Raw genomic sequence first — 72,089 nt, 5'->3', positions numbered from 1 at the left:
TGATAATGCCTCTCAGATTTTGCTATTTCTATAACTAGTTATAAAAAATACGATTTGGTTTTTTATGCTTTCATCTGTTTTAATTCTGAAAATGTATAGGACAGATAACTTTGAAACCAGGTATTTGATTCATTAAGATAAATTCACCCTAATCTTTCAGAGAGAAAGATTCTGAAAGAATTTGTTAGATGAGACATCAGCATAGATTCTGTAATGGGAAAGGATGCTAAAAGAATTGAAGGGCATATTGTGTATTAATGGCATACAAATTTCAATATGTAAGAGAAAAATAAAATTCCAAAGGTTACAGTACTGTCTTTTAAATGGAAATTTTACACAGATGTGTAAATTGGAACATGTGCTAACATTTCCTTAGCAGATGGAATGGAGTGGATTTGAGGGACAGGAAAATGAACTACATAATAATATCCAAGGATACTCTGTAAGAGAAACTGTGGCCAAAGAAGATATAAAATATAAACGATGCATTAGGGATATGGGAAATCACCATGCTTTTATTTAAAGGACAATTCAAATTTTGAATTTATTAAATACTTCAGAATTTTAACAGTAGTTTACATGACCTAATGGAGAAAAACTTTACCTCTCATAGTTTCTCCAAGGTAGTACATTAGGTGAGAATTTTGAGACATTTTACCCCATCCTTTTGAAGCAAAGCATAATTAGATTCTGTGTTTTGAATAACAATCATATTAATAGTTTGTAAAAACTGGATTTTCATGCATGTTTTACAAGGAAATTATATCCTAAAGTGAATGACACTGAAAAAATATAATTATCTATGCAATATTGTAAGTCTGAAAAAATTACATTTCTCAGTCATAATTTCTGTTTTTCAAAGTAATAGTATTTGTACACATTTTCAAATGAAGTTATTGTTTGGCAGATGCTAAAAATAGAAAAATTTCCTAGAGCAAACATACATAACAACTTTACTTGTGGACATGATGTTATCTTTCCTACATCAAAATCAGCAATTGTAAATTTCCATAAAAAATTTGATTCATGTATCATTTGTATTTTCTACTCCCATGTATCTAATCTCCAATTTTCCAGAGAAAAATTTCTTAATTTCCACCTCTGGGATAAAAGTAGCCATGTATCACAATACTTCTCTATGCCTAATATATGTGTATGATACTTGTAATATGGAATTATCCAGTATGTCATGTCTCCTTGCCAATTAGGATCATGCTTTAAGTAATTATTTACCTAATGTTACAATTTACCTGAAATTGTATTCCTTTCTTTGCTTTCGGCCTGACCTCTTGGTTAATGTTTTTTCGGTAGTCACAAAAAGAATATATAGATAAAGTATCATTAAATATCTACATCTTATTAACAGAGCAGTCCAAACTGATATTTAAAAGAATAATTTTAACTAACAATGCACACCTATACTATACCCTCCCAGGGCTAGAAAGGTGTTTGCTTTTAGCGGTGAGTGATTAAGAGCAAATGATTGTAGTATTTGTGTGTGTGTGTGTGTGTGTGTGTGTTTGAGTGTGTGAGGGGGTGGGGAAGACAGAGTGTGAGAAAACTAGAAGCAGATAGAAACATAAAGAGGAAAGGTAGGAGAAGAGACCCAGAAGAGGACCATAATCTGGGATGAATCAACCAGGGAAACTCTTGTTTGCTTCTCTGGACTCATCGAACTGCACCTTCAAAAATGAGTATGTCTGATAGGATGCACTTCAAAGACATATTCAATCTCTAATTGTATGAATTTAGGTGAGAAGAGAGACCCTCATTATACACTGGCACCTGGAAAGTGAAGCTGTAAACCTGGAGCTCTGAGCTGCCATGGGGGAGCTCAATGGCACAGTCTTCATGCCCTCAGTGCTGACACTGGTCGGGATCCCAGGCCTGGAGTCTGTGCAGTGCTGGATTGGGATTCCTTTTTGCGCCATGTACATCATTGCTCTGGTTGGCAATTCCCTGCTCGTGGTGGTCATCCAATCTGAGCGCAGCCTCCATGAACCCATGTATCTCTTCCTGGCCATGCTTGGAGCAACAGACATTGCTCTCAGCACTTGCATCCTACCCAAAATGTTAGGGATATTTTGGTTTCACCTTCCCCAGATAGACTTTGATGTCTGTCTCTTTCAGATGTGGCTCATCCACACTTTCCAGTGTGTTGAGTCAGGCATTCTGCTGGCCATGGCCCTGGATCGCTATGTGGCAATCTGTGATCCTCTGAGGCATGCAACCATTTTCACGCATCAGCTCCTCACTCAGCTTGGGGTTGCAGTGACACTCAGAGGAGCACTCCTTGTAGCTCCCTGTCTCATCCTCATCAAAAGCCGGCTGAAACACTACCGGACTACTGTGGTCTCCCACTCATACTGTGAGCACATGGCCATCGTGAAACTGGCAACTGAGGACGTTCGAATCAACAAGATCTATGGTCTGTTTGTAGCATTCAGTGTACTTGGATTTGACATAATCTTCATCACACTCTCCTACATCCGAATATTTATAACTGTCCTTAATCTGCCTCAAAAAAAGGCCAGGCTCAAAGCTTTTAACACCTGCATTGCACATATCTGTGTCTTCCTTGAATTTTACCTCTTGGCTTTCTTCTCCTTCTTTACACACAGGTTTGGGTTCCATATTCCACCATATATTCATATTCTTCTGTCCAATCTTTATCTGCTTGTTCCACCTGTGCTCAATCCTATTGTGTATGGGGTAAAGACCAAACAGATTCGAGATGGGGTATCCAAGCTGTTCTCCGCTAAGGGGACTTCTTGATTTCTCACTATCTTATTTCATCTCAAACAACATACATCACTGAGAAAAGGTTGTTTAGGATGAGATTTTGTGCTTTCTCCAGTTTATTGTGTCCTGAAGTACAGTTTAGTTTGTATTCAGGAAAATAAGTCTTGGATTCCTATTTAAACATACTGTTTTGGATACAGGATTAGTTGGACTGTTCAGAAGGAATCACATATAGTCAATACATGGCATAAAAGTGAAAAGGATAAAAACTACCTGAAGGCCAATCAGCTCTCAGAGATACAAATTTTTGGTAAGCAAAATTAAATGTTTCTATCAACCTCTGTTTAAAAATATCAAGTGATAATTTTTGCTACTGCATGAAGAACTCATTCTAATGTTTGAGTATCTAGTGTATAAGAAACTAAATCTATCATTTACCTATTATCATTTGTCATCCCTATCATTTCATCATCCTAAAATTATTTACTAAATGATTATAAAGTAAGCATGGAAAAGAAATTACTATCCTTAGATTATGAACCAAAATATATTGTCAATTTTTTCTTTCCCCTCAAAATATCCATACAGTCTATGAAAGAGAAATATATAATAGTGTACTTAACGTAAAATCAAACACTAATAGGAAAATTTGATTTGAGGACAATGTAGTAAGTGTGGAATGATAAGCAGTTAATATATTTCTTGGGTTTGCTAAGGTCTTATATAACAATATATTTTTAAGAGCAAATTTTGTAACTATTGCTCAAAGGGAAAGCAATCGTTCTGCAAGTTAGATATCTGATCTTTTTTTAATACTTATACACGTTTTTGTTATTTTTGCTTTTTTCCTAGAAATATCTCCAAATATTTATCAACATCAATTCACATACAGGGCTTGTATGTTAACAGATAATAACTTTATCTTAAAATGTGTCTTGCTGTAAATGAACGATGATTTTGTTAGAGACCCTAAATAGAAAATTTGTGTGTAAAAGTCAGACATAGGCTAATAAAGTCAGTTCCACAGGTGGATACAGCCAGTTTGTGGTATTAGTATCATTGAGAATATTTAGACTTCTGGACTTGACCGCTGTCCCTTATCCTATATGCTACCTTTGTACCTGTTTACATCGTGACTTTTGATAAGAGCCTGACGTGTTCATATTATGTGTAGTTGGTGAATTATGGTGTCAGAATTTAGAGGAACAAAAAGCAACCATTTCATTATGTTAATATGTTTAGTTTTGGACCAGATTTTTACTCATGGAATTATGGTCATCTGTGCACAGAAACTTGTGTGGGGGTTTCAATATTAACATTACACTGTCCTGTGATTCCAAATATGACCACTCATCTCTACGGTGCCAAAAGTGTGAAGCTTGTCAATTACATGGATTTTTGTTTTTGCTTCTGACATTATTCTCTTCAAGAGATGTATTCACTTTTTTTAGTTTTTTTTTTCTCTGCTCTCATTCTTTGTCATGCATTCCTAAATATTAAAGTAAAAATATCTTCATTTCCCAATACAATGATTGGACTTTTCTTGATATCCTTGCCTGAATGCCTAACTGACTATCTTATACTGTTTCATGGACTTTTTGTGATAATCATTTAGAAAAGTGATTTTGAAGGACAGTCTGGGTGGCAAAATATATGCAACAAATTCTATTTATGCTAACACTTAGTGAAGGAGATAGGATTCCCTGTTATGTATCTCTACTTGACATCTATAAATAAGTTTTAGGAAAAGTCTGTCTAATTCTTTTTCATATCTAGAGTACCTAGTATGACACTGACGCTATATATAAAGAATACAACTTTATTAAGGTAATAAATAACACAATTCCATTCATGGCAGAGTTTCAATTTTTATATATATATATATTTTTTTTTTTACATCATTGTTCTTTTTTTTTTTTTTTAAAGATTTATTTATTTATTTATTTTTACACGCTCTGTGTACAGTCAGAAGCGCGGGAGGGTGAGAGAATTCACCAGAGCCAGAGCGGGGAGCAGAGCAGGCAGAAGGACCGAGTACACTGCTGAGGGGAGCAGCGGGCGGCAGGAGAGGTCTGCGCACCATGTGGGACCCTCTTCCAGTGGCCGGGGAGCAGCCGGGGATTGAACCGGCACTGCAGAGGCTGTGGGCAGCTTCGCAAACCAGTGCTCAACCCCTGCACCACCGGGGAGGCCCACATCATTGTTCTTTTTTAAACAGTATTTGCTTCCCCACACCCCCTCAGGTGTAGTCCGCATAGCATAGAGTTTCCTTCACCAATGCACCAGCACACCATCACCTCAGTTCCCGTGCTCCTCCCTCTGATCCCTCTCCCTCCTCCTCCCCTGCAGGATGTCTCTGATTTATAATTTCAATTTTCTACAAACCTTATAGAATATTTTTCCGAATGTTAAATCTCAAGCTGATGGACCTGAAAACTTAGATTAATGGCAACCAGCTTCTTCTCACCTTGGGGAAGAAAATTGCAAACACCAAAAAGGAACAAAAAAATGAATGAAATCTGTAGTTTGGGGTTTCTGTATAATTTTAGTGCACTCCACGATTTTCAATATTTGTTGATGCAACAAGATGTAGAGATAATAATCTATATAATGAGGGTATGGTTGTGTATATGAGCGTGAATGTGCTGTGTGTGGTTGGTTGTATATCCTAATGCTTTGGACTCTGATGTACTTATTGGCAGTAATTCCCCAATATTATAAGCCTAAATGATACCTTAATCTTTGTTTTGATGAAGAAATTATAATTGGGTAATATGGAATGGTAGGTATTATGTGTTCTGAAAGTGTGAGTTTCTGGGCTCAAATTTAACATTCCCCGTTTCAAGGTGAATTACACTGGTGCAACTCACATAAGCTCTCTGTGTCTCAATTTTCTTATTGGAAATTTATTGTTGTTCTCATAAATAAAACTTTCCTGGCAGTACAGAGGTGGAATAAAGAAGCAAATACATGCATAGCACTTATTAAACAGACAGATACACACTGATCATTATATAACTGTTAAGCCATTTATAACTATTAAAATAAGCAAAATAAAACCTGAAATAATGAGTGAACTCAAGGATTTTAATCTGAACACTTAAAAATTGGAAATGAATTATTAATTGGCCAATGTATTGAGAAATTTTGAATTGTTATAATAATTACCTTATCATTTCACATATGGGGATATTATAGAAGATAAATACGTGTAGAATATGAAATTATAATTTTAATGATAAATAATAATTTTTATATTTATTGAAAGCTTCCCATGTAGAGGCATGACTTTATTTGTAAAATAAAATGAAAATAGAGCAAATAAAGTCAAAATCAGCATCCTTCCTAAAGTCATAGTTGAATCAGAGAAATAGCATGCTGGGAAGAGGTGACAACTACAGTTAATTACTATGATTTTATGAAACGGATTCTACTAACATGGGTTTGTGCTTAAATATTTCATTTTCAGAAATTTTTTTTTGAGGAAATAAGAGACCAACCACTCTGTCTCGAATCTGCTTGGTCTTCACACCATACACCACTGGGTTGAACATGGGGGGCACTAGAAGATACAAACTTGCAAAAATTATATGAACACTTGGAGGTACCTTCTTGCCAAAGCGGTGAGTTATGAAACTAAACAGTGCAGGAGTGTAGAAGACAAGCATAGTGCACACATGGGCAGCACATGTGCCCAGTGCTTTAGAGCGGGCATTCTGGGAAGAGAGTCTGAAGACTGCCTGGAGGATTTTGATATATGATGTGGCTATGAGCGTTAGGTCCAGTGTCGTGACTGAAAGGGCCACAGAGATGCCATATGCTCTGTTAATGAGAGTGTTGGCATTGGCCAACTTCACTACAGCCATGTGCTCACAGTAGGTATGATTGATGACATATTTCGTGTAATATGGTAACTTCTTAATGAGAAGAGGACAAGGCAAAACCATAAATACAGCTCGGGTCACACCAGCCAGACCCATTTTAATGACCATTGGTGTTGTCAGGATGGTTGTATACCGCAGCGGGATGCAAATGGCTGCATAGCGGTCAAAAGCCATGGCTACCAGGAGTGCTGACTCAGTTATGCAAAATGTGTGGATAAAATACATTTGTGTTAAGCAGGCATCAAAGTCAAATCTGTGAGCATCGAACCAGAAGATTCCAAGCATCTTGGGGGCAGTGGAGAAGACAAGAGCCAGGTCGTTCATTGCCAGCATGCAAAGGAAGAAATACATGGGCTGGTGAAGGCTTGGCTCTAGTTTGATTGTAATGATGATGACACTGTTCCCCAGCAGGGTCAGGACAAACATGAGGCAGACAGGGATACCTATCCAGCAGTGAAGATCTTGCAAACCAGGAATACCAACCAGGAAGAAAGATGAGATATAGTGGTGTGTAGCATTGTCTGCCATGTTAAAACTTGAGAGTTTGCATACGCAGGTACAAGGTAGACAGTCAGTCATCCATGCCAGAAATCAGGATGACAGAATGATTATTTTTTGGCCTTGCATGCTGGGAATTCCACACAATATTTAATTGCTTATATGAAAGGCCAAACCTCCATATATCATCAGTAAACCATTCCCTCATCTCATTCCAGCATCTCCACCTACAAATAAAAGTTTCAGATAATTTATTTCAGATAATTTATTTCAGCTTTCTTTTTAGCATAATCATCTTTCATTTTCATTTTGTTTTTTATTTATTGTCTTCTTTTCATATAGTAATTGGTTTCTCATGTTATGTGTGGTCCCCATAGTTCTATTTTATATTTTTTCCCCTGAATTTGGAATTGGATTCAATTCTACTCTGAATTTTAAATTTACTTTTAGAGGATTAGTTAGTAATATAATAATCTCATGATTTTGTCAAAGCCAGCATTAGATTCCATGATATAAAAATTTTTAGAAAAATAAATTGTCTTTTAAGGAAATCTTTATCAGGTATGGAAATACATACATAGCACACACACATGCAAAAACAGTTATCAGGTATCTAAATGCAACCATTATTTTATTAATGCTCTAATCCATAGTGAGAATAAGCAAATAATCAGGAATTCAGAATAAGATCTCCTAACCATGAAATATAAGAATGAAGTCTATAAAATTAAAGGTAATAACATCTTATAAACTATAATTTATTCCTATTTTAACTTCATAAGAAGTTAGGAAAACATAATTGTAAAAATAGGAAAAAATGGAAGATTTTATTTTTTCATGCTTTCAAATAATTTAAATATGCTGTAGTAAGCATATCAGGTGGAAAAAAATGTCCATTCTATTTTCTGCATAGCCATGACTCCCAGTAATAATTTCTGGTTGGTGCTTATTCTGCCTCATGACAGTGACAAGCAGAGCAAGTTTTTTGGGTTCAATAGCAAGGGTGGTTTTTTATGACTCTCGGTATAGCCACATCCTTTAATTCTGTTAAATGACTTCTATTTTTTTTTACTATCCACAGAGTTGCACCTAGTATTATTATAACTCTGGCATATACACCTCTATTATATATCTGGTCTTCTTAGCATGATTTTTAAATTTATCACTGCCCCTATGATCTGGCCCTGAAAATCTTAATGTGAAATTTATAATGTGAAACTCAAGATATATAATAAATATTCCTAATGTCAAACTTCCTGTGTGGATACCTTAGTAATATCTGTTTGTGGGGGAAAAAGTAGCAGTCCACTAATAATCATCTTATTTCAGGTCTATATGAGTACATATTTCAGGTGTTTCCTTGTAAGGATTTTATAACAACAAATGAATACATTATATTTAAGAATAATCAACATAAAAACTTAGAATGGCATAAATTGCTACAAAAGAGATGAGACCATGGCTCCAGATAGAATTAAGAACATAAGATGATATCTACAAATATGAAACATTCAAATTATGAAAGATTTTAGAGTATTTATTCAACTTTGGCTCTTATATATCCTCAAATGAGTATTTCCTTTTGGGGAATTGGGTATACCCAATTCCATTCTTATATCTGTTTTCTGCAGAATCAAACATAGTAAAGGCTAGTCCACTTTAAATAGAATACACACACACACACACACATATACATAGACAAATATATTTATATACATTGCAACTAGAAACATTAGTATTATTAACAATCATAATTGCTGTTGTTAAAACAACCAAATATTTAAATATCATCATTTAGTTTTCAACAAATTTATTTAGAAGAGCCTATCCTCTATTTTTAATAAAGTCACTTATAAGATGTTAGCATGTCTAATTTGGAGCAAGGGAAAGAAGCAAAATGACCATGACCTCCCCTTTCACCGGGCATGTTTCTGTCAGGGCATTAGTGTGTGCACACAGAGTAAATTACAGAGAACTACCCGAAGTCCTGGTCTTCTGTACACTCACACCGTCTGCCTAGAATATTTTCTCTCAGTGAAAGAAGTTTTGGAGAAATTTATTTGTTGCAATAAGGTCATTCTTTACATTACTTCACAGACTGTCTGCCAGAGCAGTTGGAATTCCTGCCCAGACCACCCTAGATTTCTCTTCACGTTGTCATCACCTTTTTGATCCATGAGTGTAATCTAGCCTATGTGACAGCCTGGGCTCTTATATTTTGCCCATTTTTCAGTTCCATGTCTGGCATCTGCCTCTAGAGACCAGAGGACTTCACTAGAAGAATACCATATTTCCTTATAGAGTCTTCTTAAAATGCATTTTATATTTTATAATGTTATTTTAATAATACCTCGCATTACCACAAACTGAATTCAATAAGTTCTCCCATTCCCTTACATAATGGATCTTATTTGCTGGCAACAGTTATCACCCAGATAATAGATTAAAATATCTCAGAATTAATCTTACCTCCTCTGTTTTTTTTTTTCAATCTCCAATACTTCAAGCAGCCATTAAGTTCCCCATTTCTGTTAGAGTTTTACCATGTTTGTTGTCTTTATTTTCATGTCAATCTCCTTCATCAAAAGTGAACACGTAAAGAAAGTTACTGAATATCAGTAAATCTTAACAGGTTCTGAGGAAAGTTAAGATGTTTCTGTAGATCTTGTATATTCACAGACTTTTACCTTGTCTTCAGGCTTCTGACCCACCAGAGATAGTCCATTAATTGTCTTTGACTGTTCTTCACTTGTTTCAACTGCTGTCTTGAATACGTACTTTCTAAATTATTTCTGGCTATGTGACTCACACATTACCAGGGATTGCCCTGTAGCATAAACCTGAGGTATTTCCAAAAACAGTCCAATAGTGACCTAGTATGACTTTTATCCACAACAGTATAAATAATGATTTTTTGGTTCCTCTTCTGTGCTACTAATTTATAGTACTCAAATACCTTTCATGTCACATACATGTATAACATCATTTACATGTTTTCACATTTTCTTTTCCATTCTGACTTTACATACTTGATCTTAAACTCTATCCCACAACTCATTATATATTCCAAATGACACTAAAATTGTCACTATTTTTGAAAATGTTCAAATGATAATTTTCCAGCATAGCATCTAGGCCAATATGCACATGTGGTAATAGTTTAAATATATGTCAGTGGTTATTATTTAGACAGTGAGGTTTCCAAGGTTAAATTTGTAGTTTTGGTTACTTTGTAATGGACTATTCCATTGCTCAGGAGACCCCTCTTTTTGATGGCTATTTGTACACTCAGGAGACATAATATCAAAGGGGAAAGAGGACTGGACCAGGATTAGCATGGAGCAGTAACAAATGTCCCTCTGGAACAGTTATGTCAACTTTGTAAACACCGCTGGGTTTGTATGTAGATAGTACTTATGAGTGTTCACAGTCTTTAGGGACTGTCCCAGGATAGCCAGTCAAATGAGATGTCAAACAAATATTTGATCTACTAAAGAAATTTGTGTGAAGAGAAAACCAATTCAATGTGGGCAAACTATCAGAAAAGATAAGGACATTGCTAACCTTTTTTTTTTTTCTGTGCTTAGCCACATTTATTAAATATTTTTCTCTTACAAACATTTCCAATCACTGTCAAACATTTTAGACTATGACTGGAACTTAATTTAATAGCCATCACATTGTTAGCATCTGCATCTTTGGGCAAATTTTAATACGTACCTGTGATTATTTCCTTCCAATCAACTCCAGGTCGGCATGCATATATATATTTTTATGCCTTTTGACATTGCTAACCTTATTGCAAGGAAGTGCCTCAGGAAAAATACTAGTCATCTGAAAGTATAAAGATAGCTCAGTTTACCCAGTTGTCTCTATTCTATCTCTTTCCCCTTGTAAGTTTTTATTAAGACATAATTTTCACACATCCAATTACCTTCTCTTTTTCTTTCCCTGTAAATATTTGCTCATAACCATTTTCAGGCTCTTGTGTATTCATCTCTCAGTGTTGGAAAGTCTGAATTACTCTCCACTATTAATGTCCCTCCACCCTTGCAATGAGTAATTCTATTTCTTTTATTTTCAAATTCCTGATATTTTAAACTTTCTATTTTAGCTCATCTAACATCTTGATATTTTAAGCTTTCTATTTGTTCTCATCTAACATGGAGGTTAAGTTGTAGTTCAGTGTCATTTAATTTCTACCTCTCTCATTAGTAAAGAGTTTGAGGAACTCTTTCTATGCTGGAGACCCTTTACCCCACTGCTGTCATTTGTAAACTAGTCATTTTTAAACTCCAGTTTTCTATTTGAGAGTCTGTATTTTTTCATATTTATTTTTAGATAGGTATATGTAATATCCATTTTTAGATATTCTGGTCTAATTTTGTCAAAGACAATGCAAATACAAAAACATCACATTTGAAAATATAAAGACCTTGCAAAAAAAAGACATTGCAAAGGTAAATCAATCTTTTACTTTTGTCAATGATGATATATATAAGAAATAAATCATAAATACAGAAATAAAATGTCATGAGAATTTGTAATATATTTTGTTCTTTTGTTTATATCACCCCCTATACTTACAATGGCAGTACTGTGTCATTGTTAATTTCATGATGAAGCTTATGTTATCATTATGTGAAGAAAAAGCTGTTTGTGGAAGACACGTGATTAAAAAAATCATGAAGAGTGAGTCATCATGGGAGTCTCAAATGGTTCAGAAAAATGCTCAGAAAAGGGGACCCAGAGGAAGAATATGGGTGGGTGTGGTACGGTAACACACATCTGAAGAGGTGTCATCCTGTACCTCTGAGTAATATGCAGTGTTGTAAACCAATGTTACCTAGATTTAAAAATATTTTAAACAGAAAGAAAACAGAAAAACATTAATCATGTCTCAAAGAAACAAAAAAGGAAATTTGAATAAAAATAAAACCTTATCTATAACACTTGTAAATATTTATGAAAATGTGAAATATTTTAAGTATTTCTCAAAAAATGACAATTAATTTTGTATTTATAAATACATTAGTGAATGTATTATTAATGCAGTGAGTTATAATGCAGAATTTTTATACTTTTTATGTATGTATATTTTTAGGTATGTAAGCTATTGTGTTATGCTCATATGTATGTCAAATGGTGACATATTTTGCTTGTGTTCAGAAAGCAGGAGAGAGTTTGAGGAATTCAGTGGAAAATAAAAGTGAAACTAGGGGGAAATAAGAAATTATATCAGCACCTTTGTTGATTTTAGACTGAAATGCAAACAGCATTACTTAATGGACACTATCTTTGTCCAAGGGTGGTAAATCCTGCCCTCTTATTTTCAGTAAGTTTTGAAATTTTAGTCAATACAGTGAATCTTCCACAAAGAGTAGAGAAGAGGAATGGACTCTGGGGACACTACCTTTTATCCATTCCTCAGAATCAGCAAACTACTTGTCTGGAAGTTGCCAGGGAACTCCTTCCAATTGCATCCCTCCCAAGAGGGAATAGTGGGCTCCCAGAAGTCTGTACTCACCTGGCTTGCACAATCCTTTCATCCTTGCTCATAAATATGAGCACGCTGACCCTGTGCCTTAAGGGCTGGCAACTGAAAGCGTTGGAGAGTTACACAGGAGCAGCCTGATGGTCTCAATCTTTAGCCACTGTTACCTGGTAAGCGTGGTACAAGTAGCTCAGAGAGAACTTGAGAGAACGAAGTTAAAGGTGTCATTTTCCTAAAAAGGTCAGGCCCTTGGTATGCTTCGATGACATCTGAGACCTCACACCAAGGAGGTGCGCCTTCATATCCTCTGTGCAGTGGAGCCACCTCGGCATTCTAACATTGGCTTTTCCTGTGCTGTGCTCTGAGTAGCTGACCAGAAGTCTGGTCTCAAAGACCGCAGACAGCTTAAATAAAACTGTGAGTAAATATTTGTCCTTTTTGACAATTAGCTTCAAAGATCCATGTCTGCTTCTTCAGCTTCCCCGATCCATTTGTCTTGAAAATCACCTTCAAATAGTCATGTCTGCTTCTTCTGGTTCCATCAACTCCTCTATCTTCAGTCTCACGGGGTTCCCTGGACTGGAACAGTATTACCCCTGGTTTTCAATTCCTTTCTCCTCCATATATGCTATGGTTTTCCTGGGAAACTGTATGGTGCTCCATGTGATACGCACTGAAGTGAGTCTACACCAGCCCATGTTCTATTTTCTGGCCTTGTTGGCCCTCACGGACCTGTGTATGGGGCTGTCCACAGTGCACACAGTGTTGGGGATCCTTTGGGCACTCAGCGAGGAAATCAGTCTGGACGCTTGCATTTCACAGACCTATTTTGTCCATGGGCTCTCCTGTACAGAATCTGGAGTCCTTCTTGCCATGGCTTTTGATCGCTTTATTGCGATCTGCAATCCTCTGAGATATACCTCCATTCTGACTAATAGTAGAGTCATTCATATCATGGGGACCATTTTGATGAGAAGTGGCTTATCCATTCTTCCTGTCATCATCCGCCTGAGGTTCTTCCATTACTGCCGCCCCCACACCCTCTCCCACTCTTTCTGCCTGCACCAGGACCTGCTCCGGCTGGCCTGCTCCGACATTCGCTTCAACAGCTTCTATGCCCTGGCGCTGGTGATTTGCACCTTGTTGTTGGATGCTGTCCTTATTCTCATCTCCTATGTTTTCATCTTGCGCACAGTGCTGGCCATTGCCTCTCGAGAAGAGAGACTCAAGTCTTTGCAGACCTGTGTTTCCCACATCTGTGCTGTGTTAGTTTTTTATATCCCCATCATTGGACTCACCATGGTACACCGCTTTGGAAAGCACCTGTCACCTTTGGTTCATGTCCTTATGGGTAATGTCTACATCCTTTTCCCACCTCTGATGAATCCCATCATCTACAGTGTAAAAACACAGCAGATCCGAAGTAGGATGAAAAAGTGGTTTTCCCTGAAGATGTAAGGAAACCCATGGATTTGAGCAGTAAGAAGGAACTCAAAGTAATGATGCTAATTTTCATGTGTACACAATTTCACAGCTTGAATAACATCTCCTACAACTTTTTGTTCTTTTAGGAGGACTTGAATATTAAATTACTTAAATAGTAAGCTCATAAAAGAGATATAATGGAACTACTTTTTTATAATCCACATTCCAGAATAATCTGAAAGTTTGCTGTAACACAATGCTACTTATTATGGACAGGGCAATATGCATCTTTGCATTTTGATGACGTGTTCTTGCAACATAGTTGCCATGTGAAATGTTTAGGATCCAGTTAATATTAATCAATATTTTGAATCAATACTTATAAGCCACATCTGTAGCCACAATTTTGGAAATACGCCTATTACTTAGAATATTTAAACAATGGGCCTTATATGCAATTACACCATACAGTGTAGGTGGAGTTCTTCCTTCCTTAAGAAACATCTGAAGTTACTCATTCTGAAGATGAGTAACATATGAAACTATCACTCTGAGCCTTATCCCTACTCTGTTCTTTTCCACATTAGTGACAATGTAACCAAATTATGTGCATTTTACATAAAGGATTTATTATCCTCCTGTTGTAAATATTTTCTTGTTCTCAGCTTATATTGATGCTGTTAAGATGTGATCTTATTGCATATATGTTGCTCACTATATATATACATTTCTATTAAAATGATATCATTAAGATTTATTCATTAAGATTACAGGAACATAATTTCTATTGGGAGCTATTGCATATTTCACAATTGAAATGTGAATAGCTCTCTTAGAGTAATGATTACCTCTAAAGTAATGAAATGATGGTAATGTTTCTTAGAAAATGAAATTATAGTAAGAAATATGAATGTTATTTAGGATAGACAGACACACCTAATAACTGATTGTTTTTGTTTGGTAAGCAGAAAACGGTTTCAAAGTTGATGCTCTGAGTTCCGGTATTTGAAATCCAATTCATAGCTTATCATCTAAAGAGATGGCGAAGAAGGAAGAATGTTGTTTACACACGAAGATAGATCTGTGAACAACACTGAACTGAGTTGTCTACGGAATATGTATTAACATCCATTAAAAATATGGCTGTTGTTTCAGACATACTGATTGACACAGCCGAGGTAGAGAAATAGTGCAGCAAATGGAGAACAATACCTAGCTTACAGAATAGCATATGGTATGAAGTATACATCTATATACATATGTCTAAATTCATATAATATTGAATTAGTAAATGAGAAGTACAATGACTGCCTAATCAGGGACTCTAATCAAGTACAAAGGATTTGAGCATTGATTTCCTTGAGAAAGAGGTATGTAATTGAGGTTTGATGATCAAGATAAATAACATGAGTAATAATACAAAAGAATGAATTTGCAAAAAAAAACAGAAAAGTATTTAAAAACTTGAGAATCCATATAACTGTAAGAAAATGTGCTGAATAAGTGACTATGATCTTCAGGAGTAAGAAGAATATTATGAAAGATAAGACCTTAATTTTAATCTTTAAAATTAATTTTAACCTTTAAGGCTATGTGCAATTATTAATTATTGGTATATGAGTGGTAAAATAAATAAAACCTGTATGTTAAGGACTTCAGTAATGAAGGCCAACTGGTGATATAATTTTTTGATAAGCAATATTAAATATTTCCATTTCAACCTCTGTTTAAAAATATCAAGTGACAATTTTTGCTACTTCATGGAAAATTCATTCTAACTTATAGGAATCTAATATATATGAAACTAAGTCTGTCATTTACCTACTATCATTTATCATCCTATCACTACATCATCCTAAATTTATTTACTGAATGATTATAAATTAAGCATGGAATAAAAATTCCTATCTTTAGTTTATCTACCAAAATGTATTGACAACTTCTTCTATTCCTTCAAAATATTTCATACAACCTACTAAAGAGAAGTATATAATAGTGATCCTAACATAGACTCAAACTCTAATAGCAAAATTTGGTTTGAGGACAATGTAGTAAATGTGGAATGATAAGCAGTAAATGTATTAGTTGGTTTTGTGCTAACGTCTTATATAACAAAATAATTCTTGATAACAAGTTTTTTTTATCTATTGCTCAAAGGGAAAGCAATAAATTCTGCAAAAAGACTGATTTTTGTTTGTTTGATTGATTTTTTACTTATTTATTTTATGTTTTATGTTATTTTTATTTTTTTTCTTTTTCCTGGAAATAATCTCCAAAATATTTATCAACTTCAATTCACACATAGCCATGTATATTAACAGATCAGGATTTTACCTTAAAATGTGCCTTGTTAGAAATGATTTTGTGAATTAGAGGACAATGTTTCTGGTAGACCCCTCAATAGAAAATTTGAGTGTAAATACAGGCATAAGCTAATAACGTCTACTCCATGGGTGGCTACAACCAGCTAGTAGCAATTGGTATTACTGAGATTATTTAAACTCCTGGACTTGGCCCCTGTTCCTTATCCCATATGCTACCTCCTGGTTTGTGTATTTTTGCATCAAAAATTTTTATAAGAGCCTGACGTGTTCACATTCTGTGTAGCTGATGAATTATTGTGTCAGAATTTAGAGGAACAAAAAAAATCATTTTATTATATTAATATGTTTAGTTTGGGACCAGATTTTTACTCATGGAATCATGGTCATCTGTGCATAGAAACTAGTGTGGGGTTTTCAAGTATTAACATTACACTGTCCTGTGATTCCAAATATGACCACTCATCTCTACAGTGCCATATGTGAGTTTTCCAATTGCATATTTTTTTTTTTTGGTTCTTATTATTCTCTTCAAGAATTGTATTCACATCTGTTAGTTATTTTAGCTCCCACTCTTTGTCATGCATTCTTTACTTATAAAGGTAAAAATACCTTCATTCTCCAAGACAGTGCTTGGACTATTCTTGATATCTTCACCAGAATGCCCTAACTGAGGTCTCCTCTTAAATTCAATGCTATTCTTTAAAATCTATAATAGTCATATAGTTTAAACCACATGATATTAAAATGCAAGAATAGTTTTGGGAATTACAATGGTTGTTTAATGATTTAATATTTATTACTTAACATCATTAACTTTTTTGTCATATATATGACAATAAATGCTCAATAAGTTGAACTGTCTTTTACTGTTTCATTGACTTTGTGATAGTCATGAAAAAGGTGATTTTGAAGGACAGTCTAGGTGGCAAAATATAGCAACAAATTCTATTTATGTTAACAATTACGGACTTAGGATTCCCTACTATGTATATCTACAGTGATAAATAAAATCTAGAAAGAGACTTTGTCTAATTTATCTTCATATTTCCAAAGTCTAATATGACATGACTCTGTATATAGAATAAAATTTTATTAATGTAATATATAATAAAATTTCATCATGATATAGTTTCAATTTTGTACCAATCTTATAAAATATTTTCTGAATGTTAAATCTGAGAGGAATGGTCCTGAAAACTGAGATTAATGGCAGCCACCTACTTCTCACCATGGGGAAGGAAATTACAAATACCAAAGAGTGAAAAAAAAGGAACAAAATCTTTAGTTTGGGATTTCTATATAAAACTTGAATATACCACAAGAGTTTCAATATTTGTTGATATAGTAAAAATAAATATAATTCATGTAATGTCAATCTGGCTCTGTATTTGTGTAAGAATGTGTTTGTATGTGGTTATAGTACCTAGGACTTTGTCTTCTGAGATGGACTTTCAGCAGTGATTCCCCAGTATCATGAGCCTAAGATACCTTATCTTCATTCTGATGAAGAAATAATATGAGGGGAGGTCGCAATTGTAAGGGGAATATAAAAATAAAATTTATAATAAAAAAGAAATAATATTTTTTTTTATTATTTCTTATTATTACAAGGAATAGTAAGGAGTATGCATTCTGAAAGAGTGAGTTCCTGTGCTCAAATTTAACATTCCCACTTCGGCCAGTGCAACTCATATAAGCTCTCTGTGTCTCAATTTCCTAATCAGTGCAATGAGAAGAATAATAAAACTTTTATGATCATTATGTGACAGCTAAGCCATTATTACTACTTTTACAATAAGCAAAATAAAACTTGAAATAATGACTTTACTAAAGAATTTTAATCTGAACATCTAACAGTTAAAATTTGAAAATAAATTATTAATTGCAGAGCCAATGTATTCAGACATTTTGAATTGTTACAATAATTAGCTTATTATTTCACATTTATCGATATTATAGAACAGCAATATATGTATAATAAATAATTTTAATAAAAAATTATAGTTATATTTATTGAAATCTTTCCATAGAGTGGCATTCCTTTATAATAAAATAAAAAGAAAATATAAAAAAATGAAAATAAAGAAAAGAATGACAACATCAAACATCCCTGCTAGAGTCATAGCTGGATCAGAGAAATAGCATGCTGGGAAGAGGTGACAACTACAGTTAATCACCATGATGTCATGAAAGAGATTCTACCAACATGGGCTTGTACTTCAATATTTTAGTTTTCAGAAATTTTCTTGTTTGGGAAGAAGAGACCAACCACTCTGTCACGAATCTGCTTGGTCTTTACACCATACACCAGTGGGTTGAACATGGGGGGCACTAGAAGATACAAACTTGCAAAAATTATATGAACACTTGGAGGTACCTTCTTGCCAAAGCGGTGAGTTAGGAAACTAAACAGTGCAGGTGTATAGGAGACAAGTAGAGTGCACACATGGGCAGCACAGGTGCCCAGTGCTTTAGAGCGGGCATTCTGGGAAGAGAGTCTGAAGACTGCCTGGAGGATTTTTATATATGATGTGGCTATGAGCGTTAGGTCCAGTGCCATGACTGAAAGGGCCACAGAGATGCCATATGCTCTGTTAATGAGAGTGTTGGCATTGGCCAACTTCACTACAGCCATGTGCTCACAGTAGGTATGATTGATGACATATTTCGTGTAATATGGTAACTTCTTAATGAGAAGAGGACAAGGCAAAACCATAAATACAGCTCGGGTCACACCAGCCAGACCCATTTTAATGACCATTGGTGTTGTCAGGATGGTTGTATACCGCAGCGGGATGCAAATGGCTGCATAGCGGTCAAAAGCCATGGCTACCAGGAGTGCTGACTCAGTTATGCAAAATGTGTGGATAAAATACATTTGTGTTAAGCAGGCATCAAAGTCAAATCTGTGAGCATCGAACCAGAAGATTCCAAGCATCTTGGGGGCAGTGGAGGAGACAAGAGCCATGTCGTTCATTGCCAGCATGCAAAGGAAGAAATACATGGGCTGGTGAAGGCTTGGCTCTAGTTTGATTGTAATGATGATGACACTGTTCCCCAGCAGGGTCAGGACAAACATGAGGCAGACAGGGATACCGATCCAGCAGTGAAGATCTTGCAAACCAGGAATACCAACCAGGAAGAAAGATGAGATGTAGTGATGTGTAGCATTGTCTGCCATGTTAAAACTTGAGAGTTTGCATGCGCAGGTACAAGGTAGCCAGTCAGTCTCCCATACTCAGAAATCAAGATGACAGAGTGATTATTTTTTGGCCTTGCATGCTGGGAATTCCCACACTCTATTTAATTGCTTACATGAAAGGCCAAACCTCCCTAAACCATCAGGTAAACCACTTCTCCATTCTTGTTCCAGCATCTCCACCTACAAATGAAAAGTTTCAGATAATTTCTTTCAAGTTTTTTTCCTCTGAGTTTTTGAAATTGTATTCAATTCTACTCTTAATGTTTATTTCCTGTTAAAGAGTCATTGGGAATATAATAATCTCATGATTGTGTCAAAATCAGCACTAGATTCTATGATATACAATTTTAGAAAAAAGTCATTTTTTCAAGGATATTGTGATCAACTATGGAAATACATACATAAACACACACACATGCAAAACAGTTATCAGGTATCTAAATGCAACCATTATTTTATTATTGTTCTTATCCATAGTGAGCATAACTAAATAATCAGGAATTTAGCACAAGATCTCCTAACCATGAGATATAAGAATGATGCTTAGAAAATTAAGGGCAGTAATATCTTATAAACTGCAAATTTATTTCTATTTTAACTTCTTAAGAAGCTCAGTAGATGGACAGTTTAACATAATTGTACAACAGGGGAAAAATGGAAAATTTTATTTCTTCCTTCTTGCAAATGATTTAAAGATGCTGCAAATAAGCATATCAGTTATAAAATAGGTTGAGTCTATTTTCTGCAATACCATGATCCTAGAAATAAATTCTATTTGGCACCCATCTGACTAATGACAGTGACAAGCCAAGCACATACAATTCATTTCTTCTGGACTCAATAACAAGAGTGGTTTCTTATGACTCTTGCTCTGACCAGATCCATTAGTTTTGTTAACTGACTTCTATCCTTGTTACCATCAACCATTTTCTACCTCATATTGTAGTTCTGGGATATGCACCGCTGGTCTTTTTAGCATTTTTTTTTAAAGATTTATTTTTATTTATTTTTTACAAGAACCAGGGTAGAGGCCAGATGCGCGGGAGGGTGAGAGAATTCACCAGAGCCAGAGCAGGGAGCAGAACAGGTAGACTGACCAAGTACACTGCTGAGGGGAGCAGCAGGTGGCAGGAGAGGTCTGCCGCACCATGTGGGACCCTCGCAGGCTGGCAGGGATCGAACTGGTGCTGCAGAGGCTGTGGACAGCTTCACAGCACGGCGCTCAACCGCCTGCACCACCAGGGGAGGCCCTTAACGTGCTTTTTAAATTTATAATTGCCCCTAGGTATTGGTCCTGAAATTCACTATGTAAAATTCATAATGTGAATGCTCAAGACATATTGATATTATTCCTAACAGTAAACTCTTCCTGTGTGGTTACCTCAATAATGTACATATTTTGGAGGGGATATATGCATTCCACTATTAATCAAATGTTATTCTGGGTCTATGTAAGAAGTTGATAATGTCAAATGAATCATGTAATATTTGAGAAAAAAATCAGAGCCTAAATTTAATCCACACTGTAGAAACTTACATTGGTAGAAATCACTACATAAGGAATAAGACCGTAACTCCAGATCGAGGGAAGGACTTAAGATGATATCTGCGATATGAAAAGCTTTAAACTATTTATTCAACTTTTGTTCTTCTATATACTCAAATGAGGATTTTCTACTTGGAGATTTGGATATGCCTATTTCTGTTCTCATATCTACTTCTGGCAGAATCAAGCATAGTAGAAGTTAATTCACTTTGAAATAAATTATATATATATAAGATAGAAAACATCATTTATTTTTATTAATAAGCATAATTGCTCTTGGCAAATACATGAAAATATTTAGAAATCATTTAGTTTTCAATAAATTTATTTATAAGTGGGTATCCTATCTATTTTTAATATTTACTTCTAAGATGGTAATACGTGCAATCTAGAACAGGGGAAAAGAAGCAAAGTGACTTACCCTTTTACAAGAGGAAGTTTCTGTCAGGGCCATAATAATGTAAGCACAGAGAAAATTACAGGGGTGTACCTAAGTCCTGGTCTGCTATACAGTTACACCATCAGCCCAGAATATTTTCTCTCAGGCTAGTTTGAAAGAAATTTTAGAGGAATCCATTTGTTGCAATAAGGTCATTCTTTACAATATTTTCAGCAGAGAGTCAGCCAGGGCAGTTGGAATATCTGCCCAGACCATTCTAGATTTCTCTTGACACTGTCATTTCATCTGTTTCTGAACCATAAAGGTAACATCCCATATGACAGCTTGGGCTCTTTTATTTTGACAATATCTCAGTTAGTCAGCTTTGCCCCATGTCTAGAATCTGCCTTTAGAGACTAGAGGAATCGCTTCTCGGCCTTTTGGCTAAGATCAAGTGTAGAGACTAGAGGACATCACTAGAATATCATGGTATTACTTTCTAGAGTCTTCTTAAAGTGCATTTTATATTTATAATAAGGTATTTTAGCAACACAAGACATTACCACAAATGGAATACAATAAATTCTCCCATTCTCTTCCATTTAATGGATTTTATTTGCTGGTAACAATAATCACCCAGACATTAGATTTTTTAAAAATCTCAGAATTAATCTTACCTCCTGTGGTTTTTTTTTTTTTTTAATCTCCAGTACCTCAATCAAGCAGCCGTTAAGATCCCAGTGTCTATTAGAGTCTTACCGTATGTTTTTTGTGACTATATTTTCATGTCAGCCTCCATCAAAAGTGAACACACAAAGGAAGTTACTGAATCTCAGTAAATCTTAACAGGTTCTGAGGAAAGTTAAGACGTTTCTGTAGATCTTTTATATTCTTAGTATCACAGATTTTTATCTTGTCTTCAGGTTTCTGACCCACCAGAGATAGTCCATTAATTGTCATTGACTGTTCTTCACTTGTTTCAACTGCTGTCTTGGAATATGTACTTTCTAAATTGTTTCTGGCTATGTGACTCACGCATAACCAGGGATTGCCCTGCAGCATAAACCCAAGGTATTTCCAAAAACAGTACAATAGTGGCCTAGTATATCTTTTACCCATACAGCAAAATAATGATTTTTTTGGTTTCTCTTCTCTGCTACTAATTTATAGTACTCAAATACCTTTCATGTCACATTAATATATAACATCATTTATATGTTTTCTAATCTTCTTTTCCATTCTAATTTTACATACTTGATCTCAAATTCTATCCCACATTCTATTACATATTCCAAAGGATGATAAAAGTATAACTATTTTTTAAAATGTTTAAATGATAACTTTCCATTGTGGCATCTAGGACAATATGCACATGTGGTAATAGTTTAAATATATGTCAGTGGTTGTCATTTAGGCAGTGAGGACTCCAAGTTTAAATTGGTAGTTTTGGCTGCTTTGTAATGAGCTATTTCATTGCTCAGGAGACCCCTCTTTTGGAAGGCTATTGGTACACTCAGGGGACATAACATCAAAGGGAAAAGAGTTCTGGACCAGGATTAGCATGAAGCAGCAACAAATGTCCCTCTGGAACAGTTACATTAACTCTGTAAACACCGCTGAGTTTGTATGTAGATAGTACTCTCTTAGAGAACACAGTCTTTAGGGACTGCCTCATGATATTAAGTCAAGTAAGATAACAGTCAAATATGTCTTTCACTAAAGAAATCTGTGTGGTGAGTAAACCAATTTAATGTGGGCAAACTATCAGAAAAGATAAGGACATTGCTCACCTTAATTCTATAGTGACTATCACTGAATTATTACTTATGCTTCAGAAAAAATATTAAGGTATATGAAAGTGTAAAGATAGTATAGGTTGTCCACTCATCTCTGTTCTCTATCTTTTTTCTCCTGTGAGATCTTGTCAGGTCTTACTAAGATACAATGTTCACATATCCAATCAATTCATTTTTTTCTTCCTGTGAATATTTACTCACATCCTTTTTCAGGCTCTTGTCTATTCAGTCCCTCAGAGTTAAAAAGTCTGAACTGCTCTCCACTGTGGCTGAACATGTCTGTTGTCCCTCTACCCTTGCAAAGAGCAATTATGTTACTTTAATTTTCAAATTCCTGCCATTTTTAATTTTTTTTAAAGATTTATTTATTTATGCATAGAAGAGCTGGGGTATAGGCCAGAGTTGCGGCGGGTGAGAGGATTCACCAGAGACAGAGCGGGGAACAGAACAGTTAGATCTACTGAACTACACTGCTGAGGGAGCAGTGGGCGAGTCAGGAGGGGTCTGCTGAACTTGCGCTGCAGAGGCTGCAGACAGCTTCATAGTTTGCGTCTTAATCCCCTGCACCACCAGGGAAGCCCAAATTTCTGCCATTTTGAATTTTCTATTTTACCTCATCTAATATGGGGGTTAAGTTGTATTTCAGTGACTTTTTAACTTCTACTTCCCACTTTAGTAAAGAGTTTGGATATATTGCTGTGTTGAAGACCATTTTGCCCACTGTTGTCTTGTAAACTGGTGGTTTCTAAACTCCAGTTTTCTATTAGAGAATATGTATTTTTATTTCATTCACCAGGCATTCTTCATTTTATTTTCCTTCCTAATTGATCAGTCAGTATTAATAAACTGAAAGCTTATGGCTGTTCTAATCTTGTACTTTTAAAAATTACTGCTCTATGTTGAAACTATCACTAAAATTGCTGTTATATCATTAATAATTTTTATTATAAAGTTTGCTCACTATAAAAGATTCTATTAATGCAATGAATATTTGTTGCTTACTAACAGAATATACTTTAAGGCTTGTTCTTAGAAGTTTAATAATAGGTAATATTTTTTTTATTTTTTACATCATTGTTAATTTTGAGACAATATTTGCTTCCCCCCACCCCCTCAGGTCTAGTCCCCATAGAGTTTCCTTCGCCAATGCACCTGTGCACCATCACCTCAGTCCCCTGTGCTCCTCCCTCCCTCCCTCTGATCCCTCTCCCTCCTCCTCCCCTGCAGGATGTCTCTGATTTATAATGGTCTGTTTTTGCTTTGTTGTGTTTTATACTGTTATTATTTTTTTACACTGATGTCTTATTGGGTTCCCCTATATTCCTGCTATAAGTGAAACCATCCGATAGTTTTCTTTTTCCTTCTGGCTTATTTCACTGAGCATAATTCCTTCTAGTTTCTTCCACATTGCTGTGAATGGCATGAGTTTATCTTTTTTGATTGCTGAATAATATTCCATCGTGTGTATATGCCACATCTTCTTGATCCAGTCATCTATTTTTGGGCATTTGGGTTGTTTTCAGGTTTTACTTGCTGAGGGGACCAGCAGGTTCCCCAGGGGACTTGCCCGCTGGTCCCCTCGGCAGGTAAATAGTGCTGCACTAGGTAAAACCTGGAAGTTAATATTATATTTTGAATCGTAGTAGGTCACAGCAACAGACATAAAGTAAAAAAAAAAAAATGCTGGGCAAAATTCATTTCCACAAAAACACATACATACCTTGTTCCATGATGCATCATAAATATAAAAACTCAATCTATAATTTCCCCCAAATCCTCAAGCAATGTAAAATCAGTGTTTAAATTATGATTAGAAAAAAAAGCCACAAACTTTGAGTGCCATTTTATGAAAACCTGCCTATAAGTTGCTCTTTTAAAATTATTCATGTGAGTCCGGGTTCTCTGAGAAGCTGTTGTTAAGGTGGGGTTAAATGTAGGAAAAGAGGACTTGAAATTAGTGAATCATAAAGGGAAGAAGAAGGGAAAATCTGACACATGTGAAGTGGAGAGGGAAGCAAAGAATTGGGTAGGACGAGTCTCAGACAACAGCACTGTGTTAAGAAAATTCTGAGTAGGGTAATGGGGAGTCCTTGCGTCAGCGTGACCCCCTCACTCACAGAGCCAGAGCGGGCGAGCCATCTCGAGCACTGGCTGGGAACCTTCTGATTTCAGGAGGAGCTCAGGGGAGGCTCCCACTGGCAGCAGCTGGGATTTTAGTTTCTCTCGCAGGTGACCTAAGGCCTGCATTTCCTTGGCCACTATATCATCTTGTGGAAGTCTTCAGATTTTTTTAATAACATTTGACAAAGCCATTAATGGTTTTTTTTTTTGGTTTTTTTTGTTTGTTTGTTTTTTGTTTTTGGTGGGACCCTCACCAGTGGCCGGGGAATGAACCGGCGCCGCAGAGGCTGCGGGCAGCTTCACAACCCAGCGCTCAACCGCTGCGCCACCAGGGGAGGCCCAAAGCCATTAATGTTTTCATACCATCAGATTTTAACTACATATTTGAAAACTGTCATGAATTATGTAATGGGGTGAAAGTATATGTGGCTTAAAAACCAATACAGCATCCTTTTCGTTCCCAACCTCCATATCCAGTAAGTTTTGCACCTCTGGTCCACTTTTTTCTTTGTTGACAGGATTAACATCATTTGGAAATTTTGTTAGTGATTCTTTCTCTACTTTGGGATCTTCTGAAGCATCAAAATGTCATCCTGGTAACTGTGGTTAAGGGGATGTTTGACAGGAGGAGGTGCAGACTCTCCTCCTGGAGAACTTGCTTTTCTCACAGGATGACACACAAGGGGTGATCTTGTCACTCCACACTGTGGCCTCCTGGGATGCCACCAAATATCCAGGAAAGTCTGGTGTAGTCATGGTGCCAATATGAGGTAAAAATCTTGCCCAAGTATTCAAAGGTGTTGGAGAACCATTTCTAACCCACAAAGTCTGGCTTTTCAAACACATTTTATCTCTATGCTCTATTGCCTATTAAAATAAAAGGCATGATTTCAAACAATTCTAAAAATTAAAATTAGATAATATAAATTTATCCTGGGTATTAATGCTGACTCTTAGCACACCATAAATGCTGAAATGTTCAATAATATTATTGTTATAAAAATAGAGGTTCTATTTTCAACATGTTTATAAGGTTTATAAAGCTTATGCAAAACTATATTTCTGGATTTTGTAAACCATGGTTTACATTTACCACTCTTTTGAATACTTAAGCTTTGGGCTCAAAAAGTGCAAGGATAACTTGTAGCCAAAATGAAGGGATATAAATAAGAGTTTATGTTAATGATGACAATAATCTTTATTGTTATCATGTTTTATGTAGGCTGTATCTCCAATACCTTGTTTTTATTTCTTTTGGGAACACAAGTTCTGGTTTGCAAAGGTAATCAAAGACTCTGGCCAAGCAAATTTAAGAACATTTGATTTGAGAAGATTTGAGTAATACAAATATCAGACCTGTATTTATAAGATACACCTGCCCTTGTATTGGGAAGGAAGGGAACTATGTGTCCAATGCTCATTTCAATTCTGCATGGATAAAGGAATTACTACTCTAAACTTGTTCTTGTAGCATATACAAAATTTGATGGAGTGGAGAGTTAGCTATAAAGATACTGCCTCTAAGTTTTCCCTCATTCTCCCAAAGGGGCCTCAGTGTTGCATCACACACTCTCAGCATCTCCCAGAATCCAGCATCCCTCAATCTCCAGTGATTCCTGTAGCTCTTCCACCTGTATAAATTTTGCCTCTCCTGGACTCTCAGTACGGCTGTGATAAAAGAAGAACAAAATCTATTTTCAAGACTGCCAAGGACAGCTCTGATGTGAGTGAGAGTCATTTTTGAAGATACTGATGCACTGAGTGTCAGAATGACTGTGACTGATATGTGAGACTTCTATACAGGATTTTTTTAAAGATTTATTTATTTGTGCATACAAGAACAGGGGTACAGGCCAGAGGTTTGGGGGAGTAAGAGGATTCACCAGAGACTGAGTGGGGAGCAGAACAGGCAGGCTGACTGAAATACTGCTGAGGGGAGCAGAAGGCGAGTCAGGAGAGATCTGCTGCCCATGTGGGTAGTTCCCTGTCAGGGGATCAAACTCATGCTGCAGTGGCTGCAGACAGCTTCATAGATTGCGTCTTAACCCCTTGTGGCACCTTCTATATAGGATTTTTTATGTAATAAGCAGAGGTAATCTTATATGCCAGAGGAGTGTGTTACAAGTAATTTCACCAAGCTTCAGAACCCAAATGTGTTTTTCTTTTCTACTTTATATGCTTAAACTTCACTATTGTGTATTTATATGCCAGAAATCATGTTTCTCTACTATCTGTGATATGCAACATTAAGTAAGAAAGTGATGGTAATGGTAGGAATATGGACACTGATTTCTCTTATGGGACCAACAATCTAATGCAAGAAGGTTTTATATGTAGGCATAAAGCAATTTATCTTCTTTTTTAAGAATGAATTCAACTTCTGAAAAAAAACAAAGCACTGCTGTTACTTCTATTGAGCTATTAATCCAGTCATTCTTGTTAAAGCTTTCACTTTAGGCTATTTAAGCAGTGGAGAGTACATTTGAAAATCAGCTGTTACGAACATTTTACCTTGAGAGGTTTCTGTCTGTATAGACTGATGCCTGCTCAACTTCATTCCAAAATCAGTAATTCCACCTTTCTCCTTATGGGTTTCCCTGGATTTGAAAAGGAATACCCCTGGCTCTCCATCCCCTTCTCTTGTGTCTATGCTATGATACTCTCTGGCAACTGTCTGGTGCTGCATGTGATCCGCATGGAGCCGAGCCTGCATCAGCCCATGTTCTACTTTCTGGCCATGCTGGCCCTCACGGACCTGTGCATGGGGCTGTCCACAGTACACACGGTGCTGGGCACCCTGTGGGGGCTGAGCCAGGAGATTGGTCTGGATGCTTGCATTGCTCAAACCTTCTTTATTCATGGTCTCTCGGCCATGGAGTCTGGAGTACTTCTCGCCATGGCCTTTGATCGCTTTACTGCCATCTGCAATCCTCTGAGATATACTTCCATCCTCACCAATACCAGAATCATCAGCATTGGTGCGGTTATTCTAGGGAGGAGTTTTCTGTTGATTCTTGCTCCCATCATCCGCCTGAAGTTCTTCCATTACTGCCGCCCCCACATCCTCTCCCACTCTTTCTGCCTGCACCAGGATCTGCTCCGGCTGGCCTGCTCCGACATCCGCTTCAACAGCTTCTATGCCTTAGCCCTGGTGATCTGTGAATTATTACTGGATTCAGTGCTCATTCTCATCTCCTACATCTTGATCTTGCACTCAGTTTTGACCATTGCATCTCGGGAGGAGCGAATCAAGTCCTTGCAGACCTGTGTCTCCCACATCTCTGCAGTCTTGGTTTTCTATGTCCCGATCATTGGCCTGACCATGGTGCACCGCTTTGGGAAGCATCTCTCACCTGTGGTCCATGTCCTCATGGGCAACATCTATATCCTTTTCCCACCTTTGATGAACCCTATCATCTACAGTGTCAAGACCCAACAAATCCGTAGCAGGATCCTGAGATGGTTCACCAAACAAAACTAAATGTGTTTTCAGTAAGGGAAGGTTACAGTCGCAAGATGAAAGACTATGATTGATCATAGCAGTAATAATAAATTCACATATATTTTATAGGTCAAAGACATATTTAAGATCATTTTTTAAATTTAGTATTCCAAAGCCAGGGAGAGGGTTACTGATCTTATTTTCTTGTTTTGAAATTAAATGCAATGTTAACTATGGTGAATTAAGCTCTGGGGTGTGTCAGTGAGTACTTGCTTAGCTATTGTTAAATTTGTAGTAAAATTTGTGTTTTTTGAAATATGTTTGGAGCACAATTTTATTTTTTCATCTATTAGATGGATGTGTTTACTGTATATGACACAAACAGACTTTACATGTTATAATTTATCACAAGTTGACTCTGTTGAGGTTATTCATATGTTTTTACCTACAATTGAGTAAAAGTGCCCAAGTCCTTTTCTGTGTCATCTAATAACATACATTGTATTGGTAGATTAGATATATAAAAAATTTGCTGAAACATAACTGAACTGGCTATCACATCTCTCCTATCCTACTCTGCTTTTTGAAATACATACATTTGTATATTGCAGCAGACAAAAAGAGTACAGAATCCTCCTGGACTTGTCAATCTACTTTAACTTTTGGTATAAGCATACATGGAATTTTAATTTAATTTGCCCAGTCCTTTTGCTTTTCAAGAGAGAATTCTTGGGCACAGAGATTTTTTTTTAACTAAAACATCACAAGCTAAAACATAGATAGAATTGTGGTTTTGATAATTTTTAGAACATGTAATCCTTTTCTACATCTCAGTCACAATATATTGTGTATATATAGTAGGGTTTACATTGAACAAAATGTTTTTATGTAATTTGTGAGTCATATTTTGAAGGAGCAATATCTATCAGAGTTAATCAAGGCCAATAGAATTGTTCCCATTTTATACAATGTTAAGCTGGGTTTGGGGAACTTAAAATTTTGTTTAAGTTGAAGTTTCTAATATTTCTAAGAATTTTTTTGGCCAATATTCATTCTTGTATCAAATTTCATACATTTTCCTCTTAGTTTTTTACTCTAAAAATCAACAGAAAACACATTAGATTGATAAGAGCACAGCACAATAGTGAAAAAAAAGAGCTTTGAATAAAATTGATTCATGTATTGTCTACCTCAAAATTCTGTATTTACATGTTTATACTTTATTTTAATTAAGTAAATTGATAACTTAGAATGTAAATTCATTATATGTATATGTATAGGTACATGTATAGAAGTTTATTTGTATTTATATTACAAATGTTTATATAGAGAATCCTCCTTATTTACATATTCTAATTTGTGGATTCACTAACTTGTTAAATTTATTTGAAACCAAAATAATTTATTTGAATCAAAATTTATTTGAATCAATACCTAAAACAATTCTACCATCATTGGTAGATCTGTGCAGGTCACCAAAATTTTTGAATTTCCCAATGCACCTGTTCCTAGTCAAGACTGGACAAGTTTGAAACTCTGACTTCTTGTTCAGCTCTTATACTGTAAATGAGTACTTTTTGTGGTCTATTTAATGTTATTTTTAGTTTTTTGTGATTTTTTTTATTGAGGAATTCCCTTTTATTCAATAGCCCCAAGTATAGTGCTGGAGTTTTCTAATGTTTCTAAATGCAAGACTGTAATTTTCCTTATAGAGAAAATGCATTGTTATATAAACTTCTTTAAGGCTGAGTTGTGATATTGTTTGTGAGTTCTATGTTAATGAATAAAAAATACCATGTATCCAGAAATAGGATCAGAAAGTTTGTCAATCTGTGTAAGAGGTTGCTCTCTAAAGTAATATATGCCATGTGTGATAAAACTTTGGGGAAAATGGAAAAATGGCTGAATCTGTGGACGATTGATTATACTGGACAGCACAGCCATAGGCTGAAATCCAGAAAAACTTACAGACACATTATACATGATCAGGAAAATGTTAAACCCTTCTCAGTTAATGTTTTATTATAATAAAATACTGCATGTAATTCATTATTTGTAATAATTATATATTATCAGCTTTAATACATATTAAAATGTCTTTTAACAGAGAGATGCACATGAAGATTATATATTAATTGGTTGATGAAATGTGACCAAGTCTAAAAGGAACATAATGTATTTTTCCAGAGGACAAAACATGATAATAGACTCCATGTGTATATATAATTTCATTTCTATAAATATACAAATATATAACATATTTGTGCAACTATAAAAGCATCTATACGGGCACACAAAAATGTTTATTTCATCATTGGTATATATATATATATATATATATATATATATATATACACACTCCAATCATAAGCTGAAAACAAACAAGAGTGAAGTTATAAATGATAAGATTGCACATTACCAAAGTTGAATATATACATACATATAAATATATGGATGTTGATACAGATATAAGTAGCACTATACTTAACAAACCGTAGGTCAACAAAAATTATCACAGATTGGATCATGAAAAATGCTTAAGTTTGTATTTTAACTATTTTTATTAATAACTACATGAAAAGAAGTGGAACAATATTTCTACTTAAGCATGAGGAGTAATGAAAATTTTCACAAATGAAAATGAATATGATTATGATGATGGTGATGATGACTGAATTTTTTAGCACACTCATTTGTATATTTATAAATTTATTCATCAAACATGATGAGATTCAAACCATTGACTGCATTTCCAAACCACAGACATCCAATAAATGAATCATTAAATTCATAGGAGGAAATTTTTCCCCCAAATGTCAAGCCTGGTCTTTGAAACAGAACATTTTTACCACTTTATCTCAGATGAGTTTTGTCTTCATGCCATAGACAAAGGGGTTGAGGAATGGTAGAACCAGAAGGTAAAGATTGGACAAAGTAATTTGTGTATATGATGGGATATAAAAGATCCCAATCTGTGAGTAAAGAAGGAAAAAAAAGCAAGGAGACAGACCTGGAAGAAGACACATATGTGGGGAATACATGTATTAAAAGCCTTCAGGCGTGCCTCTTTCTGGGGCAGGTGGAAGACAGTGATGAAGATCTTTGTATAGGAGAGGGCAATCAAAATGAAGTCAAGGCCACCAACAGTAAATGCTCCAAGGAGACCATAGAACTTACTGATGTAAACATCTTCAGTGGCAAGCTTCACAATTGCCATGTGTTCACAGTAAGTGTGGGATATCAGCTTGGTTCGGAAGAGTTTGAGACGACACTTTATGAGCAGCAGGCATGGGATTACCAGAATGGCAGGCCGCAGTGTCACCCCAGTCCCGATATAAGTGACTAGCTGTCGAGTGAATATGGTCGCATGCCTCAGAGGGTAGCAAATTGCTATGTAATGGTCCAGAGTCATGGCCAGTAGGACTCCTGATTCAATACCCTGAAATGTGTGGATGAGCCACATCTGAAAAAGGCAAACATCAAAATAGACCTCTGGCAAGTGGAACCAAAAAACCCCAAGCATCTTGGGGACAATGCTGGTGCTATGGACAATGTCTGTGGTCTCCAACATGGCCAGGAAGATATACATGGGCTCATGGAGGCTAGGTTCAGATTTAATGATAGTCAAAAGTAGAGAATTTCCCAGCAAAGCAATGAGGTACATGACGCAGAATGGAATCCCAATCAGCACTGCACTGACTCCAGGCCAGGGATCCCAATGAAGGTCAGAACAGAGGACAGGTAGATAGAGCCATTTGTGGTAAACAAGGCAGTTCAGAAGCGTCTTAGAAAGAGTGCCAAGCTGCCAAGCTGTGACTGTCTGTACCAAATATAGCTTATTTTTAGTCAGTCACCAATTACTGAATCAGTTTACGGCCATACCACCCTGAACGCGCCCGATCTCGTCTGATCTCGGAAGCTAAGCAGGGTCGGGCCTGGTTAGTACTTGGATGGGAGACCAATTACTGAATCACAGAAACAGGAGAGTAAACTTCATCAGCTTATTCATCACTTTTTGAATGAAGGAGAAAATGCCAATATGAAGACCTGTGGAAAGGTTCCCCAGTAAACACTTTAGCAAAATCACCTCCCCCCACACACTCAGCGACAGCCACAGTACAGAAGCTGAGTGTCTGGATATCACCCCTGTGATGGGGTCACCCTGTGATATGATACTGGGGTTCTCCTTTGCCCTCCCCATCTTCGCTTATTTCTTCTAGACTGTTCATAGAAAACAGAAAAAAAATTGGAAGATCATATATGCAGAGAAACAATAAAACTCGCTAGACTTTTAACCCCTCTTTTCTGTCCCTCTGCACTTTCTCCCTCTTCTTGTCCTCCATTCACTTTAGCCCAACAGGGCTGGGTATGTCTACAGAGCATTCCAATACTCCTTTAACAAAATAGCCATTGGTGGCCTCTTTGTAGGCTTATGACTCTACCAATCAATATCTTTCCTCATCCTGAACTCATCAAGAAATTTTCAGCTAGGATTTTGCTGCAGAACCCAAATGTCATCCAGACAGACAATGACTGCTGCAGAACTTTGCATATTGCTGTGGAAGTATGATGTAGGAAACAAGTCTCATTGCATAAACTTCTCATTGGATAAGCACGGTCAGCACCTCACACAATCACTTTTCTACAATTTGAAACTTTTAGTTAGCACAGTTAAGAGTGTTGAAGTGTGCCTGGTGTGAAAGAGAGACCTTGAGTGTTTTACCAGGAGAGCAGGGAAGGAGAGGCTGAAGTGGTTCAGTGAATGATGACGTTGAAAGCCTAGATTTCCATATGGAAGCACTGTTGTCAGAGATAACTCTTAGATAAAAATTAGGGCTACTTATTGCTGAAGAGATGTAGACAGTTCCAATTTTTTTATCCTCTGTGAAAGCTGAAATCAGATGGATCCCTTTAAAAAAAATCCAAGATATTCCAATGAGAACAACTGCTAAATACATCCGAATATTCAAGGGAAAATGCCTTAGGGGGCAGCAGAAGAGAGAGAAGACCCCAAAACAAATTGCAATAAAATATGTATTTATACATATTTTATTTCAATTTAGAGTAGAAAGGTTGCCTATGGGAAATCTGCCTATGTTTCAATTTAGCTGATATATAAAGTTTTTAAGTGTTATCCTAAGTATTCCAGAACATCTTTCCACAAATCATCACCTCCAAATATTGTCAAATTTTTTACAGACTCCCCAACAATCTGATTTCTATTAGTAAATGCTATATGTGTAATGTTTTAGAGATTATGCCACTAAATTACTTCCCCAAAACATAATTCTTTCTATAGCTTCCTGACAGCTCTCTCTCTATATATATATTGATCCCTTAAGCACTGTAAACTCTGACTTTCAGACAGACCTCTTTATATTTAACTAACACATTCCCTGCAATCACTGCCCCCTTTGAAAACTATGTGTCTTCAGCTATAATAGCACAAAACTTCAAGTTATTCATGATCCTCTTTCCTTCGAAGTAAAACATCTGCACTTTTCAGTAACTAATATCAGTAGCAACTTCTTCAGTAACAAGCTGCTAAGTGTCTTTATCCTCTCAGTCTTCCAAAGCAGATTCTCCAATTTATCATGACAGTTCTTGAATTGTAGCAAGCCTAGAATTACAATTCTATCAAATATATGTTCATACTCTTTAACTTTTATGATTTTGAGTATTTTCTAGAGTCTATATTCACTGACTGTACTTGTGTTTGTACTTTAGGATGTATAATTTGACATCCTCTTGACCTTTAATGCTTTTTTTAATCATTGGTAATAATAACCTGGAAGGAGAAAAAGACAAATTCCCAACAACTGATAAACAGATAAACAAAATGTGGTATGTCTGTACAGTGGACTATAGTCAATTAAGGGAATGCAATACTGATATGTGGTCCATGGATGAAACTTGAAAATATAATAAAGCAGACAGAAAATATCTCATACTGCATATTTTATTTATATAAAACTTCCAGAAGGTAAGTCCATAGAGACAGAAAGTGCATTGGTGATGGCCAAGACTGGAGTAGAGGGATGAAGGTAATGGGGAGTTACTATTCATGGGCATGGGTTTCTATTTAGGATGATGAAAATATTCTGGAATTTGATAGCAGTATTAGTCGCACAACCTTTACAATGTACTATAAAATGGTGACTTGTATACTTTGAAATGACAAATTTTATTGGTATCTGAAATGTGGCCCAGTGAAAACAAATGATTAAATAAATAAAAGGCCATGAGGGTATTCTGTTGTTTCACCCAGCATGCTTTACATAACCCTGTCCAAAGACCTTGACCTGAGTCTCTCGAGATGATCTCCACCTGTGTGATTGAAGAAACTTTAAACCTGATGTTCCTAAACTTGATTCAGCTACCTGGGAAAAGTTGAAGGTCTGTGTGCAGGGAAACAGCAAAGAGTAAAGAGAGATCTGAGGTCCCTGGATTAGGAGTCAGTTTCTCATACTCCAGCCATATGTTTGCACATACTTTATTTCAGTATTACATAATAATTTACTCAAATTGCCATTTTTGTTTGCTTGAATTATACTGGAATAAACTCAAGAGTATGGAGGTTTCACTTGAGATATACATATTACCTAAAAGTCTCCTTGTTACCATTGAATACCATTAACCAATAGGATGAAAATGTTTAAATTGTTCCTATTTCAATGTCATTCAATGTTCTAAAAATTCTCAGACACAGCCCTATATATTGTTGATACAAGTACAAATAAGACACAGTCTGGGTACTCAAGAAAGTTTCAGTAGATAATTTTAAAATGCAATGAAATCTATCTGTATGTCAATCTTAAACATAAATTTCCAAATTTGGGTTAAATTACAAAAATTTGTGACTCTGGGAGGTTGTTGTCTAACTCCAGAACAGTGTGTCAGTTGAAAATAAAAAAGGCGCTTCTGTGAATATACCTAGTTTTTCTACCAATCATTATGTGTTATCTCCTGTGTAAATTCCTCAGGATTTATAGACTCTGGATTGCATTATATACTTTTTCTGGTGCTAATGTTTGTATTACTAAGTTTACATTATTTTTACAGTCTTTAGTATTTCAGAGAAAGTAGATAAAATTAGATAAGTAATTTCAAATTTGTCAGAATACAGACTTATAAGCATTATGAGAAAATCATAGCTAGTCAAAATTATAGACAGTCAAAATTATAGCGATGGTTGAAGTAACAGGTTGAGAATATTGATATGTGACATGCTGTTTGGAAGTTAGCTGGAATCAAGTGTTATTCCTGCAGTTTTGTTTTCTATGTAGACCTAAGTGTAACCAGAGTGGAAACTGTATGTTTGAAAAGACCAAAAAGACCAAACAATTGTATGTTTGAAAAGACCAAACAGATTGTAACTGAAACAATCTGAAGTCTCAGCATTAGAGTTTTGCTCTGATGTGAATAACAAACCAAGATTCTTAAGTGTTTGATAATTTGTTATACATTAAAAATAAACAAGTTTAAATTTTTTCAGATGTAGATATTTGTGGAAAATATAACCTTGACACATTCAGGTTGCTGCTCTAAACCAACCAAATCTATCTGCCTATGATAGTCAAATTTTTTTTTTTGGAGAAAAACATTTTAAGGATATGGTCGCGAATTTGTTTGGTCTTCACGCCATAGACTATAGGATTGAGAAAAGGTGGCACTAACAGGTAAAGGTTTGATAAGAGGATGTGAACATATGGTGGTATGTGAGAACCAAACCTGTGTGTGAAGAAGGAGAAAAAGGCAAGCAGGTAGAACTGCAGGAAGACACAAATGTGGGCAATGCATGTGTTAAAAGCCTTGAATCGTGCCTCCTTCTGGGGCAATCGAAACACGGCGATAAAGATTTGAACATAGGACAAGGTGATAAAGATTATGTCAAACCCCAAGATGGCGAAGGCAACAAATAGACCATATATCTTGTTGATCCGGATATCTTCAATAGATAGCTTCACAATGGCCATATGTTCACAGTAAGAGTGCGAGATGACTGTAGATCGGTAGAGCTTAAGACGACATTTGATAAGCACTAAGCATGGAGCTACAAGAATAGCACCCCTGAGTGTCACCCCAATGCCAATATGAGTCAGGAGTTTTTGGGAGAACACAGTGGCATGTCTCAAGGGGTCACAGATGGCGACGTAACGATCTAAAGCCATTGCCAGTAGGACACCTGATTCAATTGCCTGGAATGAGTGAATAAGCCACGTTTGCAGAAGGCAGCCATCAAAAGAAATTTCTGGCAAATGAAACCAAAAGATACCTAACATTTTGGGAAGAATACAGGTGCTAAGTGCAATGTCAGTCACCCCCAACATGGCTAAAAAGATGTACATGGGTTTATGAAGGCTGTTTTCATATCTGATTATAGCTAAAATTAGGGAATTCCCGAGCACAGCAATGAGGTACATGGCACAGAATGGAATCCCAATCCAGCACTGCACTGACTCCAGGCCAGGAATTCCAATGAGCGTTAGTACAGAAGGCATGAAGATGGAGCCATTCAATATGTGCATGGTGATTCCGTCTGTAGAATCATGAAAAATAAGAAGAAATTTATTTTAGCACAGTAACACCAGTACTCTATTTAGATTAGCAGATTGTATTTTTATCATTCCCAACTTATCTACTCCTCTCTAATTTTATATCCATTTTCCAAAAAATGTTGAAAGGTCAATTTTCAGGTCCTATATTTCTGCTGAAATATGTGTACTACCTTAATCATTAAGTGAGGCTTAATTATTTTTGATAAGTCAAATGAATTAGATGATTATTCCTGGCCCAAGAATGCTAGGACCAATTTGTCTTTGCTAATCATCATCTATCTTTGCCTTTTTTGTAACATGTCTGTTGGAATGGCAGGGAGGGGGTGAGGGAATCATTTGATGCAGAGTTAAAGATATTTCAAACTAGACTTCCACTGTGGTGGCAGATTATTTTACATTATCAATATCATGTCAAGTTTTACTAGAACAATTTTCAGTTTTCAGTTTGTTTTCATAGATTAGTTTCTTCAGAATTTGTTCCCCATTCAGTAGATGATCAGAATTCTTTTATCCATTTTCAAAGCTTACACTGTGCTCCTAAAACCTAACCGTATATCTTGCACCATTTCTTACTTATTCTGTATGAAAATGCATCAATTGCTTTTGAATTCACGGTTGTTTTCCTTAGTAGTACCTTTCAGAGCTTGTTCTCGATATGCCCCACTGTGGGCCATGCCTTGTTTTTAATTTCAAGTGCCAGTCTATGTTTTCTGTGCTTCTCTCTCCCATCAATAATCGTTATTATTCTTCCAAACTTCCCATCAATAATCATTATTATACTTCCAATATATGTTATTAACTATATAAAAGCACTGAAGTCTCTATGAAGGAAATGTTTTCTCTACTCACATCTTATGTATCTCCTATTCACTCAAAATATGATTCTTTTACAAGTGAAATTATTCTTCTACACCTTCATAGGACTTAACATTCTATCCACATCATTGTCTATCACTGGTTATTTCATACTTAAAATGGTATGCTTCCATAACCTTGTATAAGAGGATTTCTTCTCACTTCCTATAACTTTTGGGGCTGGTCTGCTTGCTGCTTCCCTATCATCTGTATTGATCTCTTTTTAAAAAAAAGATTTATTTAGGGCCTCCCCGCTGGTGCAGCGCTTGAGCGCTGGGCTGCGAAGCTGCCCGCAGCCTCTGCAGCGCCGGTTCAAACCCCGGCTGCTCAGACCTCTCCTGGCGCACCCGCTGCTCCCCTCAGCAGTGTATTTTGTCGGTCCCTGCCTGTTCTGTTCCCTGCTCTGACTCTGGTGAATTCTCTCACCCTCTCACGCTTCTGACTGTACCCAGTGCTTGTATAAATAAATAAATAAATCTTTTTTGTACAAGGGCTGGGGTACAGGCCAGAGGTTTTTTTTTTTTTAAGATTTTTTTTTTAAGGATTTATTTATTTATGCATACAAGAGCTGGGGTAAAGGCCAGAGATGGGGGGTGGGGGGGATGGGAGAGAGGATCCATCATAGACAGAGTGGGGAACAGAACAGGCAGATTGACCGAAATACACTGCTGAGGGGAGCAGCGGGCGAGACAGGAGAGGTCTGCCTTGCCATGTGGGTTTCTCCCTGGGCGGCCGGGGATTGAACTTGTGCTGCAGAGGCTTCGCATTGCTTCATAGTGTGGTTCTTAACCCCTTGCGCCACCAGGGAGGCCCTTAAGATTTATTTTATTTTTATACAAGAGCCAGGGTACAGGCCAGATGCACAGGAGGATGAGAGGATTTACCAGAGACAGAGTGGGGAACAGAACAGGCAGACTGATGAAATACACTTCTGAGGGGAGCAGCAGGCAAGACAGGAGAGGTCCGCCCGCCATGTGGGTCGCTCCGAGGCTGGCAGGGATTGAACCAGTGCTGCAGATGCTGTGGACAGTTTCACAGTGCTGAGCTCAACTGCCTGCACTACCAGGGAGGCCAAGGCCAGAGGTTTTTTGAGGGGTGAGAGGAGTCACTAGAGGCAGGGTGGGGAGCAGAACAGGCAGACTGACTGAAATACATTGCTGAGGGGAGCAGCGGGCTAGGCAGGAGAGGTCTGCTGCGCGATGTGGGTAGCACCCTGGCCAGGGATTGAACTCGTACTGCAGAGGCTGCGGACAGCTTCATAGTGCAGTGCTTAACCCCTTGTGCCACCGGGGAGGCCCTGTATTGATCTCTTTTTACAGAAAATACTTCCACTTCAGTATATGTAAAATATTAATGTACAAATCATAGCTATTTTCTTTCATTAGTTGTACAACTCATTTTCTAGAAATAATTAGTATAAAATTTATAAAGACAGTGAGGATGGCCTAAAACAACAGATTAGGGGCAAAAAAATCATCACATTTGCTCCATCATGCTTCACTTTTTTCCGCTGAGAAACTTGATTTTTTGTATATAGGCTTGCATACATTTAGAAGAGGAAGGAAAGATATCTTTAACCTTCAAAATTCATAAGCCAAGATAAATATATTTGTATCCTTTTGTGCTTCTATGAAAGGGTAGATACAATGCATCTAGGTCAAAAAGCAATAGCATTTATATATATTTCTTAAAACATTTTACTCAAGCAAGGCTTTCCCTTCTGAGATCCTGTAATGAGGAGTCAAAGTCTCATCCCTTAATGAGGATCTTCAAATCTGAAGGTTACATTAATATACACAAATTCGATGTTTATTTCCTAATGATTTTATTTAAAAGCACTAAGTTTCAAAGGCTGTTTGAAATAATGTTAGAATGAAGATATAATTATTTATCCTATAATAGTGAATATCAACATTGTGTTAAGTGCTTGGACTTTATAAAGCAGCATACACCATTGATTAAATAGGTGTTGTAGCATTTAACATTTTAAGATTTTTAAACATTTAGATTATTTTTCTTTCCTTATTAATGATATTGGCATGTTACTCTATTATATTAATGAAAAGCTAAGATATTATCTTTACAATTAAATCTACTTGGATCTAAATTTAATATTGATCCAAAAGAAAAGGTAATTGTGTTCTCTGAGATTTTATAATTCCGTTGAAAGTATGAGACATATGTCAATGTAAAAGTAAATGAGACTGGGTTTAATATAACATCTAATAGAGATTTCAGTCAGTGTGCTTTTTCAGATTCTGATAGAAACAACTGCTCTGTTAACTTCTTACTTCACCAAATAGGTATAATACATAAATTATAAATTACAGCACATGTTTATTAGGTGCTATGAATCTAAAAGACTGTTGCAACTTCATATCATGTTTAACTTGCCTATTCTTTTGATTTGGCTCAAGCATATATGCTACTGCTTTTACCAGAAATATTAATATGGGACATTTTAAGTGGGAAATGTATTTCCTTTTTAAAATACAATCTATTAGCAGCTTGATGTAGGGCCTGAAGTGATAAAATGTACATGAAAGAATTCATGTTGGAGGGATATGTGATAACCCACATGGGATAGTAAAGATGTGACATATGAGAATAATAAAAAAGCAGCAAAATCTGTGAGACTCACTGACTTTGCTGTAGGGAAAAGTGAAAAAAAAATGAAGGCAAACATGTTTGAGGATAGGAGTTACAGAAACTTAACAGATGAGAGTCCCTGAAAGCTGGAACTAGGAGACAAGATCAGAGGCTGTTTTGTATATATAGATATGCATACATTTAGAAGGGAGAGGAAAAACATCTTTAACCTTTGACATTCATACGCCAAGATAAACTTGCATATTCTGCATAGCCTAAGCCCTGCACCATTATTGTCACTTAGAGCTCCAATTCTGACTCAAGCTGATTCTCATAATCTTATAATGGATTAAAGGGATTTAAGAGTGCAAATCCAATGCTCTACTGTATCAGGAATCTTTTACCTCCTTGGAGTCTGTGACGTTTGCCCACTGATTTCTGTCTTATGTTCTCCTTTGTCGGGGAGCTTTGTGTTTTCTGAGAATGTTTACCACATTTCAGAACAGCGCCAAACGTCAGTTAAGTCTTTATAGAGAGCTTCCAAGTGCCTGCTTCTAAATTTTTCATGAAATTCCAACTACCTTCCAAAGATACACATCAGTCATAAATCATGGCAATTAATGCATAGAATCTGAAGTTATCGAGAGAGTTTAAATCCTGGATGCCACTAACAGCTTTGTTTGCCAGGTATAAAACGTCAATTGTTTTCATTTCTTTATTGCTAAAATAATGTTAATGGATAGAAACACATTACAGTAATAATCGACACAGTGAGAATAAACAACGTAATCCATTTACAATACTTAGAAACATAAAGCCTATTTTTCTGTCAGTAAATACCAACTATTAATCCATGGAAGTGTATCCTTTCCTGCCCATGAGTAAGTTTAGTTATTTGATGAACATTTCCACCGAATAGAGCATTTCCCCAGAGTGATTTATAGGGCATCATTTTCCCTGCATCTTTCTATCTAAATATGTGAAATTTCCTGACCTTTTAAGAAATAAGTTTTCTACTCACTATCTATAAGAAGACCTAATATGTACCAACCTCACTTTAAAATTTGTCACCCAGTTTGCCATTAACTAATTTAGAACTATTCTGAAAAGCATAAGAGAAAAGCTTCCTAGTGTCTGATGATTCACCTACTGTGAATTTCTATTGTACCTTTTCACAACCATCCTTGCATCTTATCCCATTACATGGGATTGTGTTCTCTTTGAAACCAGTCCTCCATTTCCTCCCATTCAGTGCAGAATCTCAAGCCCAGGGACTTACCAGGGATAATCCATGGTGATATACATGAAAGCCATAGAGTTGAAAATATCTGGATGCCTCAGATAGTGACAGATGAGTGTTTTGTACTATAAGTAACACCTGGGGGGATTGGTTTCCATCAGTCCCTCATCAGCTCTTATGTCCACCTGGGACAAAGATGAACAAGGAAGTACAATATGGTTTTGAATTTAGAAGACTGATTGTCTAATAGATGTCCTACAGCTAAAAAATTGTCTTTAACTCTACTTCCTCTTTGGAACTTATTACCACAGCAGATCTCCTTTTAATAATTTTTTTAAAGATTTATTTATTTATTTATACAAGCACTGAGTACAGTCAGAAGCGCGGGAGGGTGAGAGAATTCACCAGAGCCAGAGCAGGGAACAGAACAGGCAGAGTGACGAAATACACTGCTGTGGGGAGAAGCAAATACGGCAGGAGAGGTCTGCGAGCCATGTGGGACCCTCGCCCGGTGGCCGGGGATTGAACCGGCGCTGCAGAGACTGCAGACATCTTCGCAGCCCAGCGCTCAACCGCTGCACCAGCGGGGAGGCCCACCTTTTAATAATTCTTAAGAGAAGACAGTGCCCCAAGACAACACAAAACACGTCTGTGATACCTATTTGCAAAAATGAGCAAATGTTAAGAAATAGAAGCATCTTAAGGTATTCAGACTAATTCAGTGTAGACATATTGTAAGAGAAATAAAGGAAATCATTCTGCAACATAAATTCAGTTGTTGAAGCAGTGATTTCATATTTAAACCAGGGTTATGGACAACCACAAACTGAGAGTGAATGGGAAAATATTCCATGCAAATGGAGATGAAAATAAGTCTATGTTGCTATACCCATATCAGATAAAAGAGACTTTAAAAAAAGACTGTAATAAAAACAAAGACTTTATATACTTATAAAAGGGAAAATCCCTCAAGAAGATATAAATAAATACATATATTTGAAAAAGACTTCAATAGACAAAATTGGAAATGAAAGAACATACATTCAACTGGAGACCAGTGAAATACAAAGGATTATAAGAGACTAATATGAATACTTGCAAACAAATGAGACAATCTAGAGGAAATGGACACATTCATTCACTGATACAAACTCCCAGGACAAAATCATCAAGATAGAGAAATAAAAATATTCCTCTCACAAATAAAAAAAATTGAAACCATCAAACAGTATGTGGTGCATTTAAAAAACACATAAAATGACCAACTGGGATTTATTCCAGAGATGCAAGAGTGACTCAACACATCACAAGCAACAATGTGATTCATCAAATCAACAAATAAAAGATAAAAATGATACAATCATCTCAATAGGTGCAGAAAAAAATCATGAAACTCAGCACCCAATTGTATGTATTTTATAATTCTATATAATATGTGTAGCTTATTAATTTTTTTCAATATTATGCTTTGTTGAATTACAAATTGTTAAAAAGATGATGTCTTTTAGCTTTCTATATCCTCTGAAGAAAATATTTGTCTCTTTTCATGTCATGTGGATAGATGGTCTATATTTTTCTTTGTGGACACTACTTTTACTTTCTACATTTAGATTTATTATTATTTTGTATGGTATATGTATTTTATATTTTGTGTTTATGTATAACAATTGTTGCCAGTTGTGATGCAATTTAGTGAATTACTTCCTATTTTCCACTTAATTGCTTCAGCTCTATTGCATAAAAATCAATTGACTGTAATATTTTGGTTCACTTGTAAGTTCGCTATTCTGTTTCACAAAAATTTTTTATTGAAAATTGCTCCTGCTAGGAAATATTTGTGACCAAGCAAAAGGTTACTTGTGAAGTCCTGGTTAAAAAAACAAACAAACAAACAAACAAACAAACAAAACACTTGAACAATAATTAATTCAATTATAGTTATTTCTTTATAAATTACTTATTTTTTATTGAGGTAATGTTTTACATTGCTGTTTGTATTTTGGAAGTAGCAGATTGCCACCCCCCCATTCTGTTGATGTTATCATAGCACCCATAGCACCCCCAAAGCACTCATAGTCCACCACCCTGGTCTATGGTGCTCCCTGCCCTCTTTGTGCTCATCCCTCCCCGCCTCTCCTCATGAATCTCTCAGTTCTATAGTCTGCTTTCGAGGGCTTGCTTTTGAGTTTGGCATTATCTGACCCTTTTTCTGGTTTCTTTATATTTCCACTTCTAAGTAACACTATCCAGTATCTGTGTTTCTCCTTCTGACATATTTTGCTTAGCAAATCCCTTCTAGCTCCATCCATGTTTATCTTTCTATTCCATTTCTGCTGCACCTCCCCCTGCAGTGACCTTTAGGGCTAACCGTCCCTAGGTCCGGCTGGGCAACCAGCGCGCAGGGGGAGAACAGCAAAACCCTACCTGCTGCACCTCCCACCGCAGTGATCTTTAGGAATGGCTTTCGCCACGGTCCCTAGATCGAATGGCTTTCGCCACGGTCCCTAGATCCGGCTGGGCAACCAGCGCGTGGTGGGAGAACAGCCTGAAGCAGAGAAAGTGCAGCAGAAGTTCCCTGAAAAGGCAGAAGCTTATCAAAAGATAACGACCACCAAGAACCACTACAAGAATGCTAAAAATCTTATCCCGTCTTCCTAGAACTACAAACTTTAATCCCTTATCTGTCTTTCTAAACTTCCTCCTTTCTTCTATAATGGTCATTGCTTGTTATGTAGATCACCTCCCTGATAGTGATAGACTGAGCCAGTGAGCAAGCTAATTTCTTTGATATTCATTCCTGTGCTTTTAGAAAACATATATATACTAGTCACAAACTTAAAGAAAATTACACTCAGATTTTCACTCTTGAAGTGTGTCTGTTTGTCATTTCTTTTGCCGACTCCCTGACCACCCTGCACTCTTCTCTCAACCCTGAGGTGGCCTCATCGTCTACTGTTGTGCTGGTCTGCGGCACATTTCTACACATACCACTTCTTAATCCACCTGTTCATTTTTATGGGCACTTAGGTTATTTCAATAGTTTTGCTATTGTAAACAATACAGCAATGAATATGGACATACATATTTCCCTTGAATAAATTCAGTATTTATTCACCCTATTTTAATCTTAAGAAAATGAATAGACAGAAACTTTGAAATATCTAGAAGGCATTCAAACTACCCATTATAAAAAGTCTTTTTCCAAGCAATTTTATTTTCAACAATCATGTAACCATTTCAAGTGCATAGGGGATAGACTAATGGGTATACTTTTGTCCTTGCAATAAGCCAATATTTTCTCTTTTGCCTTTGTAGGTCTCAGTGTGAATTTGGTTCTGATACTTTGAATACCACAGCAGCTGAAGTCTGGACTCGAGATATTTTACAGATACAATCAAATATGATGCAAACATTTTCTAGTTTCATGTTCTGTCTCTATGTCAACCCTATATGTTTACATGCTTCCATGGTGACTTACAGAACTAGGAATTGTAAGGCAGTATTTCAAATGATTCCAAATAATCTTAGGATTATAATGAATCACCCAATTTGATCTGCTGCCTGGTTTAGTATAGTCCACAAGCTAACAATGGCTTTTATGCATTAACTTTTGCTATCAATTTGATGATAAGGAAAATATACTTTTCATCCCTGCTTTAAGCAAATGTTATCCCTTAGGGGAAAAGAGAGTTCTATTCTTCCAATCAATATACCTGTATTACAGAAAACTTAACAATTGTAATTACTATCAATATTATCTTATATTTAATTTCATTAAATTTTTTGGAAATATGCTTTGACTTTTGTTACATGAATACCTGCATAATAGTTTTGAATTGCCTTCTTGCCTATATAAGCTATTTATTTGACTTTTCACATGAAAGTTTGCTGAACCCTTGCTAGAACATTAAGAAATTACTTTGATTCTCTTTCAGTTTATTCCTAAACCAATTCCTAATGAAATTATTGGTAATACCATCAAATCACATCTAATAAAAAAATGGATATTTAAAATGGTTTCAAGGTTCTCCAAGATAGCTTTAATTTACAAATAATTTTATAAAATATCCTCAGCACTCATTTGACAACTCATATTCCATAAAACAATGAGATTATCCACCTTCTCTGAGATATGCAGTCCAATATTTCATGCATATGTAGTGGCTTAATATTATAACCGAAAATATGGACATCTGCACATGTGAATATTTTCCATAATTTTTGAAAAAACATTGATGAGCTGAGGAACATTCCAAAAACCTTAGTTTCTTGGATTATGAATCTTAGATAAAACAATTATCTTTTCATTAATACAATAACTTTGAGATTAAAAAGCATATTTCATATTCATTGAGAAGATATTCTCCCACATGCACAGGTAGACACACACACCCACGCAGATATACACACACCCTTCCTAGAGAAAATAATCTTCCAGTGATACATTCTAAGTTTCACAACAAAGTTCAACTGTTTTACACACAGTCCATGGCTATTCCTGACATTCCTATTTCCTTCATTTTTCCAAATCCAAACTTTTCAGTTTCTCTAACCACATTCTCTAATTTAAATCTCCTCTGTCATCTGTTTGTCACGATACGTCCGTAATTGCTTAACTACTGATTCATCTTTCTTTCCTCATCAGACAGCCTGATTAAAAAACAAAACAAATATGTCTTCTGACTGCTCCATTCAGTTATATTTCAAAGCTTGATTCTCTGTAAACCTCACGACCCAAGCATAGCATGACCGTTATCTGTGTAATTTACCATCAAGACACAATTCTGTAGCATAATATATAAGCAGTGTACATTTTTAAAACAATTAATGATCGATAAATGAGTAAATGATGAAGATAGCCCCCCAAAAAACCATTGCTATATACAAAGCAATACTTGAATTCTCATGACATTTGTGTCTGTAATCCCCTTTATGAGCCTATAAATGTACAGAAATATTTACTTTATTGTCTCATTAGATACACATAGATTTTATTGTCTTTATTTTTGTGAGTTTTTTTGGATAAAACATGGTGAAGATACACTTCTTCTGACTTATTTTGTGTGATTGTAATGATTAAGGAAATCAAAAACTTATATTCATTGAGAACATGATTAGTCCAGAATAATGAGTCTGCATTCATTTAAATCAATGAGAAGGTAAAATTTGTGAAAGCTCCTGGATAAGGATTCTAATAGGAGGAAGCTCAAGCAGGGTCTAAAAAACAGGGGGAAAAGAAACTATTGATATTTTTATGGGTTATGATGATCTAGAAGCCAGCAAGCATGCTTTCAGATATCACAAAACAGTAAGGTGAAAAAAATTCAAGCATCTCATATAACACACATTTTGGTTTTGTTTTCTTTGACTTTGAGAGATAGTTACAATTGTAAAAAAAGAAAAGCATGAGGGTATTAATCAGGTAGATTTTATGAGCATAACATTTTTACCAAGTGAATGCGGATCTGCTTGGTCTTTGCACCATAGACAAGTGGATTGAGAAATGGAGGCACCAACAAGTAGATGCTAGAAAAGAGGATGTGGATGTAAGGAGGGATGTGAGAGCCAAACCGATGTGTGAGGAAAGAAAAGAAGGCAAGAATGTAGAACTGGAGGAAGACACAGATGTGGGCAATGCAAGTGTTGAATGCTTTCAACCGAGCCTCCTTCTGGGGCAAACGAAAAACTGTGATGAATATCAGGAGATAAGACAATGTAACGAACATGAAGTCAAACCCTGCAACAGTGAAGGCCACAAACAAACCAAAGATTTTGTTGACTTGGACATTTCCTGCAGCCACTTTCACAAGGGCCATGTGCTCACAGTAGGTGTGGGAGATGACTGTCGTATAATAAAACCTTAATCGGCACTTAATCATTACCATCCCTGGGGCTATTAGAACAGCAGACCTGAGGACTACCACAACCCCAATTTGGGTGACTAGTTGGTGGGTGAAGATAGCAGAATGCCTCAGTGGATAACAAATGGCCACGTAACGGTCCAGGGCCATGGCCATCAAGATTCCTGACTCTATGCCCTGAAGTGTGTGGATGAGCCACATCTGAAGCAAGCAAGAGTCAAAATAAATCTCAAGCTCATGAAACCAGAAGATCCCAAGCATCTTGGGCACAATGCAGGTAGCAAGTGCAATGTCCGTGACCCCTAACATGCCTAAGAAAATGTACATGGGCTCGTGGAGGCTGCGCTCTGATTTGATGACCAGCAGAAGTAAGGAATTTCCGACCAGAGCAATGAGGTACATGGCACAGAATGGAATCCCAATCCAGCACTGCACTGACTCGAGGCCCGGGATCCCTAGCAGGGTCAACACAGAGGGCATGAAGATGGTGTTGTTGGAAAGGGACATGGTGCTGTTGAGCCTCCTGGTGTCCACTACAGTAACTTCTCAGTTTTTGCTCTTGCTCCTCTTCTACTTCCTAGTTTTGTTCAAATTCATGATATTGAATCTTTCTGATTTTGAGAGAATGTCCAGATCATATGAATGACCCTTCTCACATTTATTGCTAAAGGGAAAAGGTAGACTCAAAGGAAACATTATTGGTTCAAGAATTTCACCAGAAGCACCATAACGTGGCCTGGTGTTCTGGGCACCATAGGACATGTGGATAGAACCAGCAAATAAGAAATAGCTGCTCACCAGTTCAGCATTTCCTTTGTATACCTGTGGACAAAAGAATTAGACTTTTTTAATTCTGTGTGGAAATAATTGCTTTTAAATTAGAGTTTGGTGAATCTTTCCATACCACACACTCTAGCTCTTCCTCTAGGTTTCTATTAATCCAAATAGTCTCTAAATTAGTAACTGGGAAACTCTCAGATTCTGACCTGTGCACTGTTATAAAATCTTGCTATGAAAGAGAATAGAAACTGTTGTCACTGGAGTACATAATATATTGATATATCTATTTCTTTTTTTTAAGATTTATTTATTTATGCATGCAAGAACTGGGATGTGGCCAGAAGTGTGGGGGGTGAGAGGATTCACCAGAGAGAGTTGTGAGCAGAACAGGTAGATCTACTGAAACACACTGCTGAGGAGAGCAGCGGGTGAGGCAGAAGAGGTCTGCTGCACCAAGTGGGTTGCTCCCTGGCAGGCCAGGCATTGAACATGTGCTGGAGTGGCTGGAAATAGCTGGATAGTGCTGTCTTTAACCCCTGTGACCCCAGGGAGGCCCCAACATGTCTATTTCTACCTATATGACCAAGATCTCTGTAAGACAGGATGTCTTTGCAGAAGAAATTAAAGGTAGAGGCTTAGTATATCTTTAAAATTTATGTACTTTTGGAAAGTCTGGCTAAAAAATTTGTGTTTCTTTTCACGTTTCCAGTAAGACTGGCTTTTATTTTGCCTATGTTTATAATAGCTGAAAAATTTTTAAATTGTTGTATTCTTGAAATAACAATAAAAAAGACCGAGAGAGAAGAAATGTCTAAAAGGCAAGAGATTTAGTAGCAACAGCAAGATACAGGAGCAAGAAAACCCATTCTTGAACACTAATGGATATATCAACATAGATGACTTAGTAGTACAAGATTAGTTTCTCATTTTTTTAAGATTTACTTTTATTCGTGTATACAAGAACAGGGGTGTAGGCCAGAGGTGAGCAGATTCACCGGAGACATAATGGGGAGTAGAACAGGCAGATCTACTGAAATCCACTGCAGAGAGGAGCAGCAGGTGAGACAGGAGAGGTCTCCTGCAACCTGTAGGTAACTCCCTGCCCTGGGATCAAACTCCTGCTGCAGTAGTTGCCGATAGCTTCTTAGTGCTGTGACTTAATCCTCTGCACCACTAGACAGACCCCCTAGTTTCTGATTTTAAACTATCAAAGCTACCATTATCATGAAACTTAGTCGTTAATTGTCAATGAAAAGTAGACAATCTGGAAAATACATATCATATTCTAGGTCCAGGCATAAGAAACTAAGAGAAAAAAAAATTAGTTCTGTAAAATGAGTCAATTATAAAACAGAAACAGGAATAGGAAAGATCTTGGGATATCAAAGTGATTTAATAAAGAGCAATGAGGAAAACTTAATCAGTTCTCAATTCACTGAAGATGAATTTTCACAAAACTTCAGTCTTTATGCCTCACATGAAATTTCTGTGATCAAAATCATTACTTTTTAAATATTACATATTTTGAAGCAATCATTCCCAAGTCATACTCTAAAAAAAGCTTGTGATTATTGAAATGCAGGGTTAATTTATTCATTATCTCATAGCCATTCCTAGAAAGTGCTTTTTGTGACCAAACTCATGATCCAAGCTCAAGCTACCAACTATGCCTGCTAATCTCCAGGCGAAAAGACCAAGTTGGCAGGGATCATTCATAACAGGAAGGACACATCAAATCAGCCAATATTTATCTCAGGTAGACTAGTCAATATAGATTTGATATCCATAGTGTGTCTCTAAATGCTTGCTTTTTGCCTTCAAATCCACATATCATTTACAGATTCCAAAAGGGTGGAATGTTGCTTCTTGAAGGATAAAAAATTAGAATAGGAACCTTTTCAAAATAATCACAATGTCTGAATTAATGAAGCATAGGGAGTGACAAGTGAGCATTACCACAAAGGTATAGGTAGGGCATTGCAAGGGAAGTGCAGACATGAGTACAGGGCTGATGGGACAGCTTGATCATTATTGGATAAGCTGGTGGTGTAAGATGATGGGGGGTGAAATTGATAATAGTGATAGTTACTCACCAGTTGTTGCAGAGAGCCTCTTGTGCTGAAGAGTACACAGGAAGAGCATTGTCAATTCTATATACCACTGTCCCTCCTAGCTTATCACTCCTCAACTGCCTTCTTGCCCTGAGATTCAGGTCACACTCCTTTGGGTTTTGTGTTCTGTGACAGGACCCAGTCAATGTCATGAATCAGAGCCATCCAGGGTTATGGCCGTTAGCCTATATGTGGACAGGTCCGGGATGGACTTCCATGCCTTTCTCTTGTCTCTGCAATGCAGACACTCCCCTCTTCTTTAAGTCTGAAGTCATGTGTGTGATCATTCTCCAATGAAACTAGCAGCAATGTCTGTGCTATTCTTGGGCACAGCATATGTTTAAGTAGCTCAAAGAGAAGCACAAAGGTGCTGGTCACCAATTTTAATGTTCTCTAATGAACGTGTAGAACACGGCTATGAAGATGGCATGAGGGATTTTCTACACCTAGACACAACCATGAGGGACCCAGCAGAGATTAACTCAACCCCCTTGGCTCCATCTACACCTCATGTCCCCGAAATAATTTCTAATTGCAATAATTGCAATAAAATGACTGCAGAAATCTCCTTGCTCATCTCTTTTGTCTTTCACCACAGGAAAAATCCAGAGAAATTAATATACACAAATTTTTCATTTACAAAACCGCGTTCCTTCTCTGATGTTCTTGTTTGCAAACAAACAAAAAAATCTAAAGACCACTTAAATATAGATATGCTCTTATACCTGTAATTTCCATTTCAGTAAATGTCCTTGTCACCCTTCTTTTTCTCCTAGGCTCTCTGGAAAGAAAGTCTACATCTATAATTTTTCTTTATTCATACAGCTGCCTCTCATTCTCCTGCAGTCTCAAGTCTCAAAATTTTTACCATATGGAAGCAATTTCTGAAAGTCAACAATAAAAACAGTATTTCCAGATATAAATGAAATTTTTGAATTCTACCATATTTAGCTCTGAGTGAGATGTTCATTCCACTATTTTTTCTCCATCCTCCCTTTATAACTTTCTTCCCTTGGAACTAGAAGGAATTATGCACAGTGAAATAAATCAGAAGGAAAAAGAAAAATATAGGATGGTTTCACTTGTAGGAGGAATATAGGAAGAAGATTCAGGTTATAAAGATGTGCCAGAAATTCCATAATCCACATGACATAAACTTCAATTTTTAAAAAAAAATTTGTTATCTACATATCTGTTTTAATATTATAGAGTATGTGCATCTTCACTCATGTGAATGTTTTCTTTTTTTTTCTTCTTTTAAAGATTTATTTATTTATTTATACAGGCCAGATGTGCGGGAGGGCAAGAGGAGCCACCAGAGACAGAACGGAGAACAGAACAGGCAGACTGACGAAATACACTGCTGAGGGGATTAGCATGCAGGACAGGAGAGGTCTGCTTCGCCGTGTGGGACCCTAGCCTGCTGGCCAGCGGTGATCAAACCAGCACTGCAGAGGCTGCAGACAGCTTCACAGCGCTGTGCTAAACCGCCTGCACCACCAGGGGAGGCCCTCATGTGAATATTTTTCATAAAATACACAAAATTCCTCAACAAATGGTCAGTGAGTGAAGGTTTTCATGAAGAGTCAACTAGTCTAAAGACCGTAGATAGACATAGCACTTCATGTCTTCATTGATAAACTAGCCTTGAGATTAAATGCATTCAGTTTTATATCCAGTGAGAATATATGCTGCCACATGGCCACATAGACACACACACACACACACACACACACACATTTCTCTTGTAGAGAAGAACCACCAACTACACATTATAACTTGCATAAAATGCTCATTTGTCCAAGGTCATTCATTGTTAAAATTCTTATATCCTTGTATCCTCAAATTTACCTTACAATGAAAATAAATTGTGCAGTTTCTAAACAAAATTCTCTAGTTTAAATCGCCTCCAAAATCTACATATGTGGTATCCTTACTTGTGTGGCCACTCATCCATCATTACTCAAGAAGCAGACTGCCTAGTTAAAAATAAATAAATAAACAAATAAATAGATAAATAAAGCATATTAAGTCTCCTAAAAGCTGCTTCTTCTAAATTTCCACACTACACTCCACCTGCCAGTCTCACACTCCATGTTAATACTATTTTACCAGTAATGTGTGACCATCCCCATTCTCTCTGTCCGCTTCAACAAAGAAATATGTCAAATTGACTATTTTAAAACATATATTTAGGATATTGAATATTGTAACATTTGGTAACATTCGATGATTTAATGCAAAAGCAAATTATGCAAATTTCAGAAAATTTATAAGAAAAATGAAACACATGAATTTTGTGATTTGTGTGCCTGTAACTCGAATGACACAGAAAACATAATGGAATTACTAGACATTATTTTTTTACTTGATCCATAGTTTTTTCACCTATTCATCTGAATAGACATGATTAAATTAAGAATGCTTTCTCAGTTTTTTTCTTAGACTTTAATTTTTTTAAGATTTATTTATTTATACAAGAACCGGGGTACAGGCCAGATGTGCAGGAGGGTGAGAGAATTCACCAGAGACAGAGCAGGAAATAGAAAAGGCAGACTGACTGAGATACACTGCTGAGGGGAGCAGTGGGCGAGACAGGCGAGGTCTGCCCCGCCATGTGGATATCTCCCTGGACAGCCAGGGATCAAACCCATGGTGCAGAGGCTGCGGGCAACTTCACAGCTCTGCACTCAACCTGCCGCGCCACCAGAGAGGCCCTAATCAGATAGATTTTATGAGCATAACATTTTTACCAAGTGAATGCGGATCTGCTTGGTCTTTGCACCATAGACAAGTGGATTGAGAAATGGAGGCACCAACAAGTAGATGCTAGAAAAGAGGATGTGGATGTAAGGAGGGGTGTGAGAGCCAAACCGATGTGTGAGGAAAGAAAAGAAGGCAAGAATGTAGAACTGGAGGAAGACACAGATGTGGGCAATGCAAGTGTTGAATGCTTTCAACCGAGCCTCCTTCTGGGGCAAACGAAAAACTGTGATGAATATCTGTAAATAAGACAATATGATTAATATGAGGTCAACCCCTGCAATAGAGAAGGCCACAAACAACCCAAAGATTTTGTTGAATTGGACATTTCCTGCAGCCACTTTCACAAGAGCCATGTGCTCACAATAGGTGTGGGAGATGACTGTTGTATAATAAAACCTTAATCGCCACTTAATCATCACCAATGTTGGGGCTACTAGAACGGCAGGCCTAAGGACTACCACAACCCCAATTTTGATAACTAGCTGGTGGGTGAAGATAGCAGAATGCCTCAGTGGATAACAAATGGCCACGTAACGGTCCAGGGCCATGGCCATCAAAATTCCTGACTCTATGCCCTGAAATGTGTGGATGAGCCACATCTGAAGCAAGCAAGAGTCAAAATAAATCTCGGGCACACGAAACCAGAAGACCCCAAGCATCTTGGGCACAATGCAGGTAGCAAGTGCAATGTCCGTGACTCCTAACATGCCTAAGAAAATGTACATGGGCTCGTGGAGGCTGCGCTCTGATTTGATGACCAGCAGAAGTAAGGAATTTCCGACCAGAGCAATGAGGTACATGGCACAGAATGGAATCCCAATCCAGCACTGCACTGACTCGAGGCCCGGGATCCCTAGCAGGGTCAACACAGAGGGCATGAAGATGGTGCTGTTGGAAAGGGACATGGTGCTGTTGAGCCTCCTGGTGTCCACCACAGTAACTTCTCACTTTGTGCTGTTGTTTCTCTTCTAATTCCTATTTTCATCCAAATTCATGATACTGAATCTTTCTGATATTAGCAGAATGTCCAGATCATATGAATGAGCCTTCTCATGTATATTGCTGAAGGGAAAAAACAGGTGCAAAGGACACATCATTGTTTCAGGAAGTTCATCCAGAAGCACCTTCTCATGGTCTGATGTCCTGCGCACCACAGGACATGTGGATAGAACCAGAAAATAAGAAATAAGCTGCTCACTTGTTTATCATTTCCTTTGTAGACCTGTGGACAAAAGAATTAGACTTTTTTATTTTGTTTGGAAATAATTGCTTTTCAATCAGAGTTTGATGAGTCGTTCCACACCAAACACTCTAGCTGTTCTGCTAGGATTCTATTAATCCAAAAAACCTCTAAATTAGTAACTGGGAAACTCTCAGATTCTTACCAATGCCTAAATATAAAAAGCTTCCTCTGGAAGAGAGTAGAAACAGTTGTCACTGGAGTCTATACTATATTGATGTATCTTTTTTTTATTTAAATTTTATTTTTATATTCCCCATACAATTGCAGCCCCCTGATTTTGACCCCAAGCCCTCATTTCCCTGCCTCCCACCCCCATAGAGTGTCTCTGGTTCATAGTTGTTTGTTGATTTTGATATTTTCTTATAGTTATTCTTTTTCCTGGTCCCTGATTTAAGTTTTCTAGATTCCTGCTATCAGTGAGACCATCCGGTATTTTTCTTTTTCTTTCTGGCTTATTTCGCTGAGCAGGATCCCTTCCAGCTCCATCCATGTTGCTGCAAATTGCATGTGCTTATCTTTTTTGAATTCTGAATCTATTTCTACCTATATGACCAGTACCTCTGTAAGACAATACGTCTACAGAATTTAAAGGAAGAGTTTTAGAAGATCTTTCAAATTTGTATATTTTTGGCAAGTTTAGCTAAAAATTTTTGTTTCTTTTTACATTTCCAGTAAGACTGGCTTTTATATATAGCAATAGAAGCTCACATCAAGAAACAAGAAAGAACGCAAAGAAACAACCTAATCTCGAAGCTCAAAGATCTAGAAAAAGAACAACAAAAAAACCCCAAAACCAGTAGAAGAAAAGAAATAATAAAAACCAAAGCAGAAATAAATGAAATTGAAACTAAAAAAAAATCCAAAAGATCAATGAAACCAAGAGCTGGTTCTTTGAAAAAATCAATAAAATAGACAAACCCCTAGCCAGGCTCACAAAGGAAAAAAGGGAGAAAGCACAAATAAACAGGATCATCAATGAAAGAGGAGAAATCACAAAGGACACAGCAGAAATCAAAAGAATAATCAGTAACTACTATGAACAGTTATATGGAAACAAGTTTAACAATCTAGAGGAGATGGACAAATTCCTACAACTCTACAATCACCCAAAGCTAGATAAAGAAGAAATAGAACACCTAAACAGACCAATTACAATTAGCGAAATTGAAATGGTAATCAAAAACCTCCCCAAAAACAAAAGCCCAGGACCTGATGGATTTACAAATGAATTCTACCAAACATTCAGAGACGAATTAGTGCCTATCCTTCACAAACTCTTCCAAAAAATTGAGAAGGAAGGGACAATACCAAACACGTTTTATGAAGCCAACATTACACTAATACCAAAACCGAACAAGGACAACACAAAAAAGGAAAACTACAGGCCAATCTCCCTAATGAACACTGATGCAAAAATCCTCAATAAAATTTTAGCTATCAGAATCCAACAATGTATCCATAAGATAATTCACCACGACCAAGTTGGATTCATTCCAGGGGCACAAGGATGGTTTAACATCCGAAAATCAATCAACGTTATCCAACACATCAACAAAAAGAAATATAAAAACCATATGATAATATCAATAGATGCTGAGAAAGCTTTCGACAAAGTACAACACCCATTCATGATAAAAGCCCTTGAAATTCTTGGGATACAAGGAACATACCTCAACATCATAAAGGCCATCTATGACAAGCCAACAGCCAGTATCATTCTCAATGGTGAAAAGCTGAAAGCAATTCCATTAAGATCTGGAACAAGACAAGGATGTCCACTCTCACCATTGCTTTTCAATATAATACTGGAAGTCCTAGCCAGGGCAATAAGACAAGAGAAAGACATCCAAGGAATCCAAATAGGAAAAGAAGAAGTCAAACTATCACTATTTGCAGACGATATGATATTATACATAGAGAACCCCAAAAACTCCACAGAAAAGCTAATTCAACTCATCAATCAGTTCAGTAAAGTGGCAGGATACAAAATCAACACGCAAAAGTCAGTAGCCTTCCTATACACAAACAATAAATCTGAAGAAGAAGAAATCAAAAAGACCATCCCTTTTGTTATTGAAACAAAAAAAATCAAATATTTGGGAATAAATCTAACAAAAGAGGTAAAGGACCTATACAAAGAAAACTATAAAACACTGTTAAAAGAAATAGAAGAAGACACAAAGAAATGGAGAGACATCCCCTGCTCATGGATTGGAAGAATAAACATTATTAAAATGGCCATCCTTCCAAAAGCAATATACAGATTCAATGCTATTCCAATCAAAATTTCAATGTCATTCTTCAAAGAAATAGAACAATTATTGATGAAATTCATATGGAATCACAAAAAACCCCGAATAGCCAAAGCTCTCCTGAAAAAAAAAGAAGGGAATGGAGGCATCAGACTCCCAGACTTCAAACTATACTACAAAGCCATAATCATCAAAACTGCATGGTATTGTAACAAGAACAGACATACAGACCAATGGAATCGAATAGAAAATCCAGAAATAAACCCACAGATTTATGGTCAACTAATCTTTGACAAAGGAGCAAAGACTATGCATTGGAGCAAAGAAAGTTTGTTCAATAAATGGTGCTGGGAAAACTGGGTCGCTACATGCAAAAGAATGAAGCTTGACCACCACCTCACACCATACACAAAAATCAACTCAAAATGGATTACAGAACTAGACATAAGACCTGAAACCATAAAATATATAGAAGGAAATATAGGCGAAACACTACGTGATTTGCACATAAAAGACATCTTTACAGACACATCACCCAAAGCAGTGATAGTGAAGGCAAAGATAAACAGCTGGGACTACATCAAATTAAAGAGCTTTTGCACAGCAAAAGAGACAATAACAAAAACAAAGAGAAACCCCACCAACTGGGAGAACATTTTTGCACCCAACACTAATGATAAAGGACTGATCACAAAAATCTGCAAAGAGCTGATGAGACTCAACAACAACAAAGAAAATAATCCAGTCAAAAAATGGGCAGAAGAGCTTAAAAGAAACTTCTCTGAAGAGGAAATGCAAATGGCCAACAGGCATATGAAAAAATGTTCAATATCACTTGTCATCAGGGAAATGCAAATCAAAACTACCATGAGATACCATCTTACACCAGTGAGAATGGCACATATTAAAAAAACTAGCAACAACAAATGTTGGCGAGGGTGTGGAGAAAAAGGAACTCTTCTGCACTGTTGGTGGGAGTGCAAACTGGTCCAACCACTGTGGAAAGCTGTGTGGAGATTTCTGGACCTACTAAACATAGAGCTTCCATATGATCCAGCAATTCCACTCCTAGGTATTTACCCAAAGGACACAGAAACATCAATTCCAAAGAACACCTGCACCCCTATGTTTATAGCAGCACTGTTTACAATAGCTAAGCTTTGGAAACAACCCAAATGCCCAAAAATAGATGACTGGATCAAGAAGATGTGGTACATATATACCATGGAATATTACTCAGCATTCAAAAAAGATAAACACATGCAATTTGCTGCAACATGGATGGCGCTGGAAGGGATCATGCTCAGCGAAATAAGCCAAAAAGAAAAAGAAAAATACCGGTTGGTCTCACTCATAGCAGGAATCTAGAAAACTTAAATAAGGGACCAGGAAAATGAGTAACTATAAGAAAGTGAAAATCAAAATCAACAAAAAACTATGAACCAGAGACACTTTTAGGGGGGCAGGGGCGGGAGGGGAGGGATTGGGGTCAGAATGGGGGGCTGCAATTGTATGGGGAATATAACAATAAAATTTATAAAAAAAAAAAAAAAGGACTGGCTTTTATTTTGCAGATGTTTGTAATAGCTAAAAAATTTAAAAATAGTTGTATTCTTGAAATAACTGAAATATTATAATACAATATAAAAGACTAGAGAGGAGAAATGTCTAAAAGACAAGAGATTTAGTAGCAGCAGCAAGATACAGGAGCAAGAGAACTCATTCTTTAAAAAAAAAAAAGATTTATTTATTTATGCATATAAGAACTGGAGTACTACAGGCCATAGATGCAGGTGGTGAGAAGATTCAGCAGAGGCAGAGTGGGGAACAGAACACACAGACTGACTGAAATACACTGCTGAGGGGAGCAGTGGGTGAGTTAGGAAACGTCTACTGCACCATGTGGGTAACTCCCTGGCTGGGATTGAACTTGTGCTACAGTGGCTACAGATAGCTTCATAGGTTGCGTCTTAAGCCCTTGGCCATCAGGGAGGCCCGAGAACTCATTCTTGAACACTAATGGATATAACTTAGGTGACTTAGTATGACTAAGGTTTGTTACATGAATAAGGTTAGTTTCTGATTTTTTTTTAGGATTTATTTTATTTATTGATACATACAAGAGCTGGGGTGTAGGCCAGAGGTGCCATGTGGTGGAGGGTGGAGAGGGAGTATTCACCAGACACAGAGTAGGAGCAAAATTGGGGGATTGACTGAAATACACTGCTGAGGGAAGCAGCGGGTAAGTCAGGAGAGGTCTGCTGTGCCATGTGGGTAGCTCCCTGACCTGGGACCAAATTGTGCTGCTGTGGCTGCTGATAGCTTCATAGTGCTGAGACTTAACCCTCTGCACTACCAGGGAAGCCCCTAATTTCTTATTTTAAACTTTCAAAGCTACCATTAGCATGAAACTTACTCGTTAATTGTCAATGAAAAATAGACAATCTGGAACATACATATCATCTTGCAGTCTCAGGCATAAGAAACTAGGAGAAAAAACAATGGGCTATGTAAAATGAGTCAAATATAAAACAGAAACAGAAGAAATAGGAAGATCTTGCAATACCAAAAGTAATTCAGTACAAACCTATAGTGCAATGAGAAGAATTTAACCAGTTCTCAATTCACTGAAGATGAATTTTCACAAAACTTCAGTATTCATGCCTCACATGAAAGTTCTTTGAACAAAATCATTACTTTTTAAATATTACATATTTCAAAGCAATTATTCTCAAGCCATACTTTAGAAAAAGCTTGTGATTATTGAAATGCAGGGTTAATTTATTCATTATCTCATAGCCATTCAAGAAAGTGCTTATGTGAGCAAGCTCATGATCCAAGCTCAAGCTACCAACTATGCCAATAATAGAGGAAGCAGTTGTGCTTTATGCTGCTAAACTCTAGGCAAAAAACCAAGTTGGCAGGAATCATTCATAACAGGAAGGACACATATTGCACCAGCCAATATGTATCTCAGGTAGACTAGTCAACATAGATTTGATTTTATAGGGTGCCTCCAAATGCTTGCTTCTATGTCTTCAAATCCACATACCATTTACAGATCCCAAAAGGGTGGAACTTTGCTTCTTGAAGGAAGATAAAAATTAAAATAGAAACCTTTCAAAACAATCACAGTGTCTGAATTAATGAAGCATAGGGAGTGACAAGTGAGCATTACCACAAAGGTTCAGGTAGGGCATTGCAAAGGAAGTGCAGACATGAGTACAGGGCTGATGGGATGGACTGATTATTACTGGGTAATCTGGTAGTGCAAGATGATGGGGTGAACTTGATAATAGTGATAGTTACTTACCAGTTGTTGCAGAGAGCCTCTTGGGCTGAAGAGTACACAGGAAGAGCATTGTCAATTCTGTATACCACTGTCCCTCCTAGCTTATCACTCCTCAACTGCCTTCTTGCCCTGAGATTCAGGTCACACTCCTTTGGGTTTTGTGTTGTGTGACAGAACCCAGTCAATGTCATGAATCAGAGCCATCCAGGGTTATAGCGTTAGCCTATATGTGGACAGGTCTGGGATGGACTTCCATGCCTTTCTCTTGTCTCTGCAATGCAGACACTCCCCTCTTCTTTAAGTCTGAAGTCATGTGTGTGATTATCCTCCAATGAAACTAGCAGCAATGTCTGTGCTATTCTTGGGCACAGCATATGTTTAAGTAGCTCAAAGAGAAGCACAAAGGTGCTGGTCACCAATTTTAATGTTCTCTAATGAACGTGTAGAACACGGCTATGAACACGACATCAGGGATTTTCTACACTAGACACAACCATGAGGGACCCAGCAGAGATTAACTCAACCCCCTTGGCTCCATCTACACCTCATGTCCCCGAAATAATTTCTAATTGCAATAATTGCAATAAAATGACTGCAGAAATCTCCTTGCTCATCTCTTTTGTCTTTCACCACAGGAAAAATCCAGAGAAATTAATATACACAAATTTTTCATTTACAAAACCACGTTCCTTCTCTGATGCTCTTACTTGCAAACGAACAAAAAATCTAAAGACCACTTAAATATAGATATGCTCTTATACCTGTAATTTCCATTTCAGTAAATGTCCTTGTCACCCTTCTTTTTCTCCTAGGCAATTTGGAAATGAAGTCTAGATCTATGATTGTTCTTTATTCATACATCTGCCTCTCATTCTCCTGCAGTCTCAGTTCTCAAAAATTTGCCATTTGGAAGCTATTTTTCAATTCAACAATAAAATCAGAACTTCCAGTTATGTAGGAAATTTCTGAATTCTACCATATTTAGCTCTGAGTGAGATGTTCATTTAACTAATTTTTCTCCATCGTGCCTTTTCTTCCTTTTTTCTTTATTTCTTCAAGGGAGTTGCTATATAGCCATATATATATATATATATAACTATATAGTTATATATATATTATATATATTATATATATTATATGTATATATATAACTATATACATAGTATATAGTACATAGTTATATATAACTATGTATATAATTATATATAATAGAAGGAAAAGGAGTATGTTAAATACCTTTAAATTTTTGTAAACATTAGGAGATGAACTAGTATGTATTTTATTATGAGAAAAAAATGTTAGAGTCTAAGAAACACACATAATAATATCTTTTGCTTTACCAAGTTTCATTTGGTTTCCGGACTCTATTGTATGTAGATAACCTAGGAGGTGGTGTTATAATGTTAACATATTGGCAAATTTAAGAGAATACTTTCAATGGGATCACAATGAATTTTCATGAAGAATAACGGACAAGGTCATAAAGGCAAAGGAAACTAAATTTACTCTCCAGAATTTCCTCTCTGAGGGAAGGTCAACAATTATACAGATTCATATTGAATGGAATTGTTTCAGAGGGATTCTGGCTTCTGAACTAACCATCTTTTTCATGAGTCACCAACAAAATATTTAGACTAGGCTGTTGGGGCTCCCTTTTCTTCTGCCCTGCCACTGATTTTTTTTTTTAATTTGGTTCTTCCTGAAGTTCTGTGCTGGGTCCTCTTTACCCTACACTAACTTTCTAGTAATTTTATATTCTCAAAACAATCCATCATCTTTGTTATGCCAATTCCTATAACAATAATTTTTGTTCATGTATTCTCACTCTGTTCTAGATACACAGAACCAGCATGTCTGATCCATGTTCAGGCCAAAGTACATATCCTTTGAAAATTTATAGTTGTGTGGATCCCTACAGTGAAGGTAGTTAGCAGCATTCCTGAATCCTGCCAACAAGATGCACATTGACTCTCTTATCTTGACAAACAAAATATCTTTCCCAAAGTTCCCTAAATATGTGGTGTGAGGCAAATCACTCATGGTTGTAGAGTTAATCTCTGGGGAAAAAAATAGTCTTTATGGGAATAAAAAGGGATGGTTATGTATCTTAATTATACAGGGTAGAATACATTGTCTATCAAGGAGAATCACAGAAATAAGCTTTTCAATTTGTTTAATCATCCAAGTGCTTTTTATATTTATAAATGTTATTTTTGTCACTTTTTTTAACTGCTGTAACATTGCTTTGCAACACTGTATTTGATTCAGAGGAATAGGCGCACACCTACTCTCATGAACATCCCAGCACACCACACCCTCCACCAGAGCACTCTTTACCTTATACCATGGGGGCCCCTCCCCTTTGATTCCCACCCACCCCTCCCATTCTAGAAATCTCAATGCAGCTTAGTTTTGTTTTGGTTTAGTTTTGTCAGTTTCTTTGCTTTATTTCTCCATATTCAACTTATGTATGAAAACATCTGGCATTTATCTTTCTCACTCTGGTTGATTTCACTTAACATATTCCCCTTCAATTCCACCCATGTCGTTGCAAATGGCAAGATTTCATCTTTTTTTAGCATTGAAGTTTCCTTATGTCATGTCTAATCCAGAAATCTGTAGTAATAATAATCACCCTTTATAAAATATTTCTGTTTTCAAGCAATTTTATGTTCAAAAAGTCATCCTGGGCCTCCCTGGTGGCACAGCCATTGAGCGCTGGGCTGCGAAGCTGCCCGCAGCCTCTGCAGCGCCGGTTCGATCCCTGGCCACCGGGTGAGGGTCCCACGTGGCACGCAGACCTCTCCTGCCATGCCCGCTGCTCCCCTCAGCAGTGTATTTCGTCGATCTTCCTCTTCTGTTCCCCGCTCTGGCTCTGGGTGAATTCTCTCACCCTCCAGCGCTTCTAACTGTACCCAGTGCTCGTATAAATAAATAAATCTTAAAAAAAAAATTAAAAAAAAATTCATCCTATAATTATCCTGCTCCAAGTGTGTGGAAAGAAAGATAGGCAAAGTTATCCTTTTGTTCATGTAATGATCTTTTTTCTTTTCTTTTTTTCACATTTCTTGGTTTCAGTGTGAAAGATGATTTGAAGACCACAATGATGGAAGAATCTGGACTCTGGGTTAGATATTTTATTTGAGAGTGATAATTTAATATGGTGCAAATATTTATTAGTTTCACATTCTGACTCATGTCAACTATCCCCACACATTTTCATAATAACTTTCAAAAGTAGTGATTAACAATTACTGGAGACATATTTCAAACGTCTCCAAATATGCTTGGATTATAAACTCTTACCTTGCTTGGATTATAAATTCTCACTTAAGCTGGGCTGCGACCGGATTTTGATAGGCCACTAGTTAATAATTGTTTTTTCACGTGTGCAATTACAATCAATTTGATAGTAGAAAAAAATTAACATTCACTTAAGCAGAATGTTTTCCTTATGAAAAAAAAATTGCATTTTTCCAATTAGTAAATACGTATTTTAAAAACTATACAATCATTTCACTATTATTAATAACATTGATATTACATTGATAGAAATCTTTTTGTAGAACTGTGTTTTGTCTTCTGTTACATAAATACCTAGATAATATGCTTGAATTGCCATTTGTCCACAATGCATAAACTAATTTATTTAATAATTTATAAAAAAGTTTGATAAAACCTGGCTAGGTTTATTTAACAAAATACCTCCTATGTTATTTTAGTTTTATTCCTAAGGAAATTATGTTAAAAACAATGCCCCTATTGATAATCCAATATAATCATATCCTCTAAATACTGGTATTTCAAACAGATCAAAAGATGCCCTAAGGTAACCATTAATTTCCAGAGTAATCTCCTTTTTTATTGAGAAGGCCTAGGTAATAAAGCCAAGCCTGAAATTCCATAATCTACATGACATATTTTTTTTTCAATTTTTTTATTTCTTATGTATATACTTTTTTTAATGTCATAGAGCATGTGCATCTTCACGCATGTGAATATTTTCCATGATCTTAAAAAATGGTCATTGAACTGAGGTTTTCATGAAGAGTCCACTAGTCTAAAGACCTTAGACTTAGACATAACACTCCATGTCTTCATTGATAAACTAGCCTTGAAATTAAATGCATGCAGTTTTATATCCAGTGAGAACATATGCTGGCACATGCCCAAATAGATATGCACACACACACACACACACACACACATTATAGCTTTCATAATAAAGCTCAACATTGTTGCAGGTCATTGTTGAAATTCGTATATCATTGTATCCTCAAATTTACCTTACAATGAAAATAAATTGTGCAGTTTCTAAACAAATTTCTCTAGTTTAAATCTCCTCCAAAATCTACCTACATCTTGTCCTTACTTGTGTGGTCACTCATTCATCATTCCTCAAGAATCAGACAGCCTAGTTAAAAAAATAAATAAATAAATAAAACCAATGAACTCTCCCAATAGCTGCTTCCACTAGATTTCCATGTTTCACTCCACCTGCCAGTCTCACACTTCATGTAAACCATTATTACTGTTGTTTAAAGTATGTCACCATCCCCCTTCTCTGTCATCTTTTTTTAAAGATTGATTTATTTATGCATACAAGGACTGTGGGGATTGGGTGAGAAGATTCACCAGACACATCAGGTGGATCTACTGAAATACACTACTGAGAGGAGCAGCAGGCCAGACAGGAGAGGTCTGCTGCACCACGTGGGTAGCTCCCTAGCAGGAATCGAACTTGTGCTGCAGACAGCGTCACAGTGCTGAGGCTTAACCCCTAGTGCCACCAGGGAGGCCCTCTCTCTATCATCTTTAACAGAGAAATATAGATCTACAGAACTTGTGCGCCTGTAACTCCTTGAGTGAGACAGAAAACTTAATGGAATTATTAGACATTATTTTTTACTTGATCCATAGTTTTTTCACTTATTCATTTGAATAGAAATGATAAGAATGCTTTCTCAGATTTTAATCAGATAGATTTTATGAGCATAACATTTTTACCAAGTGTATGCGGATCTGCTTGGTCTTTGCACCATAGACAAGTGGATTGAGAAATGGAGGCACCAACAAGTAGATGCTAGAAAAGAGGATGTGGATGTAAGGAGGGATGTGAGAGCCAAACCGATGTGTGAAGAAAGAAAAGAAGGCAAGAATGTAGAACTGGAGGAAGACACAGATGTGGGCAATGCAAGTGTTGAATGCTTTCAACCGAGCCTCCTTCTGGGGCAAACGAAAAACTGTGACGAATATCAGGAAATAAGACAATATGATTAATATGAGGTCAACGCCTGCAACAGTGAAGGCCACAAACAAACCAAAGATTTTGTTGACTTGGACATTTCCTGCGGCCACTTTCACAAGGGCCATGTGCTCACAGTAGGTATGGGAGATGACTGTCGTGTGATAAAACCTTAATCGGCACTTAATCATTACCAAAAGCAGAGCTACTAGAACAGCAGGCCTGAGGACCACCACAACCCCAATTCGGGTGACTAGCTGGTGGGTGAAGATAGCAGAATGCCTCAGTGGATAACAAATGGCCACGTAACGGTCCAGGGCCATGGCCAGCAGAATTCCTGACTCTATGCCCTGAAATGTGTGGATGAGCCACATCTGAAGCAAGCAGGAGTCAAAATAAATCTCGGGCACACGAAACCAGAAGACCCCAAGCATCTTGGGCACAATGCAGGTAGCAAGTGCAATGTCCGTGACTCCTAACATGCCTAAGAAAATGTACATGGGCTCGTGGAGGCTGCGCTCTGATTTGATGACCAGCAGAAGTAAGGAATTTCCGACCAGAGCAATGAGGTACATGGCACAGAATGGAATCCCAATCCAGCACTGCACTGACTCGAGGCCCGGGATCCCTAGCAGGGTCAACACAGAGGGCATGAAGATGGTGTTGTTGGAAAGGGGCATGGTGCTCTTGAGCCTCCTGGTGTCCACTATAGTAACGTCTCACTTTGTGCTGTTGTTCCTCTTCTACTTCCTATTTTTACCCAATTTTCTCATATTCAGTCTTTCTGATTTTGGTAGACTGTCTATATAACATTGTCTTTCTTATTCATTCTGTTGAAGAGAAATATTCAGAGATATATCACCATGTCAGGAAGGGCATCTGCAATCATTGTGATACATAACATAACGTGCTATGTATATCCTGGGTCGGTTGCACAGAATCAGCACAATACCTGCATAAGGAAATAAACGTATCACCTATTTCCTTTGTAGATCTTTTGGGGGGAAAAATTGGGTTTACTTTTTCACTTGAAAATTCTATTTCACAGTTCAGTGAATCTTTCCATATCCCACATGACTGCTATTCCTCTAATACACTATTATTCCAAATTGTCTCTAAGCCAGAAACAGATGGTTTGGTCCAGCAAATTCTCTAATGTACTCTGACCAGTACATTAGTTGAAAAGTCTTCCTATGATGGAGAATATAAATAGAAACGGTTGTCACCAAAATGCATAATTCATTTGTACACCTTATCTAGCTACATGAATTTATTTTAAACTAGATGCCTTTTCAAAAGATGAAGGAAGAACTTTAAAGAGATTATTCAAGTATGAGTATTTTGGCCAAGCCTGGGTCAAACTTCCTAGCTACTTTCCTCATTTTGCCTATATTCTAATAACTGAAATCATTAAAATTAGCTCTATGCTTAAAATAGCAGAAATTCTGTAACACGCATGACAGAACAGAGGAGAGAAGTTTGTAGGCAGCAGCAACATAATTGGCAGAAGCAATGCAGAGGGGCACTAGGACGCATTCCTGATGACATACAGTCTTGTGCTTTCCCTTGCTGTTAAACTGTTAGAGCTACCATTAGCATGAGACCTGAACAAGTTAGACTCATACTTCTCAGTATGATCTGGAACACTTGTGTCATTATGTGAGCTCAAGCATTGAAATTAACAGACAACAGTCTTGAGAGAACAGGTCCCTTAAAAGGAGTCAAAAATAGGAACAAAAATGAGATATTGGTTCCCAGAAATGGTTCCCAGAAATATGGTTCCCAGAAATGATTTGGGATAGGGTTATAGAACAACTGAAGAAAAACTGAGCTCTTCTAAATTTACTGATGACTGAATTTTCTGAATAGTGGGCTCTCAAGCCTCATATGAAACTTCTCTGTTCAAAATCATTATTTTTTAAATATTACATATTTTTGAAGCAAAAAGTTCTCAAGCCATGCATTAGAGAAATGCTTGTGGTTCTTTGAAAAATAGGGTTAGCTTATTTCAAAAATGTTATTTTATAACAGCAAGCTCATGATCAGCTCACTGCATCCTGCATGTCACCGTTGGCAAGCAGTGCAGGAAGCAGCTGTGGCTTATGCTGCTAAATCCCAACGAAAGGGTAAGTCTGTGGGGTCATTTGTAACAGGAAGGCTGTATCAGCTGAGGTGTACTGAAGGTAGACTAGTCAATGAGGACTTTGATTTCTGGAGGGTGCTTCCTCCTCTTGCATCTATGCCTCCTCAATCCATGTATCATTTACAGATTCTAAAGTGGGTGGAACTTTGCTTCTAGAAGGATAATAAAAATTAGAATAGGAACCCTTTAAAACAATCACAATGTCTGAATTAATGAAGCATAGGGAGTGATAAGTGAGCATTACCATACAGGAACAGATAGGGCATTGCAAGAGGAAGTGCATACATGAGTATATAGGGGCGATGGGATTGAATGATTGTTATTGGATAAGCTGGTAGTGCAAGATGGTGGGGGTGAACTTGGGAAAAGTGATATTTTACTCACTAGTTGTTGCTTAGAGCCTCTTCTGCTGTGACCAGATAATGGAAGAATATTGTCAATTCTTTATATCACTCTCACTCTCCCTCACCACTTATCACTCATCAACTGCCTTCTTGCCCTGAGATGCAAGTCTCATTCCTTTGGGTTTTGTGCTCTGTGATTTCTCTTCATTTATCTGCATCCTCTGTAACAGCTCTCAGTCAGTGTCACAAACTGACCCATTTGGTGTTATGACCATTTGCCTAAATGTGGACATCTCTGGGATGGACTTGCATGTTTCTCTTTTGTCTCTGCAATGCAAACACCCCTTCTCATTTGTAAATTTGTCTGAATTTATGTCTGTGTGTTAATTCTGCAATAAAACTAATAGCAATGTCTGCATCATTCTGAGGTACAGCACACATTTATCTAGCTCAAACTTGAGAAGAAAATTGCTAGTCACCAACTTTAAAGTTCCCTACTGCGTCTGTATATAAGGAAGAGTTTTGAACATGGATGAGGGGTTTCTTAGCAACTAGTCAAAATCATGAGGGACCCAGAAGATTTTAATTAAACTCTCTTGGCCCCATCCACTCTGAATAGTCCTGAAATCACTTCTACAACTTATAGAAACCCCATTACTCACTTCTTTTGTCTCTTACCACTGGATAAATGCAGACAAATTAATATACAATCTTTTATTTTGTAATCTTAGTTCCTTTTCTGCCACACTTATTTGCAAAAATATCTAAAGGCCAATGTAGACATGTTTCTATGCCAGTAAACTCTATTTAAATAAATATCATTGTGACCCTTCCTTGCACTGAGGCACTCTGGAAAAAAATAATTGTATCTATAATTGTTATCTTGGCCCACATTTACCTGTCATTTATCCAAAGTAAATATGTAAAGTACGGATTAAAAATAAAATGAGATACCACTTCACATCTACCAAAATATCTGTAATTAAAACAAAAATTGACAAATGTTGACAAGAATATGAAAAAATTGGAAGCGTCATAGACTGCTGGTAGGAAATTAAATTGTGCAAATTCTGCAGAAAATAGTCTAGCAGTTTCTAAACAAATTAAAAATAGAAATAACATATGGTCCAGTAATTCTGCTTATGAAAATAGATATGAAAATTTTGAAACAAGGACTCAAAAAATGAACATAAGTGTTCATTTTAGGATTATTCACAATTGCCAATTGTTCTAAACAATGAAAGTGCACTTTAACAGATAGTTTTTTATGTAATTTATACACACAAGGAATATTACCCAGTCATCAAAAAGGAATAAATTATGTGTTCCTGCTACCACATGGATGAACTTTGATAACACAATATTGAGTGAAATAAGACTGGCATAAGATGGAAAATATTCTATGATTCCACTTACATGAAATATCTAAAATAAGCTACTTTATAGAAATATAAAATAGATTAGAAATTACTTGGGGAATGGGAAGTTATTGTTGAATAGTTATAGATTTTTTTGGGGTGGTGAAAACTTTTTGGATGATGGTGATTATTACACAACATCTTGAGTACCAATAATGTCACTTAATTGTACGTTTAAAATAATTAAAATGCTTTGGCCTCCCCGGTGGGGCCGCAGGTTGAGTGCCGTGCTGTGAAGCTGTCTGCAGCCTCTGAAGCACAGGTTCAATTCCCAGCTGGCCAGGAAGAAACCCACATGGTGTGGCAGACCTCTCCTGCCTCCCCTCTGCTCCTCTCAGCAGTGTCTTCGGTCCCTCTGCCTGTTCTACTCCCTACTCTGTCTCTGGTGAATTCTCTCACCCTCCCGACCTCTGACCTGTACCCCAGTTCTTATATAATAAATTTAAAATAAAATAATTAAATTGCTTATTAATCAATTGTATTTCTTCTTCAGAAAGTGTCTATTCAGATCCTCTGCCTATTTTTCAATGAGTTTTTTTGTTGTTGTTGTTGAGTTTATGGGTTGTTTTTATATTTTGGATATTGACACCTTGTCAGACATATGGTTTACAAATATCTTCTCTTATTCAGTCAGATGTCTTTTAATTTTGTTGCAAATTTCTTTCTCCATTCCAAAACTTTTACATTTGATCTAGTTTCATATATTTACTTTTTCTTTTATTTCTCTTAATATTAGAGTCATCACAAATGCATCTCTAAGACTTTTGTTATGGAGAACATCACCTATGCTCTCTTTTATATATTTTATGGCTTCAGGCCTTACATGCAAGTTTTAAGTCCATTTTGAATTAATTTTGTGTGCCTAATGTTGCATTTCAATCTACTTTCATTTTTGTTCATTCAATTGTCTATGTTTCCCAAAGGCATTTATTGAAGTGACTTTCCTTTCTCCCGGGTAAACTCTTTGAAACCTTTGTAATAAATTAGTGATCCATATGTGTGAGCTTTTACTTTTGGCCTTCAATTCTGTTTCATAGATCTGTGTGTCTGCTTTTGTTCCAGTATTAAGCTGTTTTTACTACTATCACTTTGTAGTACATTTTGAAATGATGAGCATAATACCCCCATTGTGTTTTTATTTTTTCCTCAAGGGTGATTTTGTTATTTGGATCTTTGTTCCAAATAAATTTAATGATTTTTTAAAATTAGTTTTCTGTAAAGAATTCCATTTAAATTTTGATGGGGATTGCAATAAATCTGTATGTTGCTTTAGGCAATATAACCACTTTAATGATGCTAATTCTGTCAACCCATGAGTATGGAATGTCTTTCCATTTCCTTGTCTCTTCTATTTCTTTCAACAATCTCTTATAATTTGGAGAGTATGGGTCTTTCAATTCTTTGTTTAAATTTATTCCAAGTTATTGAATTCTTTTTGACATGTTTGTAATTGGGATTATTTTCCTGTTTTTTTTTTCTCTCTTTTATAATATTACAAAATCTCCTCATGTACCCTGGCATGTTTGGATGAAGATATTTTTTAGATATTTAAAAATTGATTTTGATACTTCCCTTCATTGAATAATTAGTAACACTGACCTTAATAATACAGAAAATACATTGTTAATTCTACGAAAAATAGAATTTCATCAGTGACGTATATTTGGCAGCTAAGGAAAATTGCAATCTCCTAACTTATTTTAACAAATACCTGAGCCCTCAACCAAAAAATATTCTTTAAAATTTAGACTGCCAATTTTTTTGTCCTATCATGTTTCAAACTTTCTAGATGTGAAATCATTATTTTTTAATTTCTCCATTGTCAAAATCAAGCATTAAAATATCTTCTTCTTTAAAACAAATGCCATTCAAATATGCTTTCATGCTGGACTCTATTTACTTTCTAATAATCTTTTATTCCTTTTTTAAAAAGTGGGGGTTTTTTTTTAAAGATTTATTTATTCATTCATACAAGAATCATGGCACAGGCCAGATGTGTAGGAGGGTGAGAGGATTCACCAGAGACAGAGTGGGGAACAGAACAGGTAGACTGACTGAAATACACTGCTGAAGGGAACAGTGGGCGAGGCAGGAGAGGTCTGCCGCACCATGTGGTTATGTCCCCAGGTGGCTGGGATCGAACCCGCGCTGCAGAGGCTGCAGACAGTTTCACAGCACTGAGCTCAACCGCCTGAGCTACCAGGAAGGCCCAATCCTTTATTCCTTGAAGAGTTTTCCTCTGAACCAAAATCTTCTTACTTGTTACAACTTTTGTCGATATTTGATGACTCCCCTTTTATGAAGATCACCCATTCCAAACATTGTGTGGATTATTAACAGCAGGTGAATTGGTTTGGTGAATTGGGTTGTTTAGTGTTCTCTTCTTAAAAAATTACCATCATTGTCAAAATAAAAAAAATAGTAATATTTACCTCAAATGACATATTTAACTTAATTATCAAAAGAAATGAAAAAATATTAATATCTTTTTACTAGTTGAAACCCTAATATTAAATAGTTAAATTTCAATACAGTTTCA

At 36.6% G+C, this 72,089-nt stretch overlaps 9 protein-coding genes across 9 annotated transcripts; 3 read left to right on the top strand and 6 right to left on the bottom strand.

The window, feature by feature from the left end:
* Positions 1–1,824: 1,824 nt before the first annotated feature.
* On the top strand, positions 1,825–2,775 carry LOC311182343 (olfactory receptor 52A5-like; the record flags this gene model as incomplete). Its single annotated transcript, XM_084251063.1, has 1 exon — positions 1,825–2,775. One exon carries the CDS (start codon positions 1,825–1,827, stop codon positions 2,773–2,775), a length of 951 nt encoding a protein of 316 aa, XP_084107189.1.
* A 3,383-nt stretch (positions 2,776–6,158) lies between these two features.
* On the bottom strand, positions 6,159–7,154 carry LOC311179407 (olfactory receptor 52P1-like; the record flags this gene model as incomplete). The annotated part of the gene is made up of 1 exon (XM_084246618.1): positions 6,159–7,154. One exon carries the CDS (start codon positions 7,152–7,154, stop codon positions 6,159–6,161), a length of 996 nt encoding a protein of 331 aa, XP_084102744.1.
* A 5,983-nt stretch (positions 7,155–13,137) lies between these two features.
* Positions 13,138–14,076, top strand: LOC311182508 (olfactory receptor 51V1-like; the record flags this gene model as incomplete). The annotated part of the gene is made up of 1 exon (XM_084251339.1): positions 13,138–14,076. The coding sequence occupies one exon, from the start codon at positions 13,138–13,140 to the stop codon at positions 14,074–14,076; it is 939 nt and encodes a 312-aa protein (XP_084107465.1).
* A 4,518-nt stretch (positions 14,077–18,594) lies between these two features.
* LOC311182274 (olfactory receptor 52P1-like) lies at positions 18,595–19,548 on the bottom strand (the record flags this gene model as incomplete). Its single annotated transcript, XM_084250948.1, has 1 exon — positions 18,595–19,548. The coding sequence occupies one exon, from the start codon at positions 19,546–19,548 to the stop codon at positions 18,595–18,597; it is 954 nt and encodes a 317-aa protein (XP_084107074.1).
* Positions 19,549–27,866: 8,318 nt separating this feature from the next.
* Positions 27,867–28,892, top strand: LOC311182467 (olfactory receptor 51V1-like; the record flags this gene model as incomplete). The annotated part of the gene is made up of 1 exon (XM_084251279.1): positions 27,867–28,892. The coding sequence occupies exon 1, from the start codon at positions 27,951–27,953 to the stop codon at positions 28,890–28,892; it is 942 nt and encodes a 313-aa protein (XP_084107405.1). The 5' UTR covers positions 27,867–27,950.
* A 2,777-nt stretch (positions 28,893–31,669) lies between these two features.
* Positions 31,670–37,381, bottom strand: LOC311179320 (olfactory receptor 51F2-like; the record flags this gene model as incomplete). The annotated part of the gene is given in 5 exon segments (XM_084246525.1): positions 31,670–31,711; positions 31,715–31,813; positions 31,816–32,540; positions 32,543–32,617; positions 36,421–37,381. Coding segments are annotated over 5 exon segments (1,902 nt in total).
* Positions 37,382–47,524: 10,143 nt separating this feature from the next.
* On the bottom strand, positions 47,525–48,498 carry LOC311182499 (olfactory receptor 52A1; the record flags this gene model as incomplete). The annotated part of the gene is made up of 1 exon (XM_084251326.1): positions 47,525–48,498. Exon 1 carries the CDS (start codon positions 48,461–48,463, stop codon positions 47,525–47,527), a length of 939 nt encoding a protein of 312 aa, XP_084107452.1. The 5' UTR covers positions 48,464–48,498.
* A 5,081-nt stretch (positions 48,499–53,579) lies between these two features.
* Positions 53,580–54,518, bottom strand: LOC311182530 (olfactory receptor 52A1-like; the record flags this gene model as incomplete). Its single annotated transcript, XM_084251379.1, has 1 exon — positions 53,580–54,518. The coding sequence occupies one exon, from the start codon at positions 54,516–54,518 to the stop codon at positions 53,580–53,582; it is 939 nt and encodes a 312-aa protein (XP_084107505.1).
* Positions 54,519–65,386: 10,868 nt separating this feature from the next.
* LOC311182522 (olfactory receptor 52A1-like) lies at positions 65,387–66,325 on the bottom strand (the record flags this gene model as incomplete). Its single annotated transcript, XM_084251363.1, has 1 exon — positions 65,387–66,325. One exon carries the CDS (start codon positions 66,323–66,325, stop codon positions 65,387–65,389), a length of 939 nt encoding a protein of 312 aa, XP_084107489.1.
* Between the last annotated feature and the right edge of the window lie 5,764 nt (positions 66,326–72,089).

Source organism: Talpa europaea, assembly GCF_964194135.1.
Source record: "Talpa europaea genome assembly, chromosome: 1".
Taxonomy (NCBI): domain Eukaryota; kingdom Metazoa; phylum Chordata; class Mammalia; order Eulipotyphla; family Talpidae; genus Talpa; species Talpa europaea.
Note: the sequence above shows the minus strand (reverse complement) of the source record. Positions and strands in the feature narration are given on the sequence as shown.